At 28.1% G+C, this 72089-nt stretch overlaps 4 protein-coding genes across 5 annotated transcripts in view; 1 reads left to right on the plus strand and 3 right to left on the minus strand.

Moving 5' to 3' along the window:
- The window catches only part of LOC136083440 (histone H2A-beta, sperm-like), a 1980-nt gene extending 1552 nt beyond the window's left edge, over positions 1 to 428 (minus strand). Inside the window, exon 1 of the mRNA XM_065802840.1 lies at positions 404 to 428. Within this exon, the coding sequence (XP_065658912.1) occupies positions 404 to 428 (25 nt within the window). The remainder of the gene's footprint in view (positions 1 to 403) is intronic.
- A 13851-nt stretch (positions 429 to 14279) lies between these two features.
- Positions 14280 to 16510, plus strand: LOC136083441 (probable serine/threonine-protein kinase DDB_G0271682). The gene is made up of 3 exons (XM_065802841.1): positions 14280 to 14630; positions 14868 to 15056; positions 15194 to 16510. The coding sequence occupies exons 1-3, from the start codon at positions 14280 to 14282 to the stop codon at positions 15758 to 15760; spliced, it is 1107 nt and encodes a 368-aa protein (XP_065658913.1). The 3' UTR covers positions 15761 to 16510.
- Positions 16511 to 32314: 15804 nt separating this feature from the next.
- On the minus strand, positions 32315 to 59651 carry LOC136083442 (intraflagellar transport protein 140 homolog). Its single transcript, XM_065802842.1, has 10 exons — positions 59592 to 59651; positions 59462 to 59545; positions 58910 to 59016; positions 58741 to 58836; positions 44445 to 44499; positions 40919 to 41101; positions 40641 to 40841; positions 40351 to 40563; positions 37055 to 37221; positions 32315 to 32737 (listed from the first exon to the last, which is right to left on the minus strand). The coding sequence occupies exons 1-10, from the start codon at positions 59649 to 59651 to the stop codon at positions 32623 to 32625; spliced, it is 1281 nt and encodes a 426-aa protein (XP_065658914.1). The 3' UTR covers positions 32315 to 32622.
- Positions 32732 to 35731, minus strand: LOC136083974 (uncharacterized). Of its 2 annotated transcripts, XM_065803948.1 has the most exons (4): positions 35570 to 35724; positions 33759 to 35213; positions 33240 to 33689; positions 32732 to 32994 (listed from the first exon to the last, which is right to left on the minus strand). In XM_065803948.1, the coding sequence occupies exons 2-4, from the start codon at positions 35206 to 35208 to the stop codon at positions 32888 to 32890; spliced, it is 2007 nt and encodes a 668-aa protein (XP_065660020.1). In that variant the 5' UTR covers positions 35209 to 35213; positions 35570 to 35724; the 3' UTR covers positions 32732 to 32887. The 2 variants fall into 2 exon arrangements, with proteins under 2 accessions (XP_065660020.1, XP_065660019.1); XM_065803947.1 differs by having other exon boundaries at positions 33759 to 35731.
- Positions 59652 to 72089: the final 12438 nt, after the last annotated feature.

Consider the following 72089-nt stretch of genomic DNA (forward strand, 5'->3'; position numbering starts at 1 on the left):
ATTTAAATCACATAAAAAAAAAACATTTTTTGCATTTTATATAAATATTTTCAACAATGCAAACATCAATAATTTTGAGTCATAAGTTTTTATTTTTTTCAAAAATATCATTTAAAACCATCGGATCAACCTCTATCAACCGCTTAAAATGATATATAATTGAATACCAATATGACATTGATCTTGTGGTATAAAAATTGGCTGCCTATAGCTGCCTAAACGAATGCACTTTTAAATTCAATTAACTACGTCCACGTTTCTTGTTAATGCGTTTTTGATCGATAACAAAAAATTTAAGAAGACTTGAAATTTAAAAATTGCAGTTCGACTTTATAATAATTTTTATTAAAGACATAAGTTTAAAATTAAATATTTTTGTATTTTTTAATTGCTTTCCAGTAACTTCCTCGTATTTGCTCAATGTACATTTAGATCGCATTGAAACCATCATTCCTAATTTTTTATGCTACCGTTTTAAAGTAATAAAAACTCAGAGACTGTGATAAAATATGAATTATATACTTCTACGTAGTACAAGTTTGGGACATAATATTTATTATTTATTTTATAATTTCCGAAAACAATAAAATTATATGTAATCGATAAAAAACACGTCAGGGCTAGGGTTAGGGTTAGGGTTAACAACCAATGAGAAATAAAGGAAAGGAACTGAGTTTCATAGTTACTGCTCGTAAAAAAATTACTTTATTAAAAACATTTTAAATTACTTTCTTTCAAATTAAAATTATTTTATTGAACAGACAATCTCTTAAGAATGGAAAGGAGATATCTTATGAATTATATAATGGAAAATAGTTTACTACAAAATGATGATTTACATGCAAAATTTTGAGTTTTGCTTCCCAAAGCAATTTTGAAGAATCTAATGATAACTTGTCAATTATTTCGAAATTCATTTACCAAGCTAAAAACAAGTGGAAAAAATCGAATAGAACAAGTGCAGTATTTGAAAAAAGATATAAAGTTTGGTTAAATCAAAATATATTTGACTGTAAAAAAAAAAAAAATCGAAACAAAAATCTGTGGTATGTTTACTTTAACTATGTGTAAATTTATTATAATGTGTATAATTTATTTGTATTATTATTACGACGATTTAATAATTGATAAAATAATATTATACTTTAAGGTGGACGCCCTTCGACTTTTTGAAGATGCGTCTGTGAGAACTAAAGATCGCATAATTAAAGAGCTTTTGAGTAAATATAATTTAAACGAACTTTTTTTTGCAGCAAGTAAAAGTTTGAAAAGGGATAAAAGGTTTGTAGAAGCAAAAGTGGTTAAAAAAATATATAACAAAGAATTATCGACAGAATCACTTACTTCAGAACAATCATTAGCGCTAGTCTTAGATGCTAATTTATCCAAAGAAACTTATCAGCATTTAAGAAACAGTGCTCTTCCATTTAGCTCTCTATACCCATCCTATCATATTGTAAAAGAGGCTAAAAATAAATGCTACCCTGAAAACATTCAGGTCAGTGACTACTCTGCAGAGGTTCCATTACAAGCTCTTCTTTTTATACTGCATCAAGAATATGTTCAGCTTATAGTGTTGTGTTAAATTCACCTGTGCTTAACGAATGTACTAATTTATTTATAATATACAAAGCTGGTTTTGATGGTGCAACAGGACAATCTGTTTATAAACAACTGTCAGATGTTTCTAGTGAACTTCATACAGATGAATCACTTTTCATAACTTGCTTGGTTCCTCTAGAACTATATTGTTTCAAAGATGACAAAAAAAAGGTTGTTTGGAGAAATCCGAAACCATCGTCAACTAATTACTGCAGACCTCTGAGATGCAAATATGGAAAAGAATCAAATGAAGTAATTCTTGCAGAATATGAGTCAATTATGGCTTCTATTAAAGAGATAACATTATCTGTTGTACCTGTTTTATTGGAGGACGGTACAACAAAGGAAGTTGGAATACAACATATTGTAAATTTAACAATGATAGATGGAAAAATTCAAACTATTATTTCCACAGCAACCAACTCATACCAATGCTGTTCAGTGTGTAGTGCATCTCCAATCTTTTAAGATGCCGATTATGAAGTGGCAGCTAGAAATCAAGACGAAAAAAATATTGTTAAACTGAGAAAGCTTGAAGTCTGTGCTGAATTTCGAACAAGGATAGGTCTTGTCATAGACCAACCGAGAATAGGTGGGGCAGGTACATCAAACGATGGAAACACAGCTAGGCGATTTTTTCAGCAATACGATGTCTCAGCTAGTATAATGAACATCAATGTAGATCTTATGAAAAGGCTTCATATTATTCTGGCCACAATATCAAGTGGTTATGAAATTAACTCATCCAAATTTAAAACATTCTGTTGGGAAACTGCTTCGCTCTATGTATTCCTGTACCCTTGGTATCCTTTGACCCAAACACTTCATAGGATTTTGATTCATGGCTATGAAGTCATCGAACTATTTACTCTACCATTAGGTATGTTTTCTGAAGAGGCTCAAGAGGCTACCAATAAGGTTTTTAAGATTTTTCGTTAAAATTTGACAAGAAATGCGATCGGAAAAAAAACAATATAGACCTTTTTCATCGCCTTTTATGTGCATCTGATCCTTTAATTTGCACATTAAGAAAGAAGATACATAACAAAAAAAAAAGTCTACCATCTGGTGTACTTGAAATATTGGAAGAGCCAACGATAGAATACTCTGCGTAAAACATAAATTTAAATAATATCCTTGTTGTTAATTTTGTTGGGTAAAAACGGAATTTATTATAAATGGAAAATAAATGAGTTTTTTAGTAATTTGCGTAATTATGTAATAAAATTTGAAGTTTTTAAAAAACAAATGTTATTTTTTCCACAAATTATGTTTTTCAATATAATAAACTGTTTCTAATTTAAAAAAATTAAAAAATTTTGGTTTTAGAGGTTTTGACTAGAAAATGTCACTTTTGACCCACTGTGTATTACCAATGGATTTAACTGATTACTTTAATCCAAAAAAAGATTATTGATTGTCGTTGCATTCGTTATAATGGTCGTATATCAGATGATTTAACACCATCAACTCAGCAACTCACTATGCTGCAAATTAAACGGAGAACATCAAGACAATTAGGACATTCCTTTAGGCTAAAAGCTTGACATTTCCTTTGTTTGCAACAACATTCAACTTTACATTTAATAAATTTTTTTTTAGTTTTTTCTTTCTTTCTTTTGGCTTCCTTCTTATGCTATATCTATGTTATTTTTTTCTAACTCTATTTGATTAAAAAATTATCGTTAAATATTTAAGAGTACATTAGTCGCTTACAAATCAATCAATCAATATATTTCCACCTTAATAACTGTATATAAAAAAAACGAAAGTGAGGGACATTTACTAACAGTTACAAACTGATGATGCGTAAAGACCTACGATGGCATAAAAACAATTATTGTAAAAAATAAATATAATATTAATAATAATAATAATATTAACTAAAAACAATAATAACAAATAATATTAATAATAAATAATAATAAATACTAATAATATTAAATAAAAACAATAATAACAAAATAATAATAATAATAATAACAATAAACAATAATAATAATAGATTGAAGGAGGCAAATCATAACAGTAGCAGTAAATAGAATTAATAATAGCAGTTAAAGTAGTAATAGTGGTTAGTAAGAAATAATAATAATAATATCTAAGATGTGATAAGGCATATTGTATTGTTAGTAAGAAGAAGTAATTTTTTTTTATAATTTTTTATATACTTTTAATTTATATATTAAATTTAAATTTTTTGCATTTAATTAAAAATAAAATGTAATATTTAATGTGATAATATATTGTTTAATATATTAAATGAAATTTTAATTTTTTATTTTTTAATTATATTATTTCAATATATTTTAATCATTTTTTGTTTGTTTGTTGTTGTTATATATTAATATATAAACACATACCAACAAATACACTCATACACACAAACATAAATAACATACCTACAAATACACCCATAAACACTACCATACAAAAACACCCATAAACCCATACCTACTAATACACCCATATACATATACACACAAACATAAATAACACCTATACACACAAATATAAATACAGTTATACATACATATACACACACATATACACACACTCATACAACACATATGTACATATACACGGATACATATACACACATATACTTATACATACGTACGTTTGCATATATATATACACACATAATTAATATAAACAATCACATATATCATACACACATATATACTCTACACAGATATACATATACATACACATATACTGATATATTTATTTTGTAGTTTCATTTGGTATTTGCCTGATAAAATCTTTTACTTTTTTAATAAACATTTTTTTATTTACTTGTTTGGTAGGTTTTTTAATTTCAATAGGTAGGGAGTTCCAGGAGTGAATTGAATGATTTTTTATTGATGTGATACCATACTTAAATGTCTGCTTTGATGAGATTGCTAATTTGTTGTAAGATACAGATTTAAGAATGTGGTTGTGGTATTAGCTGTAAACTTGAAATAATTGTTAAATACCAATGGTATATTTTGGTGTATAACGTCCCATGCGAAGGCACTGTTCAACAAGTCGATCATTTAATCTAATTTCATTATTTTTGAAATACTATAAATTACATCAGAGTCAAAATTATTTGGCTAAAAGTGGAATATTTTCAAAGACTTATTTTGTAGATTTATAAGATTCTTTTTATTTAAAGTATAATTCTGTTTCCATATCTGGCACCCATAGTTAAGGTGTGACCCAAAGATGGCATACCAGATACATATAGAACATATCTAAATACTAAAAAACAACTTTCAAGTAAAAATTTAGATTTTGCTCTAGGTTCAAACACAAAGTAAGTTTTAATAAATTCTTGCAATTATTATGTTCTAAAAATGTTATTGATTTTTAATACGTAAAAAAACACGATGCAAACTTTGTTTAAAACACTGCTATGACATCTTAATGATTTAAGATTATTGACCTCAATTGAACTTTTCCTAAACGCTGATTTTTATTATAACCACCCAACTTTTCAAAATGTTTTTAATAATAATCCAAGCTCTTTTTTATGTTTTGATAACATTCTTCCTTTGTCAGTCTCCCTAAGTTCTTTGGATACAGGAAAAAAATGTGAAGGATTGGTACAAGAGGAAGCTGTTAATAATTGTAATGATAAAAACTGGTCTTCTTTCCTTTGTATTCTTGCATTGTGAAGTGTTTGCAGCAAAAAATAAAATGTTTATACCCAGATTTTGGTCTACCAAAGTATAAAAGTTTATTTAGCCATACTATTTTACCTCGTATAAATTCATTAAACAATATTAAATCTTTTTATCTCCTTTTTTGTTACGTAGGGATTTTAAATTTTTTTTCTCCTTTTCAACACAACCATTATACTCCTTTATTAATGAGAGAGAATTTAAAACGCAAAATTTGCGATGGAATTGGCAAAAAGTTTCAGACTATATAAATTTCTATGTTGAATCTAAACATCAAGATTGTAATCTTTTGCAACAAAAAATAAAAAATAAATCTATGCTAATTTCTAGTTAATCATCTACATCTTTATCCAGTTTTATTATAATAATTACGATATTGGCTATTTGGTTTCTAAATATACTAGTTATTCAAATGTTGCAAAAACCTTAAATATTTCTGAACTTCAAAATTTAGTTGAATCTGTTTTTGTTCCTTGTAAGAAATTTATTTTTCCTAAAAATAAAAATAGACGAAGTTTTCAATTTATATGGATAGAAAAATTTCCATGGCTTACATACTCAAATATATTTGATGGAGCTTTCTGTTTACCATGTGTACTTTTTGGGCACAGTTTTCCATCTGAATGTAATTTAGCTGAAAGATTATTTAGTAAGCCTTATGATCGCTGGAATGATGCTTCTCGTAACTTTCAGAAACATGTATTTGGCAAAAACAATAAGTCTGTCTGCAGAAATAAAGGTTTACATGTAAAAACTGCTCATGTTTTATTTTCATTATCATCAATTTGGTCTTGTAAAACAGAATCAATAGACATTATATCTCAAAATAGTTCAATCACAGATTTCCAAAAATCGACAGTTATTGCAACCTATTATTGAAACAATTATTCTTTGTGAGCGTCTTGGGCTTTCTTAACGTGGGCATAGAGACGACTCTAAGTTTCATCCTGAAAATGGTGAATTTTCTAATCACACTGCAGGAAATTTTATTGAATTGCTACATTTCCGTGTTCAAGCTGGTAATAAAATTCTTGAAGATCATCCCAAGGATCATCAACAAAATGCTTGCTACATATCTAAGACATCACAAAATCAACTAATAGAGTGTTGTGGAGAAGTTGTTACTGACACAATAATTGCAGAAATTAAAAACTCTAAGTATTTCTATTATAGCTGATGAGGCCTCGGACGGTAATAATAAAGAACAACTATCATTAGTAATACGATTTGTTGGTTCCAAGTTCAATATAAGAGAAGAATTTATTAGTTTCTTACATTGCACTAACGGTGTTACTGGTCAAGGAATATTTAGTGTTTTGTTAAAAAGTATTTCAGATATTTTGTTGGATATCATGAATTGTAGAGGACAGTCATATGATGGTGCTGGGGCAATGTCTGGACACACAAAAGGGTTATCATCTCGTGTTTTAAATCTTAATGAAAAAGCTATATATGTTCATTGTTACAGTCATAGACTTAATTTGCCATTTGTGCATCATGCAATGTTCAATATGTCAAAAATCTTCTGGCGCATGTTAAAGATGTATCATACTTTTTTAATCTTTCACCTACAAGGCAACAAAATTTAGAGGAGCACATTGAAAGAACTGCTCCAGTTGCTGGTAAAAAAAAATTGAAAGATGTTTGCAGAACACGTTGGGTAGAAAAAGTTAATGGTTTGGATACTTTTCAAGAACTTTTTATTCCTTTGGTTTCTTGTCTTGAAGAAATGTCTTTAAATGTTAATAAGAGTTTTAATCACTCAACGTCTTCCAGTGCATTTTCGCTTCTGAAGTTAATAACAGGTTTTGACTTTATTGTTGCTTTATGTACAACAAGAAATGTCTTTGACATTACTCTTCCAGTAACACGAATGTTGCAGTCAAAGAGTAATGATATTTATGATGGTTTAAATCTTATTCGGGCATTAAAAGATGTTATATCTTCGCTTAGAAGTATAGCTGATCAACACCATCAAATGTGCTATGAACAAGCTCTAAAAATAGCCCATGAGCTAAATGTTACTGAAGCTAAGCCAAGAACTTCATTTATTTCAAAAAACAGAAATAATGCTCCTTCGGAATGTGTTTCTGATTATTTTAAAATAGCAATCACAATTCCTTTGTTAGACCGTCTGAGTACTGAACTAGGCACAAGGTTTGACAACACTACAATAAAATTTTATAAAGCGCTTGTCCTAGTTCCTACTAAAACGATTTCAGAAGTTCAAAGTTCTCGTGACACTAGTTGGAAAGAATGTATAGTACCTTTTAGTGAAATTTACAGGGCAGATTTACCAAATCCACTAGCTTTACCTGGTGAGCTTGACCTATGGGAAGTTTATTGGTTAAATTTTGAAGGTAATGTCTCTTTTAATATTACTGAGACTTTAAAAGCGATAAATTTTTCTGGCTTTGAGAACATAAAAATTATTCTACAGTTACTTGCTACCTTTCCTTTAACTTCATGTGAATGTGAGCGCACATTCTCTTCGCTTCGGCGCCTGAAAAATTACACGCACAATGGTAGAGGAACGCTTAAATGGTTTAGCTTTGATGAATATTCATACAGAGTCAGTAATAGATATCGAAAAAGTTTTTGATAAATTTACAATTAATAATCGTAGATTAAGTTTTAAATTACTATTAAAAAATAAAAATAGAAAATTAATATATAATTAATAAAAAATAAAAAAAGTAAAAAAATTAAAAAAAAAAGAAATTCATTACCGCTAGGTAAAAAGGTTATTTTCATAGCTACACATTTTTATAAAAGATAATTTGGCATGAACATATTGGCATACAATGTTTTTTGCTGTTACCGTCAGGTGTATCGGTTTTGTTGCGGTTCATTCTTTTAAAGTTTTGTGTTATGATTACAAATGTTATGATTTAATTTTTTTTAGATTTGTTTATCAGCAAGGTTGAAAAGAATGAAGATGGGTTTACAATTTTTTTTAGCTAACTGGAATACTAGAATGTGACACTAAATATATGTTTATAAAAATCCATATTGATTGTTTTTTTTTTGTTTTTAGGTGCCCTTAGTTGTAACAGTCTTATCACTGAGCGTAGCTGAAGAGGATTTACTAGGAAATTTGTGCCTCCTCCTTTACCAAAGCTTTCTTTGAACCAGGGATATCTTGCTTCTGAAACATGCAGCTATTACATCACGGCTGTTCATTATAATATTATAATAGCTAATGCAAAAAATTTTTTAAATAACAAATATATAAATTTGAAACAGTAATGTGTAATCGTATAACTTTATAATGGGGTATTAGCCAGGATCCAGGGGAGATGGGCCCCCTACACCATAATCTTAAAGTCCTAAATGTTCTTAGAATTCAGAACATTTAGAATTAGAGGACCTTTTTTTTTTTTTTTTGGACATACCCAAATAATTTTTTGCATCCGCCCCTGTAAATTATATAGAAATGCTATAAAATTTCTATAGAATGTCTATTAATTTCTATAGAAATTGCTATAAAACTTTTTTTTCTATAAAACAAAAAGTAGAAAAAAAAGTTCTATTGGAATTTCTATAGAAATTAACAGAGATTCTATAGAAATTCTATAGAATTCTATAGAATTTTTATAGACCATATGTTCCAAAAGTTTATAGTAATTCTATAAAACTTTTTTTCTTGGGAAATTAGACATAATACAACCTAATGGAACAAATTAATATCAAATAAATCCAATTCACCCATCTTGATTCAACAATACAAAATACAAAGTAAATTAGTTAAAAACTTGGTGAAGTTAAAACGTATTGAATACGAAAAAAGAATAAGTGTAACATCAAAAAAAGATCTAAAATTATTTTACAGTTATGTTAATTTAAAGAAAAAAGTTAAAGGAGGAATAGTTTCAATTTCTGATTAATGTAATAACACGGTTACAAATATTTATAGCAAATATTTTAAACAATAGTTTCACTTCAGTTTTAAAAATGATAAACATAAGATACCAAATATGCTGCAGAAGACTAAAATTATTCAAGATAGATATAAACAGTATAATAACTAATTATACTATTGAAAATAAATTAAAAAATTTGATGTCTACAAAGCTGTTGGAGTAGATGGAATGAGCTCATATGTCTTAAGTAAATGTCATAGTACTCTCTGTGAACCATTAAATTTAGAATATATAAATCGTTGATTGAGAAACAATTGTTGAAAAAAACAAACCTGAACTCTGGAAATCAGCAAATATAACTCCGATTTTGAAAAAAGCTAATATGAACAATATATCATATTACAGGTCAATCACATTGACCTCTATACCATGTAAGTTTTGGAATCAATCATTCGAGATAAAATTATGGATTAAATAACAAAAAACAGCTAATTAAATGAAAATCAGCATGAACTCAGAAAAAATAAAAGCTGCACAACAGGTGCAATAAAAAATGGCTTCACAGTTGATATGTTATATCTAAACTTTGAAAAGTTTAGATATAACATATCAACTGTGAAGTTCACTAAACTTCAATCATATGGTATCGTGAGAAATTATCTAAGATGGATTGAAAACTTTTTAACTAATAGAAAACAGAGAGTGATCCACCATGACACTGTCTCAGATTGGCTTCCAGTTAGCAGTGGTGTACGACAGGGATCACTTTAATTACCACTGTTTTTTTGATTTTCGTTACCGATTTGTCAAAACTTTACGCCGATGATAATAAAATAAAAAACATTATATAAAATCCGAATGATTCAATAAGTCCTCAAAATGATATAAAAATTATATTGGCATGGTCATCTATTTTGCTCACAAAGTTTAATTATAAAAATCGAAAAGTTATGCATATCGGGAAAAAAAAATCCAAATGCTACATTTATAATGAATGATATTGATTACAATTACAATTATAAATTATGTAATACAGAAGCTGAACGTGATTTAGGTATGAAGGTTCAATAGGATCTAAAATGGCGCTCACAAGTTGATTGAGTAACTAGCAAAGCAAACAGAGTGTTAGGTATTGTAAAAGGAGCATTTAAATATTTAGATGTAAACATAGTAAAAAAGCTCTATACAACATTCAAACGTCCACATATTGATTTTACGGTTCAGGCACGGTCTCCTTTTCTTCAACAAGACATAGACAAAATTGAGATGATCCAAAAAGAGCAACCAAACTAGCACCTACAATTAAAAAATTACCCTATGAAGCTAGGTAAAATATTACACAAATAAAAACACTAGAAGAAAGTAGACTACGTGGAGATCTTATTCAACATTTTAAAATTCAACATAGCCATGATAAAATAAATTGGGTTACAAACAATTATCAAAGTACATCAAATGAAGGTCCGTATTTATAACAACACAAATTCAAAATGAAAAAACCTTTTTGCAGAAATACTTTCAGTTATCACTTTTTCCAATATCAAGTTGTTAATGCATGGAATTACTTACTATCTGAAATAGTGAAAGCTGCTTAAACAAATAGCTTTAAAAATAAACTAGACAAATCTGAATTTTGCAGAAACTATTTGCTAAAACATAAACAAAAAACAAGCTGAGCTGTTACAGTACCATACCTACTGTTATAGCACTTTACAAATGTTAACACCAGTTGTTACAGCTATACCCAGGGGGGCTGGGAGTCCCTCCACTTTTTTTTGAAGAACTTTTTTTTTTTTTTTTTTTTTTTTAAATAAGATAAGGAGGACTTTTTTTACAAATTGATGATGGTGCCCCTTCCCCTTCCTTCCCTTAACATTGAAACCCGTGTCGGCCCTGATACCTTATTATTATTATTATTATTATTGTTATTATTGTTATTGTTATTATTATCATTATTATTATTATCATTTGGAGCTATTGAAGCTATCCTCTTTGCAATGACATCGCAAATGGTGGACGCTTTTTTTTAACGAGTTTAAAGTACTTTTTTGAAAAAGGAAAAAAAAAGAACTAATAAATCAGGAAATAGTAAAAAAATTAACTAATAGATCAGGCAAAATTTTTATTTAGTTTTTCAAAAATAGAATCAATAAAATGAAGATTAAATAAAATACCCAAAAAGTAGAAAAGAAAACAAACTATATGAAAGAATATAAAATTCAAAAGTAACTAAAATAAAAGTAAAGAAAAAAAAGTTTAAAAATAAATGAAAAAGAAAGAAAACATTCGAAACTTTGAAAAAGCTCAGGACACCAAGAGTTTTTATTGCTTTTATTTTTTCATATTTTGTTGGTTATTTATTTTATATTATGATTTATTTTTAGTTAGTTTTATGTTGTTATGTAGTTTTAATTTAAGTTTATGATGTTACGTGATAATTTTTTCATTTCTTTAGTTTTTTAGTATAACAAATTTTACTTATTCATAGTTAATCATTTACTGTTTTATTCGATCATGTTAGTTTTATAAAGTTTCATCTGTATGGCCGGCCGTAATTTATATATACATATACATATATATATATATATATATATATATATATATATATATATATATATATATATATATATATATATATATATATATATATATATATATATATATATATATATATATATATATATATATATATATATATAGTCATTTCAAACATTATTTTAAAATAAACGTAACTTTAACTTATTGTAATTTATTCAGTGTTGTAATTTGTAACTTTAGTATATTTTTTCCCTTATCTCTTTTTTTTTACGTTTTTTTTTTGTCTAATATTTATCTGTGGTCTTTTATTTATAATTTTTTAATATTGTAGCTCGTTTTAAATGCAACTCATTTGATAATATAGTTTGTAACTATTTATATATCTTTATTAACATATTATGTATATAGTTTTTTTTTATGACTATAGATGTTATAATTATGTATTAATCATTGTTATGGCTTTAGTGACTGCTTTTAGTGAATTAAATTGATATAAATCATGTCTAGAGAGTTTAAAAGTGGTTTTGAAAAACAGAAGAAAAAATATAAACGTGAAGTTTTTAAAATCACAACAGGGTGCGACAGTTAAATTTTAAATACAAGATGAGGCGGAACTTTAAGATCAAGATGGAGGATCAGCTGCTGTTGAGTGTTTGAGTATGGTGAGTAATAGAACTAAATTACTTTTAGATCAATCCAAGTACAAGTAATGATAAAGAGCTAAATTATTTTTTGCCGTCTCATTCTTCTAATCCTCAAAACCATTCAATTTCTACTGGAGGATTAGCATTTGAAGTTAAGTTTGCGCTGGAGCTGAAGGGATCGTTTCAGACATTAACAATTCAGTTGTGTTTCGTTTTCAACTGTTAAACTTAATAAAATTATCCGAAATGGCCCTTTGCATAGAGTAAAACTATTGACAAGGCGTTTTTTTTTTTTTGCTGTAAACTATTTGGTTACAACACTGGCTCTCAATTATCTTCCGAAGGTTAAAGTGATTAGGCACATCTTAGCAGAGGACTTTAATCCCATTAGACGTCACTAAAGCATGTTTAGAACGTTAAAACGTGAAAGGAATGTGAAATGTGTTTAAACAAAGCTTTAACAATCGAATATGAAAGGTATCCACTCAAGAATACAGGCACGGATCTTAGAAATAAATCCAAACCATTTTACATGCCCTGCGCTAGCCACGGCCTCAACCTTGTAATTTGTGACGCGGCAAAATGTTCCCGTAAATCTCTGACGTTTTTTTGGTGTTGTGCAAAAAATTTTGTGCGTTTTTTTTATTGTTTGTTTTTTTGTTGTTGTTGTTTTCTTGGCTGCTGTGCCGAGAAACAAGTTGAGCGCGGTACTACCAGTGACGTGGTGGGGATCGAACTCGGATCCTCTCGCTTGTGAAGCGAGCGCTTTACCACTACACCACTACCGCATTTAAACAGCACCTTAATATATGTTACTGTAACAAAAAAAAAAAAATTTGTCAACTGAACAAAACTTAATTTTACCAAATCCAAAACTCAATTTTACTTAATTTTGCAAAACTTAATTTTACCAATTCCATATGTAAATTTTACTAAACCAGTCTTACAAAACCAGATATATCAACAGTTTAACCTTTCTCTAAAACATGACTAAACAGCTATTTTTATTGTGTTTGTATGGTTTAATTGTTAATGTGTTTATACAGGTTTTAATGTGAGTTGTTGTGGTTCTGTGATTGTATATAAGTTGTAGTAAGAACTTGTAAAAGATGAGCTGAATTTAGCTAGATAAGATAAAAGACAAATAGTAATTTCATTGTTGTATTTTATGAAAGAATATTACACAAACTGTTATATAAAAGATTGCAAACTGCTTATATAGAAGATAGACATGTTATATAGAACAACTTAGCAATAACAGTTGCTTTATTTCTCAAGCAATAGGTTTAAATGTAATTGATTACACATTTTTTTTATCGCAAATTAAACTTTATCCATAGTTTGTTTAGCATTTTTAAAATTTAAATAATAACATTAATCGTGCAAATGTTTTAGCTCATTTTTATAAAGCTTTAAACTGCTGTTTTTTTCAAGTGCTTAATTAATTATTTTTACCAACATTTTTACTTTATGTTATTATCTTTACCTGTTTTGTTTTTATAACTACTTGTTATTTGATGTTAAAAAACTTAAGTGATGTTAAAAATTTGATGTTAAAAAATTTGATGTTAAAAAATTAGATGTTAAAAAACTTAAGTGTTAAAAAACTTAAAAATTTGATGTTAAAAAACTTAAGTGATGTTAAATGATGTTAAAAAACTTAGGTTATGTAAGCCTCATTTTGTGAGTTTATAAACCTCGTTTTATCAACCATTGTACTTCTAATTAAAGATTAAAATTGTTTTCTTTGAGCAAACAACAAAACATAGATTTGTAAACAGTTTTATCTGTTTACAAATCTATGTTTTAAAAGTCGGTATCACACTTTCACTTTGAAAAATTCAAATACAAGATGTATTTTTTTAATCTTAATTTTTAGCAAAATCAAACTTATTCTATGCTACATCTCAACAAAAATACAACAACATATATAAACAAACACCTCTTTTTGTTATTAAGAAATGCCTAAGACCTACGTTGACAATGCTTATAATAGAAGTGTTGGTAGAGTTGGAATGGTCTATGGAAGCGCAGTTATTTCAAGTGGAAGCTCAGGAAGTTCAAGTAGACAAAGTAGTTACACTGGTTATGCAAGTCACTCTTCTGGATCTACTTTATCATCAAACCGCAGTTACGTAGATAATGCTTACAACCGTAGTGTAGGTAGAGTTGGATTGGAAGTTGGCTCCATGGTTATTTCAAAAAATAATGACAGTTCAACAAAATGTAATCATCACTCCAATGAAAAAACATACGTTGACAATTCTTTTAATCGCAGAGTAGGTAGAGTTGGATTAGAAGTTGGCTCCATGGTTATTTCAAAAAATAATGACAGTTCAAAAAAAAGTAATCATCACTCCAATGAATAAACATACGTTGACAATTCTTTTAACCGCAGAGTAGGTAGAGTTGGATAAGAAGTTGGCTCCGTGGTCATTTCAAAAAATAATGACAGTTCAACACAAAGCAATCATCAATTTCCAGAGAAAAGTCAAAAAACAAAAATACATGAAGAAAAAAAAAGGGGGTAGAAGCTGTTAAATTAACAGAAAATAATCATAAATCAAAAAAAAGTTTACGTAGATAACGCATTTAACAGAAGACACGGAAGAGTTGGATTACCACTTGGTTCCAAACCATTAAGGAAAAAAGTAGAAGCTGTTGCTTTACCCACCTTCCCCTACGAAGAAATATGTCCACAACTAAATGACTATAGTGAATATGAAAATAAGCTTCAGGTAACTAATATTAAAAGTATAATTTTAAAGCCTAAACTTTGTATATATAAATGTTTTGAATTATTTACAACCTTCCTTGAAAAGTTTAGTATAGCTTAAGTTATAGTATATTTAACATTTATTAAATGTTTTCAAAGGAAATTATACAAAACTTGATGGATCGAAGAGCTATTGAAAATAATTTAGCACTTGAATCGCAAGAATTAATTCCTATAAATACGTTACAATCATTTGCAAACATATCTGGAAAAGATGTTGCATACGAAGAATTAGAGCTGGTTAAAAAAATTGGATCCGGGGGCTTTGGGGAAGTTTATTTATCTAAATGGAAAGATACAATTGTGGCTGTAAAAAAACTACGTCTTCAAAGAATTTCAAAAAATCGTCTAAAGGATTTTACAAAAGAGGTCACAAACTATTATATGTTAAATCATCCAAACGTTGTCAAATTTTTAGGTGCATGCACAGTTACTCCGAACTTATGCATTATAATGGAATACATGGACATGAGTTTGTTTGAAGCTAAGATTGATATAGACTTTTCTGAGGAAGAACGTTTTAAAATCATATCACAAGTATGCAAGGGTTCAGTTTATTTGCATGAAAACCGAATTGCTCATTGTGATTTGAAAACTCAAAATATTTTGAACGTTATAATGAAAAGGAAAACGTTTGCGTTGCAAAAATTTGCGATTTTGGATTAAGCATCATTAAATATAATACAGAAACTTCGGGCTCCAGTATTGAACAACATTTTAAAAATATCGGAACACCGCGCTATTCCGCTCCAGAAGTGTTAAGAGGGTAGCTAATAGCTGCATCTGCGTGGTTTATGTGCGACATTTACTCGTTGTCTTTAATTCTTTTTGAAATAATTTATGAAGAAGAGTCTTTTAAAAATCTTTCATACGTTCAGTTGCAAAAGCAAGTGGGGGAAAATGGTATAACTCCCGACATTCCAAAAGATGTAAGTGTTGACATAAATATTATTAATCTTATGAAGTCGTGTTGGAAATTTAGCCCTGTTCAAAGACCTAAAATAAATGAAATTGAGAAGAAGGTAAACCATATAACAAAAATTTATTGCGATTAAAAATGCAAAAACAAACGAATAATTTTAGAATACTTTATGGTAATTATATAAAATTTCTTATCACCTTTGAACATCATCTTACTTGTTTTTTCTTGACGTTAAAATGTAGTCTGTTTTTATGTTTATAAACTTGATTTATCCAAATTTATGCAGAAGGTTGTAACGAACGCATAATTTTTTTTTGAATTAATCCATAAACTTTTTTTTATTAAAAGAATATCATACCTTTCAAAGTTTAAATTGGTTTAGATAATTTCTAGATTTTTTAAAGTACGATATTTTTATAATTATTTTTTAAACGTTTATTATTTGGTGTCCAACCTTCTTAACAAAAGTTAAACTTACTAATAACACTATGAAACACACTTTTTGTCATAATGTTTTAAGTGTAATACTTCAAATACTGACTTCTAATGACTGCGGAAAGACAAACATTAGGCACAAACTTTGATTTTATAATCACAACACAAATAAAAATTCGTTTTTGAGATAGAACAAGAAAAACTTCAACTTATTGTTTATCCAGTCTATTTAAAAAAAAACGCATATTGAATAGATCGAAAACGGTAAAAAACTACAGAATAAGTCCATTTTTAGAGTGATGACTTTCTCAAAGTAGCACCCGAATGAAGTTTACCATTATTATTTTTATTATACTGTCTTTGATAAAGGCGTTTAAAGTCCGATACATCTTTCTGAAAGCGTTTGTCTTGCTACTATGACTAAGCTCTATCTCCTTGTGAATATAATAGAGAGAAGACTTTTGAATATTGGAGAAAAAAATTATTGAGATAAGCGTTTAGAATTTGGACGTTAGATGACATTTTACATACCATTTTAATGTAATTCTTTTAAGACTCATAACTAACTACACATAGCTTTCATTTTGTGATTACCCAGGAAACTATGACCAACTGCAACAAAACTGCTCTTAGCCAATCTCTTTTTTCTATTCAAGAACTTGGCAAACTCGTAATGATTTATGTCTTCTTGATCTATGGTTTGACAAAAAACCTTAACTTTGCACAGCTTTGTAAAAAGATCTTGGATGTATTTGAAAGGCATAACTTAATGTGCAGAGGTGGAGTGGTGCAGAGGTGGCTCTTTCTGAGGTTCTATCAGTCGTTCAATTTAAGTTTCCAAAAGAGTGAAAAGATTATCAAAAAAATATAATATAGTTGGAGGGGGAACGAAGTTTAATTCATTTTTCAGGTTCTTTGTAGTCTTTCAAAGTCTTTTTAGTAACATAAATTTTTACAAAATAACGCGTAACTACCATAATTAAAATTTAACCAGTCACACTCCGCTAAGCTTGGTCGAATCCATTCAAATTTGTTCGAATATTGATTTGGAAAATGAAATTTAAAGTGATCAAAATTTGTTTAATTTGAATTTGAGTCAAATTCGAACTAGAAATTTAAATTCAAATTTATTCAAACTTTGACAAATTTAAACTTGTTCTTTTCAAATTTTGACGAATTAATATCGATATCATTAGAAATTATTATCAATATCATTAGAAATTAATATCATTATCATTAGAAAACTTTTTAATATAAAATTGGCATTTCAACTTTATATTCGTCAAAGATATAATCAAAAATTGCGCTCAAAAACATGAGCGCTGTCCGTTTTTGTCCGGAATTGGCAACCAACTATATAAAGACTAATGATGTGGCGGTGCTCAGTGATAAGGTCTTCTAATAGGTTTCTTGAAAAAATTGCATTGAAAACAGATTATAAAGGATTTAAAATCCATTAAAGGAAAGTTGTATTTTCATTGAGTTGCAATAATTTTATTATGAGAGAATTCACATACACCTGACTCATATTTAATGTATTTTTAATGAAAAATAGCAGCCATCAAATATTTCTAGCTGGAGTATTAAATTAAATTCTATAGAATTTAATTTAATACTTATTTTTATATAAAACCATTTTTTAAATAAAATTAAATTTTGCTAATAGAACTGAATTTTATAAAATTTTAATAATAATATTCTACCTCATAAGCCATATAAACCTCTGCAAACATGAAATCATTTCATTTATACCACCATTGTGAAAATGGAGTGCTGGGTGTGTAGTTTTATCTTTGAGAATAAAAAATTTAAAGGATTTTACAGATTTTTCAACAAAATAAATCAATTTTAATGCTTTGAATATAAATGTTTGATGAGGTTTCATTTCTGAAGGTAATAAAAAAACTAGGACTAAAATCAAATTTGCTTTTTTTTTTCTGTATTCGTCTCCTTGCCAAAACGATTTTTGGGTGAACCTTCTACTAAGACGTTTTTTAAATTTTTTCCTCATCAAAAACAAAAACGCCAATAAATCCTTGGAAAACAAAGGTTATTCTAAAGTTTTCCAAAAAACAAACAAACAGGTTTATATAATAAATTTCTCAAAAAAAAGATTTGCAAATGAAACCAAGTATAAAAATTACAAGCGTCTTTTTGAATCAACTTTAGACATTCTAAAAAAATATTATACTTCTGAATAGTTAAGTAAACACAAAAATGATACAAAAATGAAGAAGTAACTGATAAAAAGAAGTTAATCAAAATAGCCTTCCAATCAATATTAACTCAAATAATGAATTTATCACAGAAAAGCCTTTAATTGCAGAACAATTTAATCAGTATGTTGTTTACGTAGATTCTAACAAAAAAGAGAAACCACAAATTCAAATCCTTTTTAAATTATACCAATGTAAAGGACTATAATGAACGTACGGAAAGAAAACTATTAGATGCAACATTTTATTAAAACCTTATTCAAATCCTTTTTAAATTCTAACTATACCAAATGATGGACAATAATAAACTTAGGGAAAGAAAACTATCAGACTTTTTTATTAAAACCTAAAAAAAGATTTAGAATATGATGATATGAGTAGTCGTATAAAATAAATCATATATATAACTATTCCACTATTGGACATATTTAATCTTTAAAACAAGGCGCTTGTCCTGAAAACCAAAAATTGTAAAAGTTGTACCAGTTTTTAAATGTGGTGATGTTTCAAGGGTTGTAAACTATAGACCGATTTTAATTCCTCCTTGTTTCCTTTCTAAAAAGAAATAATATTCTTTATAACAAACATTTCGGATTTAAGTCAAAACATTCCACTGACAATGCAATTATTTATTATATTTAGGACATACTTAAAGCATTGGATGGAAAAAAATATATATTAGGAGTTTTCATAGATTCCATCAAAGCATTTGATACAGTTAATCATAACATTTTTAAAACATTATGGCATAAAAAAATCAAACGTAGCTCGGTCTAAAAGTTACTAAACAAATAGAAAACAATATATATCGTATGATAAAAAAAAATTAAGATATATGACAGTCACGTGTGATGTTCTTCAAAGACCAATACTCGAACCACTACTCATTATTGTTTATATAAACAACCTACATGAGTTTTTTCTAATATTTTAACTTCAATTTTATTCGCCGATGACACAAGCTTGTTTTACTCTAATAGTAATATCGATCTCTCATTTAACACGGTCAATAAGGAACTCACAAATTTAACTGATTGGTTTATGTTAAATAAACCATTCTTAAATATAAGTAAAACCATATACACACTTTTTCATAGACTCCACACAAAAAAGTTATTCTTTTAAAATTTCCCATCTTGATAATTGTTATATAAAAAGAGAGGGCTCTTGCGGGTACTTAGGAGTATTTCTCGACGAAAATCTTTCGTGGCGAAAACACATAAGTACAATATAAAATAAAATATAAAAATATATTTCCTTATTATGAAAAGCTCAAAGGATTTCAAACCAAAACCGTTTATTTAAAATTATTTAAGAAAAAATTCTTTTTATAATTTTTTATTTTAAATCAACTCTTTTATTTAATTTTTCTTCGTACATCGCAAGGTTTTTATTGTCTTTTATTAAATTGTGTCAGCCTTTTTTATTTTTTGCTTTTGTTAATTTAAATTAAATATCAAGTAATTTTTAACGGTGTTAAAGAAAAATTATATCTTATAAAATAATTGCTTGGAATGTAAAAATACGGGGCTTAGTAATAAGACTACTGACGTCTTCTTTTATCCCGGCCATGTAAATATTTATACATTTTGGTTTGGTAGCAATATTTAAACTGCAAAATATATATAAACAAACAAACAAAAAAATTTATTTAGCATTCCCCTCTGCTTCATTTTTATTCATCTTTGCGAAGATCTTCACTCTCCGACAAGTTGAAGTACCTGTTCATTTCTGACTGCATAGGGCTGATGGCTGAATAAAAAAAGTGACTGGGTGGGCTGGCTCAATTGAGAAGACCTTGTTCTTGCTCTGAAGAAATAAGATTATTAATTAAAATGATTTTCTTTTTTAAAAAGCAAATTTTCTAAATTTTTTTAAATTCCTTTTTTCCTAATTTTTGATTCATTGTCAAGTTCTCCTCATTAACATCCTCAAGAATTCATTTGTTGAAGTCCTGGGCTGGCCCAACTTTAGTCTCTTTGATCATCAGCTTAATTATTTCCCAGTAAGTCGCATTTTCATGTTGGGAAATGTGAGTTCTTTGTAAAATGGGTGGAGAATTGCTCTATAACAATAAATCTATATTTATGGTTTGTGGGACAAAAAACAAGCATTATAGAGGATTTTGTTTGGTCCCAAAAACCGGGAATCTCCTATCTAATATTGACTTTAGGGTTTTGGAAAACACTTTGGTCTCTTTGCTGTTTGATAACTTATTAAGTTGAGAACTCAGGTGTTCTTCAATGTTGAAAAGTTTGGACACCACTTGGCAAATGGCAGGTTGTTGCTCAGAGTAAAAATATACACAAATATATAAAAAAAGACATCTTTTTAATCTTAACAAGTAAACCAATAATGACAACAATTTGTTAGAAAAAAAATTAAATTTTTTTACTATTCATAAAGTTTTGAATTATTCGGAATAAAGAATTTTAATAATTTTTAGTTCTGAAAAAAATCAAACTCAATAAAAATTACCTGTTCAAATTCCTCTTTAGGCTAGACCAAATCATTATCAGGCTAAATTTTGAGCAGGTCTTAACATTTATTATACAAAATAAATTGTATTATAAATTGTAAATCAAGAATTTGTCAACTGCCAATTAAAATCAATTGGAAAAATTCAGTTTAAAACTTTTATCAAACTCGGTTGAAAAAATTGTGTTCAGACCAGCCAAGTTTTTTTTTAAAACCAATGTTATAATCAAGCTTAATGGTATGTTTCAAATATAATATTAAAAGCGTTCAAACAAATGAGTTAATTACCAATTTCAGTAGCCGAATTATCCTTTCTTTGATTGTTCATCCTGACAAACTCTGTTCTGATCCTTTATTGGCAAATGCTATTTTTACGTGTTCTGGATAGCAGTTTAAAATACAACTTAAATGCATCAACAGTGTTTTGTTACTTTAAGGATGCTTAGGCACTCACACACCACAAGAATAGCCAATTTGTATTTTTTTTGTTTTTCCACCAATTTTATTTTTAACAGACTATTCGATGTTATTCATTTGGTGTTATTGCCTTCCACAATAAAGTATTGACAAAATTCCTTTACTAATGTAATAATCAAATTTTCTAAAAATGGCTAACTTTAACGACCACAAATCAATTGTAAATGATACTCTAACAGCATTATCTCTTAGATCTGTTACAATCTTGTTGATTTCTGCCTTCATTACAAATCAATAATAAAGAGGAAGCTTTAATTTAACCATAATTCTGGCTAACTTCAAATGAAGCTTTGGACCCAAGTTTTTGACAAAGTCTTCAAATGCTGCCTCATTGATATAGTTGAAGGCAAGATTACCAAGTTATTAAGTTTTGTAGATTTGAGTATAGTAAGCTTTTAAATACTTGCACAGCAGTTTGTGTTTTATGAAAGCCCTTTTTTATATGATTTTTCATTCAATATTTTTAACCTGTTTTCCATATGCGTCGAGATCTGGAATATACCTTATTTTATGTAATTTTTTCAGTTTGCTATAGAGCCGTTTAAACTTTTTGTGTAAAAATTAGATGTTTTTTTATTATTGCCAGTTCGTGTAATTTAAAATGTTTTCTTGCATTTGTGAAAATCACAACTAAAAGTTTGAACAATAAATAAGTTTTCTTAACAGTTTGTTAAGTCAAGGTTTACCTCAAAACTGATTTAAAAAAATTTCTTGTAAAATAAGAAGAAATTAAAGTAAATGTTTGCTTAACAAACCTTATACTGTTCTTCTTTATATACTATATCACATCTAATGAATATTGAATAACCTGTGATCTGAGTAATGAAGACCTGTGATCTAAATAATGAAGGTAAAGATAGTGATAATGATTTTGATTTTAAAACACCAGGGATTGATTTAAATGGAGAGATTATATCACCATGATTGGTTGAAATTTGGACAATTTTAAAAAGAGTTTTCTTAAAAATCAATACATCAATTGTAATAATTTTTTTTTATAATGATGCTTACGTAATAAGTTTTTTTTTGTGGAAGGGTGTAGTTTTGTGGAAGGATGTAGTTTTGTAGAAGGGTGTAGTTTTACTTTTCATTAGTTTTTGCTATGTCTGCTATGCATTAGTTTTTGCTGTGTCGAGTAAAGAGTTTGAAAACCGAAATTTTTTATTGAAATTTTACATAGAAAAACCATCGTTCTCATATTCCAAAATCAACGGTTAAAATTGTTATAAAACGTTATAAGGAAAACAAAACTGTAAAAAGAAAATCAATAAGTGGTTTAAAACCAAGATTTTCAAAAACAAGCAACATCCAACTCAGTCACAACAAGCTTTAGACCAAAAGTTTAAATACAGTAGATCTTTTGTTAAAAGAGTATTCAAAATGAAAAATCTGAAAGCATATTACAAGAAAAGAATACCAAAAAAGTCGCTTGATGGGGAAACCAAGGCAATCGGTCGAGCTAAAATTAATTACGAAAACATATTTATGCATTTTAGAAGACGATGAAACTTACTATAAAAAAGATCACTCGATGCTTCAAGGTAATCAATAGTATTATCAGTCAAAACATTATAAAGCTTCTGACAAATTTAAGTGCATTTGAATTAAAAACTTGTTCCCAAGTTCCTAGTATGGCAGATTATATGCAATTGTGGTTTTAAAAGCTCTTATTTTAAAACAAACCAACCTTTGAAATCAGATCTATATGTGACTGAATGCTTGAAAAAATGACTTTTTCTTCTTTTAATTAAAAACCACAACCTTATTTTCAATTATTCCAAAAAAGTAATTCAGTGGTATGAAAATAGTCAATTTTGTTTATACTTGTTTCTCTTTGCTAAAAGTGAAACAAGTATCTTTTACTAATTTATTAATTCTCTTTAAAAATATTAAAACTCTTTTTGTAGAATACACACTAACCTATTTGACATTTAATTATGAATTTTTTGTTGTTTCAGGCAGACTGGCGTTACGAATTTATTTAAGGTGGTTCCTATAGAAAAATCCAAATCGTTCAATGAAGTTATTATGTTATATTTTTATGGTTCTTTATATTCAATGGGCTAAAACTAAATCTTTATTAAAAAAAAAAGTCCTTTTTTAATACAATATTTACCTAAATTTGATGCAATTTTGGTATATCTTATAAACCTAATAACTTAGGAACAACTTATCAAAATAACTTTAAATTTGCCTTAAATATTCATTGTTAATAGGTTAAAACATTCACCAAAATTATAAAAATAGCTTCTACCAGTATTGAATAAATGCTCTTATTGTAACAAAAATAGTTTTAAGATCATAAATAAGGGGGTTCCTTACAGTTTTTGGGTCATAATTTCTAAAAAAACATTAGAACCTTGATTTTGGTGAATGGCATAGGTATATGTTTTTTTTTTTTTATTATATATATATTCGTCATTATTAATATAAGTTTGTACAACATTTTACCGTGAAATATATGACTGGAGCAGTAGAAGACAATAGTCTTATTATCTTGCCCCATTTTTGTCGTTGACAAAATATAACAAAAATATAAACCAAATACAAATATAATAAAATATTTATAATACATATAATTTTTTTTTTTTTACTTCTTTTACAATGAACATCATTAAATAACCAAGCAAGTAATATAATAGAATTTCAAGAAAAGGTGAAGATTTAAATTGAAAAAGGAATAATTTTATAATATAAGAAAAGATTTTAAAAATAAGAGATTGTTTCATAAATGTTGAGGTCTAGTAGCTGTTGTTTTACAACGCATTTAAAATGTTGGAATGAGTTTATCATTTTTATTTTGTTTGTTAGAAATGAGTTCCACAATTGGGGTCCTCTGCTGGATATTGATAATTAAGATTGTCTTAAAGAGGTTTTCGGAATATAGTAGTTCTTGATAGAGTATTTTGTTTGATATTTGTGATTAATAAGGCGAAAAAAGTTATGGAAGACTTCAGGGACCAGATCATTTTTGAATTTAAACATGAACTGAAGAATGCAATAGATATTTTGTTCGTAGATATTAAGAACTCTCAGTTCCTTCATTAAATGTTTAGAATTGGCATTTCTATTTGCGTTTGTTAATATACGGCATGCTTGTTTCTGTTTTTTCTATATTAAATCTAGTTTTGATTGGTAGGTACTAGCCCAGGCAATATTGCAGTAGTTAGTATAGCTATGTATATATGCAAAATAAAAACTTTTAAGGCATGCATTATTTAAAATATATCTGGTTTTATGCATAATTCCAATGTTTTTTTTGATATTTTGTTTTTTAATATATTAATGTGGTCTTTCCAGCTAATATGTTCATCTAAGAATCCACTGAGAAATTTAACTGAGAACGCTCGATTTAGTCTAACTTTGTCTAATAGAATATCTGGAAGTTTTAATGGTAGTTTGTCTGAATTGTATGGTTTTGTGAAAAAGATATAATTAATTTTCTCAATGTTGACAGAAAGTTTGTTTGCTTTAAACCAATCGCTCAACTCTTCAAGTTCCTGATTTACTGTATTAAAAAGTGTAATAATGTTAGAGTGGGTATAGAAAGCTTGAGTGTCATCTGCGAAAAGAATGAAGTTCAATATACTGGAAGATAAAAATATGTCACTTATATTATACTTTATATTATACTATTTACTATATTATTATAATTATATTATACTATTTACTATATTACTATATTATATATTATACTTTATATTATATTATACTATTACACTTACTTTATATTATATAATATTGAACGGCATATTGAATGGCATAAACGGCAAGAAAAGAGGGCGGCCAAATTCAGCACGTTGTCAGATTACTTTTAATTTTTCAAATCTACTATTATCAAGTCAATCATTATTATTATATACTAAAATAAAATGGCTAAAAATTTTACTCAATCTCAAGTAAAAGAATTATTGGATATGCACGAAAACACTTTACTTAAAATATTCAATGAACGCTTTCAAAAGCTGGAAAATGACTTTTTAATTATAAGAGATGAAAACAAACAATTAAAAAAAGAACTAGATCAAACTAATTCTACTATTCAATTCCTAAGCGATAAATATGAAACAATGAAAGAAACATTAAACAACAATAAAAGTAAAATATCATCTCAAGACAATTTTAAACAAAAAGCAACAAATCTTGAAAACGAATATCTTAAAGACAAAATGGCAGAGTTAGAGGATAGGAGTCGTCGTAACAATCTTCGGTTTGAAGGAATCGAGGAAACTGAAGGGGAAACGTGGAAAAACAGCGAGGAGAAAGTAAGAAAACTAATAAAAGAAAAACTAAATATAAACGAAGAAATACATATAGAACGCGCGCACAGAACGGGGAAGAAAGAAAACGAAGACGGCAGCATAAGAAGAAGAAGAACTGTTGTAGTTAAATTTCTAGATTATAAAGATCGTGAAAATATACTAGAAAATTACAAAAAGCTAAAACTATGGAACGAAAAGATTTACATCAATGAAGATTTTAGTGAACGAACAACCATCATTCGTAAGCAATTATTTATTAAAGCCAAAGAAATACGTTCGTCAGGTAATTTTGCCAAAGTGGTATATAATAAATTAATCACCAAGTCTTTCAAAAAGACTATCTGATTATCAAAAAAAAATTAAAATTTCAAGCTTTTATGTATACGAGTATATATGTATGTAATATGTACACATTTATGTGTGCATACATATATACTGATGCATATAAAAACTTTTGAATATTTTCGAAATAAAAAAAACATACAAAATGGATTCAACTTATCAAAATGATTTTGAAAAAATATCGAATTTATTTCAAACCAATACTTTTAATTTAGACTATGAATCTGATCCAGATATTAATTATTTTAATGAGATTAATGGATCAAAATTCGAATGCTCTTACTTTTATCCAGATAAAATTAAAAGCATATTAAAAAATGATAATCGTGATTATTTTAATATAATCCACCTTAATATCAGAAGTTTAAAAAAGAATTTTGATAGCTTTTTAAATATGATTTGTCAAACGGAATATTTTTTTAATGTTATTTGTTTAACCGAAACTTGGTGTACAGAAGAAGATTTTAAATCAAACTCTAATCTCCATCTTACAGGGTTTAATACAGTGTTTTTAGAGCGTAATATTAATAAGCGTGGAGGAGGAGTTCTTTTTTACATAAAAGAAAACATTGGGTATAATATTAGAAGCGAAATGAGTGTTTCTGATGAAAATATTGAGATTTGAACGGTTGAAATATTAAACAAAAAATTTAAAAATATTTTACTAAGCTGCTGCTATCGGCCACCAACTGGAAGAACTGAGTACCTAAGCAGTTATCTTGTTCATAATATAATAGAAAAAGCAAGTCATGAAAAGAAAAAAAATTATATACTAGGGGATTTCAACCTAGACTGTTTCCAGTACAATGAAAAACAAAACATTACAAAGTTTTATAACCATTTATTTGAAACGGGAACAGTACCTATTATAAATAAACCCACTAGAATTACAGAGTTCTCATCCTCCTTAATTGACAACGTTCTTACCAATGACTGTTTCAATATAACGCTCAAAAAAGGTATTGTAAAAACTGATGTTTCGGATCATTTTCCAATTTTTCTCTGCTTAGGCGCTGACCTCAAAACAAATACGCACGGAAAAGTAACAATAAAAAAACGTATTTATAACAACAAAAACCTAAATTTATTTAAACAGCAACTTTTACATCAAGACTGGAGCTATATAAACTTTAATGAGGATATAAACATCATCTATAAATCTTTTTTTAATATATTTTATAAAATCTACGAAGCAAATTTTCCGTTACGAGAAATTATTCTTAACGCCAAAGACATTTCTTGTCCTTGGATAACTAGAGGAATAAAAAAATCCTCAAAAATAAAACAAAAACTCTATGTTAAATATCTTAAAAATAAATCAGACAAACATAAAAATAACTACACAGCTTATAAAAATCTATTTGAAAAACTCCGCAAAAAAGCCAAACAAATTTACTACTCTGACTTGCTTATGAAACACAAACATAATTCAAGGCGGGTTTGGCAAATAATGAAAGAAATTACTGGCAAACATAAAACAAGCACAAATTCGATGCCGAATGCTATAAAAGTAGAAAATAAATTAGTTACCGATTCAAGTGAAATCGCTGGCGAATTTAATAAGTTTTTTTCAACAATAGGAAATAACCTATCAAATAAGATTCCTTATGTAGGCAACAACTCTGTTGACGAATTTATATCGTCACCAAGTTCAACTATAAATTTTTCAAATCTAAGTTATTATGAATTTGAAATAGCATTTAAATCATTAAAAAGGAATAAAGCAATTGGGCCTGATGATATAAATGGAAATATTATAATTGACTCTTTTAATGTGATCAAAGATATCCTCTTCAAAGTCTTTGAAGCATCTATTACTCAAGGATCTTTTCCAGATAGTTTGAAAATAGCAAAAATAATTCCAATCTTTAAAACAGGTGATCATACAAATATAACAAACTATCGTCCTATCTCAGTTCTACCAGTCTTTTCAAAAATATTGGAAAAAATAATGTATAACAGAATATACACTTATCTTATTGATAATAAACTCCTCTATAAAAATCAATTTGGTTTTCAAAAAAATAATTCTACTGAACACGCTATTCTCCAAGTAACGCGCAGTATTGCCGACTCATTTAAGAATTCTCAATTCACACTAGGCGTATTCATTGACTTGTCAAAGGCTTTTGATACTGTTAATCATCATATTTTAATTAAAAAGCTGGAAAGCTATGGTGTAGTAGATAAAACCCTAAATTGGTTCAAAAGCTACCTAAGTAATCGCAAACAATTTGTTTATAATAAAGAATCCTCATCGCAAATAATAACGAATATAACATGTGGTGTCCCCCAAGGGTCCATACTTGGGCCACTGTTATTTTTAGTATACATAAATGATCTTTACAAAGCTTCTAACTTAACGACTGTAAATTTTGCGGATGATACGAATTTATTTCAGTCGCACGAAGACATAGATATACTTTTTAGTAAAATGAATTATGAACTAAAAAGAATATCATATTGGTTTAGAAAAAATAAATTATCTTTGAATACAGATAAAACAAAATTTTTACTTTTTTACCCAACATCTAAAAAAAAGAGAATCCAAAATATCTTGCCTGATTTATTAATTGACAATACAATCATAAAAAGAGAAAAAGTTATAAAATTCTTAGGAGTCATGATAGACGAAAACTTATCTTGGCATCAACAAATTGATAATATTTCCATGAAAGTTGCTAAAAGCATTGGAATTCTATATAAAGCTAGATATATACTAAATAAACAACAACTAACTCAACTATACTATTCATTTATTCATTGCCATGTAAACTATGCTAATATTATATGGGGAAGCGCTCACAAAACCAAACTTAAATCTCTCTATCGGCATCAGAAACACGCAGCTCGCATAATTAATTTTGCAAATCGTTTTTCAAGCTCAACACCACTTCTTATAGAAATGAAAGTTTTAAATATATACGAACTAAGTATTTTTAATATTTTATGTTTTATGTTTAAATGTAAAGAAAATGTATCTCCTAGAGTATTTACTAATCTCTATAATTTGAAACTCAAAAACAAATATGAACTTCGTTGTAGTAAAACTATTCAAGAGCCATTTTGCAAAACAAAAAATAACCAGTTTTGTATTTCTTATCGAGGTCCATTTCTCTGGAATAAAATAGTATTACCTAACTTTGATTTTTCTTTCAAGTGGTCTTTTCCTTCCTTTAAAAAGAAATTAAAAAAAATAATATTTTCAACACAAAATATATTCATCTATTTTTAGTATTTCAAGTTTATATGATTTAATACATTATTTTTGTTTACTGTATGAAGAATATAATTTATACAAAATATATTGAGTACTTTATATTATAATATTCAATATTGAGAATGTTATATACCCATATTATAAAATATTATGTTAAACTTGCTAAACATCTGAAGAGTATTATAACGCATATGTAATTTTTTAATGTACGACCTTCTTTATATATAGATTGTAAAGGGCTTCATGATAAGATCATGTGATCTTCTGGAAGTCCTACCAGTAATATATTCATTGTAAATTTACCTTGTTCATATTATTCTGGAAATAAAAAAAAAAAAAAAAAATATAGATTAGGAAAAACAGAGGTCCTAGAATAGACCCCTGGGGAACACCACATGTGACGATTTCAAGGGGAGTGTATGTTTTATTGTAAAATAAGGCTTGTTCACGGTTTTTTAGATAGCAACTGAACCATTTTAATTTTTTATTTTTTATACCATAATTATAAAGTTTGTATAGAATAAATATAGAAGGATCTCGTGGTCCACTGTATCAAAAGCCTTTGAAAGGTCAATAAATACTCCAAGGGTGTGTTTGTTTTTGTCGAAGTCACTTAAAATTTCGTTAACTAATTTTATTACTACATGTTAAGTTGAGTGGCCTCTTTTAAATCCGTGTTGGTTATTGTAGAGGATGTTATGATTTTGAAGGTATGTAAAGAGTCTATTATACATTATGCGCTCCAATATTTTTGAGAAGTTAAATGTTAAATGGACAAAGAGCGAAAATTTTAGAGCCATAGTACAATTATTTTATGAAATATATTGTTTTATGTTGAAGCAAAAGTCAGAAAAACACATCTTTGAGAAAAACACAAATGTTCATCAAAAACATAATTTAAAATTTAATATCTACCAGAAAGACAAGGATCTCTTACTTCTTTTTCATTTTGAATGTCTATAAATCCTTTCTTAATGTTCCTGATTGTCTTTCTTCTCTTTTTACCACCATCTGATGCTTTTTTTTTTCGACATTCGAATATTTATTCTATCTTTTTTAACTGAACCATATTGAAAACATACACCACCTTTAATACTAAAGTGATGCTGGTGAACTTTAATACAGATAAAACTCAATTTATTTCAGGACTTTTCTATAGGAACCACCTTAACACAGATATGCTTAATATTTATGCGTAGTTTGATTAATACTTAATACAAAATTTTTTTGTTTTTCTCACTTGCAAACAGAAAAAAGTGACGATAAGGATTAATTCGTTGTAATTTAGTCCGTATCTAAGTTTTCTATTAGCATAATCTGTTCATTTTCGAAACGTTTTTCCAGTAAAGGATTCAATGTTATGTTGTATTTAAATATTTGTTACTGTCATTATTACTTATTAATATTGTTTTATAATTAATATCATTATATGGTTTCTATTATAATTTAACTGGTGTTTACCTTAGAAGCTTGAACTATTTGTAAATATCGATGAAATGAAATAACTTTTATTTCAGAATATTTTGTTATTGTAGTTTTTGTTTAAACTCGGTTGCTTATATATCAAATTTTAGTTTTATAGTGTTTTTGTACGGGTTCCAGGATGTTTTAAGCTAACTCTCTGACTATTTATTTCTTGTTTATTCATTTTTATTATTTCTATTTTCAAGTTTAGGTCGAAGACAAACCATAAATTGTTAACCGAATAAAATCAAATAATTATGCTCGCCACTCAGAGTCGGGTTTTCCAGCATTTTGAACATTTTTATTTTTTTCTAGCTGTTTGTTTTAGATTTTTGTATTGTTAAAAAAATATGATTTCCATTTGGAAATAAATGTGTTATGTTCAGCTTTAATTGGTGCATGAAACATGTTTTTCCAACTTATATAGTAAATACGAGTTTTAAGAGGTAACAGAGGTAGAGTTACTAATGATAAAAACTAAATGATAAAAACCCGAGATATAGAAAATAACTTTACCAAAATGGTTAAGGACGGTTTTTACAATAAAGTTTATTATTTTTAAATCTCTACAATATCGCTAATTTTTATACTTATTACATATAAAAAAGTTGACGTTCAAAAAAACATTATGAACAGTAATAAAAAACAGCCGAAATTTCTTTTTTTTCATAATAAAAAACTTTTTGACATACCCCTGTTTAATATAAGTTACAAACAAGAACGTTGGACTTTTTGCTTGTTAAGCGAAACAAACAAATTAGAATGTTTTAAACGACATCTCGTACAACCTAAAGTATTTAAAGATTTCAAGTCTACTCAAAATTTTAACAGTGGAATATATTTTAAGCTTAAGATATATTCCGAAATTAAAAACTTGAGTAAAATTTCGCTGTTAAAAATACGTAATTATTAAAGGAGATAAAAAAGTAAAGTTTCTATTTTATCAGGTTCCAAAATATTCCAAATTTTTTAACGATTCTTATCGAAATAGCTCTTCTTATAAGAGAGCTATTTTAAAAAAGAATTTTTCAACTACCCTAATTAAAATAGCTCCTCTTATAGGAGAAGCAACGATCGTTGATTTGGAATATTTTGTTTAGAACCTGGTAAAACAGAAAATTTACTTTTCGATCTTTTATAGCCCTTAAGAATAACGTATTTTACAGATATGTCCTTAAGTACATCGATACACATCGGGAATCCCGGAATACAAATTTAAAATAATGTTATGGACGCAAGACGTAACTTGTTTAAAGTATTTCGAATATTGCATTAAAAGCAAGAACCTTTTTTTAAATTCATTACGTCAATTTAACATATTGAAATATATTCGATTAAGTGATTTAAATTGACTTCAGACACAAACCAAATAAGGAGACAGTAAAGTATAAAAAAGCTTCTTGATATTTCTATATTATATATCTTAAATGTTTTAAAAATCTTCACTGAATATTCTTATTTACAATAAAAATTTACAAATAAATTATAGTTTTTTTAAATTAAAAAGCTGTGTGCGTACGTGGGCGCATATCAACGTAACTAAAACTATTGATTTGCAATTTCCTTTTCTTTTTATGAGAAAAGAAAATCAAATCCTCAATGTTCTTAATCCTGAAAAAAAAAAAAACGTTTTTATAACTAAACGCATCCATCTTTTCATCTTTTATAACTAAATGTATCCATCTTCTTCATCTATCTCTTCCTCTGGATCTTTATCTTTGTCTTTTGTTTTCTTTGTCTTTAGTTGGTTTTAATGCGATTCCAAGTTCTGTATGCATTTTTTGAATATGCCCTTTAGAAATAACTTTTTCAAGTTTTACAAAACTTCTACAAAACGATGCAATATAAAATTAGCTACAAAAAACACTTAATAAAACAATATTTTTACTTTTTTATAGTTACGAACATTAACGTAATGCTCTATTAAGAAAGCATAAATATGTTTAACTTGTATTGCTACATTAACATCCGGATCTTCTAAAAGCAATTCACAAGAGCTGACGCTTTCATCAGGAGTGCACAGTGGGCCAGGTATATGGGAAGTGGTGGACAAAACCTAATTATTACCCAATTGGTCCACAAACCTATTTAGATATATAAATAATCATTATATATGAAATAATATTTATTTTTAACAAGAATATTTTAATTTTTAATAAAATAAAAGACATTTAATTGGCTTAGGTAGTAAAAAAATATTTTTTTCAATATCAACCTTTTTTAAAAATCAAACAACAAATTGTGTTTAGCTACAAAGAAAAAGAAGAAGGTGGAGCTGATTCCCTCAGCAAAGCCAAAACTTCACTGGGGTATTTTTTTAAACTCTTACCATTTTTTTTATGACACTTTCTTAATAATGTTATGACAGGATCACTAGATACAAGTAGACTGTTAACTAGGTCACGATTTGTGTCAATTCTGGAAGTCTTTCTACTGAAATCTTCCCTAAACTTTTTAAAATCCTTGTTACAGGCCTCTTGGGCCTCCTCTGACATCAGTCCAATTGGCAAGTACTGTCTAGCAATGATGGCATAGCCATGAACTAAAATTTTGTGTACTGATTGTGCCATGTAATACCAGGAATACTTAGATATGTAAAGTTTAAGAGCAGTAATACAGAACTCTTTAAATTTGACAGTGTCAATTTCAAATCCAGATGATAAAGTGACTAGTATGATGTAAAAATAAAATAAAAGAGTTTCATCTACTTTCAAAATTTTGGCAGTTGATTGATAGTTTGCAAAGGCTCGTCGGGCAGTGTTACCATCATTACTGGTACCTACAAATTGTATATATGTGATAGTTAACCTGATGATTTATATAAAAGTATTTATGTAATTTCACTTACCAGATCCTCCACTTTTTGGGAAATCCACAACTAGTCCCATTTGGTTCATAAATTCTGTCTGTATACGTTTCTTCACTTGCATAACATTTTCTTTATCTTCTATAGCTCTAGACTGCCACTTTTGAGTTTCTAGTTTATATCCAATATGCAATACCATCTCAAAAAACCTAATCCAGGCATGCAGGCTAGAAAGACCATATTTCAATTCTAAATTATTAGAATTGTCCAATTTCAGCACCATTTCTAAGTTATTCATGTTTTTTGGAGACACACCACACACAGAGCAACATTGAGTTGAGTTAGTCACATGAGACAGAATAGTTTGAATTTTGCCATCAATCATGGTCAGTTCAATAATACTTTTGACAACCAGTTCCTTTCCATTAAAAGTAAAATTAAAAACACCACATTTTTTGATTTCAGATTCTAAATATTTTGCTTCTTCTATAACAACTGCTTTGCTTTCATTTTGAAAAGAAAATCTTATTGGACGACAATATGCAGTAGATGATGGCTTTTCATTTCGCCATAATAGTACTTTTTTGTTATTACAGAACCCACTGAGTTCTAGTGGTGCTAAGCAGGTAATGAACAGAGATTCTTCTTTTTTTAAGTTACGATCTCCAGCTTCCTCACTACTAATTTGCTTGTACATGCTTTGCCCAGTAGCCCCATCAAACCCAGCCTTGCAACGCAAAGTCAACCGGGTCAAACCATCTAGCATTGTGCTGATCACAGGAGCTTGCACCTCACAAAGTCTTTTTACTGTATGTTTTAATAATTCTTGTAGTGGTACATGTGCTGAATAATCATCAACAAAGATGTTCTCTGGATAGCACTTAGCTTTGGACAATCTTATGTTGTTGTATGAAGGATATATATGGCAGTCACGTTCTTCAGCTCCATTTCTCATAAGTTGGTAGGTTGATTTTGACATGCCACCATCTATAATTAATGCCAGACCTTCATCAGGTGTATACTTTTTAAATTGACTAGAAGGTTCTGATATCTCAGCAACTTGCTTGGCAGCCTCATAATTATACTCATTTCTTAATTTAAGCCTTGCTGAGTGGAGCAACTCATCACTAGAAAAATTATTTATAATATCATTAAGTCTTCTCCTTTTGGTTTTGTCAGAAGCAACTTTAAAGGAACAACTTGGTCTTCCACCAATCTTATGTAATTGACTAGAATTATCAGGCTTAGATATATTATTACTGTATGTAGATTTAAAGTCCTGAGTCAACCAATTTTTATTTTTACTCTCAAACTTTATGTTTCCTCGGTTTGCATCCTTCCATTTCTTTTGATAAACTTTTAAAAATGCAGCACACCCAGTAGAACCCAAATTCATAGAGACTAAAATAGCTTCTACAGACAAAGAAAATGATTTATCACTCGGATTTAGTTGGTCATGCCGTATACGGTTATGGACATCACTTATCTTCATATCAACTACAAAAAAATTAATTTAAAATTATTAGTGCAACCACTATAAACTAATATAACATGAATATGGCCATTATTTTTATTTCAGATATATTTAATTAGGCCAGTACAATAAGCACAACACCTAATAATGACAACAAACCAAAAAATAGGTTTGTCGCGAATAGCATTTTACAACAATATATATTTTTTAAATGTTTACCAAACCTAAAGGGGCAGCTATGAGCAGAATAAAACAGCACCAACAGGCTGTACATATATTGTATTAACTTATTCTAACATTAATATGCTGTTCCAGCAGGTTCTAAACTATATGAGCCACTTTTAACATAATATTTTTATACTATAAACAAGAATCTTACCTTTATATTTCAAAATAAAACTGTGACTTTAATACAAGACCTTGGAATTTGTTATGGTATTTTTTGAAAAGCTATCAAATTAAATTTTAATAATATGTCAATTAATTTCGCATATGTTAAATAATTTAAAAGTTATTTGTTGTTATAGTTATGTTGTTATGGTATATTAAAAAAAAAAAAAAAATTAATTCATCATTATATTCAATTGTAAATAATAATTGTACATTTATGATGTACAATTAAACTACAAATAATGATTTAAACCATACATTATGCTCTTATAAATATAATGTACTAAGTAGTTGGAAGTATTTCGAAATTTTTTTTTTGAGGTTTTGTCTACCACCTGGCCCACTGTGGAGTGCTCGAATACTCTCTAAAAAAATATATCTATATATATATCTATATATATGTATGTATGTATACATATATATATATATATATATATATATATATATATATATATATATATATATATATATATATATATATATATGTATACACATACATACATACATAATTCTATATATATACATACATATATAAATTAGTAAAAAACACTTATCTAACTTTTATTTTCTACTTTAAGTTTAACCATTGCTGGACCATCTGGAAGAGTTATATATATCCAAGAAGGAACTCTTCCTGATGATCCAGCAATGGTTAAACTTAAAGTAGAAGATAAAAGTTAGATAAGTGTTTTTTACTAATTTATTATTGCTCTGTTCTTTAAGAACATTGAGCACTCTATTTGTAAAATACACTAACATAATTTATATAACATACATATATATATATGTATGTATGTATGTATATATATATATATATATATATATATATATATATGTATATATATCTATATCTTTTTCTATATATATATATATATATATATATATATATATATATATATATATATCTATATATCTATATATCTATATATCTATATATCTATATATATATATATATATATATATATATATATATATATATATATATATATATATATATATATATATATATATATATATATATATATATATATATATATATATATCTATATATCTATATATCTATATATATATATATATATATATATATATATATATATATATATATATATATATATATATATATCTATCTATATATATATATATATATATATATATATATATATATATATATATATATATATATATATATATATATATATATATATATATATATATATATATATATATATATATATATATATATATATATATATATATATATATATATATATATATATATATATATATATATATATATATATATATCCATCTATCTATCTATCTATCTATCTATCTATTTATATATATATATATATATATATATATATATATATATATATATATATATATATATATATATATATATATATATATATATATATATATATATACATACATATACACACATACATTCATATACGCTGAAAAAACTCACTTTCTTGCATGTATATATTTTTTCATGAGAGTTAATTTTATTTTGATTAATGCAAGTTTTTCTTCTTGAACCGTAACATTTTTTGGTTTAGCTTTTGAAAGACACTTGTAAGCCTCAGTAAGTGCACCAAACGCTTTTTCATAATTCTCAAACTCGTCTATCTCAACCTGAATAATAGTACATTTATATAAAGGTAGTTATTAAAAAATCAAAAAGTTTAGATGAGACTAGATGAGGACATGGGAATATCTCAAGAGAAAATTTAAACGTAAAAATTAATTAGTTATAAATTTCTATTTACTACTTAACATTCTGTGCTTTTGAATTTTAGAAGAGTTGATTTTTTTTTGCAAATTATTTGTGAATATATGTATATATTTTTTTAATGTTAGTTCACCTCCTCAAGGTCTAGAAGGCCGCTTCAGTAATACTTATATGAATTTTCATATATGAAATCCCATATATGAAAATTCAACAAGTTTCTTGAACTTCAAAAACATCACTAATAGTAAATACTCATGTATTGCCTGCTTTTATTTTTATTTATGCAGTTTTTAAATCTTAAATTACTATCTGTGAGAGATATTTAAGTTTTTAAAGACTTTTACTAAACTTAAGCATTTCTTTCCACTAGTAGGGTTAGATTTTGTTTAAAATGAAATGTAAAACAATTTCTTTAGTTAAAAGTTTAGACCGTAAAATATACCTGTCAGTGTCTAATTCAAAGGCTTTTTTAGGGAATTACATAATTTTTCAATGAGGTTATTTTCCACTTATTTATTTTCCACTTATTTTTCCTGATTTTTTGAAAAATCAAGATGAGAAGTATGTCTTTTATCTCTTAGTGTGGTTTTTGTATCTCTCCCAGTGTGGTTTTTGTATCTCTCCCAGTGTGGTTTGACATTAAATAGTGTTGTTGTTTACTAATTGAACCAATGATAATTTTTTTTAAAAATTGTGGTACATGATGGAAAATAACATGTACTTTTTGTGTGACTGAGACAGAAAGATTTTTTTCAAAATCAGGATCCAAGTTATTATTTGACAACATCTCTGAACAAAGCAAGGTATAGATGAACAAAGTAGATTGATAGAAGCTGATTTTTTTCAGAGAGATTCTTTAAAGGATACAACTCTCTAAAAAGCTTTACTCAATCATTACCATTAAAATGCCCTCCATAATATTTAAAATTACCATTAAAATGCCCTCCATAATAAGGTCGAATTGGAATATGCAATGATGTTTTGTAATTTGACAAAATGATTCACTACCCCAAGTAGCAAATGAAGCTCCATGGGTAGAATAACTTCAAGCAAAAGCTTGTTACCAGGAAACTCAAGCAATGGCTAATGGATAACATTCTTGAAGTTTTTTTACAATTTATGTCTCGCCAGAACTTATAAGATTTTATCACTATATTTATTTTACAAAAAGTTTTAAGCTGACCACGGTTCAATAGTTTAGAGGAGCCAACATCATACTAACAGTATGGATGCTTATAGCAGTGGAAATGTATGCCATAATAATATTTGCAAGTTTTGACATCTGACATTTCTCTTCAACCTCACTTAGGCTTGTGACAGTAAAGTGGCCATTTAGCTTTTTTCCAGCTTCAACAAACTTCAGCTGAAAGTTTATTTCTTACAATACTATCAAAGCTAACTTGATTTAGAGTTAATCCAAGTTCCTCATTTTTATGTTAGAATGCTCACAAAACTATGCTGAATATGCACTATACTTTGAGCTGACAAAAGTTCTCTTAACAGTCATCGTACAGTTAATGGTTTTATGATTACAAAAAGGTTCTATGACTACACATGATGCAATACTTTTCAATATTTTGATTTACCTGTTGATTCTTTGCTGTTAAATCTTTATAATTGAAAGGATGCTTTTCTTTTCTTTTTAATCTGGAAAATTAAACATACTTTTGTTGGTAAAGTTTTGTCATTTGCCATTGGTTTTCTTTATGCAGATGGTGTAAACAGATGTTCTGCACACTTCATGAGTTTTAGAACATTTTGGTATTTTGTTTTGAAGTTTTTAACCTTTTTTACTAAAGTTCAAACTTTTTTTCTTGATAAAGTGTTTTTACACTGAGAAATTATTTAATAATTTAATCTTTTTTTTAAATATCAAAAAAAAGATTGATTAGAAAAGAATTTAATATGTAGCAAAAAATTTACTACAAATTTTTTTCTATTGGTAATCATAGGTTGGTGTCCCCTAATGAGACCCTAACCTTTAACAATTAAATAAAAAAATAATTATTTAATTAATTAAAAAAAACAACCTCTTAGAACAAACCATTAATTAAACACTCTAAGTGTAGTTGTTATTATTTCCTAAACTTTTATCCAAAAATTGTTTTATATTTCATTTTACACAAAATCTAACTATAAAAGTAGACTTTTTTTTAGATAAAAAAACACTTGAAATGAGTAAAATAATTGTAACTCATAAATCTCTCTGTTTGATTTTTATTTATTTCAAGTATTTTTTCTACTTTTATTGTTAGATTGTGTGTAAATGTAAAACAATGAAATATAAAATCTTACATGTGAAAAATATAAAAAATCCCAATTATAGGATTTTAAAACCACTTGAAATAGATATCTACCGGAAAATGTAATTAACCTTAGAAAGGTTTTTATTGGATGTTTTCTTAGTATCAAGTACTAAAATTTTAGGGTGCGTGAAATGAAATGGGAAACTGTCCAAATTCATTCCTGCTTAAATTTACTATATTTTTATTTTTATAATAAATTTTTTTTTTGTTAAAAAGAAAAAATCGAAAAGACATTTATTTTTTATGTTTATAAGATCTCAATATTTATTTAATGTTAATGTTTTTTTATTATGGAAAAAAAAATTATAAATAAAACAATATAAGAAAAGTAAAGTGACTCTTAAAATATTTTATTTTGCTTAACATAAATAAATTATGCAAATTGATATGTTATGGTATATTATGAATATTGGTATCTTATGGTATATTATGATTAGAAAAGAGTAAATAAAAAAACACCTAAAAATTTTTTTTTCTAAGTTCACTCCAACCTTGTCCCATACCATCCCGACGCAGGATGATGCAACAAACAGTGTCACATTAAAAAATTAATACCATGATTTTAATTCAATGATTAAGTAATTAGTTTTGTAACCATGACAATTCATTAGTCTATAAATTCAACACAAATTTTATGGTACTTTATGGAAAAAAACACAACATGAAAACGAACATTCATTCTCACCCCACTTTCCCCTGATATATTTGTAGAGCAAAAAAACATACCTGAGCGCAAGACTCATAAAATGTTGATAATGATTCAAGAGCACGTCCTTTAGTATAAAAACTAATAATATTCTTTAGAATTTCTGGATCTTTCTGCCAATCTAAAGACTGCAAATAGTTTGCAGCCATTACATATATTTCTTTTTGTCTTGATACACCAGCAAAAAATACTATCTTTTTTGTATCTCCTGATTTTAATAACGACTTCATAGCCTAAGAAATAAATTATAAACATATAACAAAACCAAAAACAGGAAAATGTTAAAATAATAAAAATTTGATGCAGTAACCTTCATCTTGTTTCCAGCCTGAGTAAATTTTTTTGTGGCAAGGTGAAAAGAACCTTGTTTGTATGCACATTCTCCAATTTTTTCAAGTAAATATAAACGATATTTTGCATCAGAGTGTTCTTTGGGAAAAGTCATTTTTTCTGCAATTTCTTCTGTTATTTGGATATCATGATCAAAGCACATTCGAAGTGCTTCTTCAAACTAAATAAGAATAAATTATGAAATAAAAAAAAACTCAAACAAAAATTTTAATTTTCTAAAAAAATCCATATTTTCACCTTTTTTGAAGCAATAAGAAGGTTGACTGCTTTGTCAAACTGATCATTTTCTATGAAGAAATCTGCACATTTATGTAGTACTTGTGGATCAACATTCTCATCAAGATCATCTGATATTAACTGCAGAGCACCAAACTGCTTTGAACTGAAGGAAATATCAATAGCTTTTGAAACACTTCCTCCCTGAATCAGAATAAATTAAAAACACAATATTAAATAAATAAAAATGTAACAGTCATACAAGCTAAAACTTCTATATTATAGTTTCTTATAAATAGCTGAATTTCATTGTTTTACCAAAAATATCAGTAGGTATTTTAAAATTGGTTTTTGATACACAGAGAAACATTTTTAAGTAATCTTGGACATATTAAAGTTTAATCACCTTAAACATGACACTCACATTTTCTTGGTACCGAAAATTTCTGAGAGGAATGACGTTAAATAGAAAGAAGTACAAAGGGCTTAATAGAGGGAGATAAGAGAGAGTAAATAGAGGAAAGTGGGTTAACAGAGGGAGTTAAGAGAGGGTAAGTAGAGGGAGGTAAAAGAGGTTAAATAGAGGGAGGTAAGAGAGAGTTAACAGAGGGAGGTAAGAGAGGGTAAATAGAGCAAGGTAAAAGAGGTTAAATAGAGGGAAATAAGAGAGGGTAAATAGAGAGAGGTAAGAGAGGGCAAACAGGATTTCTGAAAATATGAAAAAACAACTGTTTGATGTTTTGGCTTTTTCACAAAATAGCTTCCTACTTTTTTAAGATTTATGTTTGTTATTTCAGGATTTAAAAATAACAAATGTTTTTCTATTTTTAACGTTTTGGAAATTATAAATTTTTCCTTGGTAATAGCTTATTAAAAGAATAAAGTTTTTTTTGTACTTTATTATTTTTGTAAGTATTACCATGTCAAATATTCACATCTATAAATGATGGTTTAATTTTTAAATTGATAAAAATTATGAAAGTATTGGCAGTCATTTACAACAAAAAGTTGAGAAGTCAACATTCTTGCAAAATTTATTGCATTAATAATGTTATTTATGAATTATTTTTGTATTACTGTGGTGTATTTTTTATCATTTTTTTATTTTTGCAATGTTGTTGCTTATTACATTTGTTGCTATAATTCAAATGATATTTCATCTTAATATTTAAATATATCCATTTGTTTTATTTTTATATTTTACCATCCTTCTGATCATATCTCATGAAACATTGTGTTTTCTCATTCATTATCTCTCATATCAGCTCATCCACTGATATTAGTCTTACTATTTTAAATATTTAATATATTTTAAATACTATTGTTGTTCTTTTTATTTTTTTAAATCTTTTTTATTTCTTTTTGTTCTTTTATTTTTTATTGAACTAAGGTGTCACTTTAATGACTAGTTATGTAATTAAGGTGTCACTCTAATAACTTGTTATGTAATTAAGGTGTCACGCTAATGACTAGTTATGTAATTAAGGTGTCACTCTAATGACTAGTTATGTAATTAAGGTGTCATTCTAATGACTAGTTATGTAATTAAGGTGGATAAAAAAAAGCTTTTTATCATAAAGGTTGACTCAAAACTATCTTTATTCTCTTAAAGTACTTCATTGTTCATTTTCATTGTTCATTTATTCATTTGTTCATACAACTTCATTACCAGTTCCACACTTTTGATTGTTTTCAATTTATTAAGTCATTTTTTCTGCTTTTAATCAAGGTTTTTATGGAAAAGTAGAATTCAAAAACAATTAAAAAACACTTAAAAATTTAAGCTTCTATATCAAAATTCAATTTCAAAATGATTAAACTTTTTTTAAGTCTTGTACATAAAAAAGTATGTAATGAGATTCATATAAATATAATTCAGAATTTTTTCTATGGTTTTATATGTGACAAACTCAAAACAACAAAAGAAGAACTGGTTAGCAGCTGAAATTATGAAAATAAAGATAATGAAAAAAGAAAATCTTGACTCTTTAACCTTTATGAAAAGTCCTCCTAAAATGCAAGTCTTCATAAAATGCATCACGTGAAATTTAAAAATTGCTCGTTATAAATAATGAATTATAACAAGCTCAACAATGAAATGTTAAACTGTTAAAAAAAGATCTTACATGCAAAAGCATTTGTTTTTTTTTTAAACACGTATAAAATAAAAATAGTACATAAGATACATATAAGGTAAGCATAAAGTATGTATTTGCATTTACCATAAAAATGTCAAGTTGATCATAAGTGCAGTTAAACTATTGATATTTTGTTTTATCTTCTATTTTCTATTTTTTAATGGATTTATTGATAAGAGCTTTTTGTCAATTTAAAAGCTCTCTTGGCTTTTGTTGTTTCAATTGAATAATTTTACTATTTTATTATTGAAAGAATGAATTCAAGAATTATAGATAATGAAAGTTTGTATCTGTCTATATATTTATTGCAAGGTCTTCCTTTATGCATGTTAGATAATTATTTGAGTAATAACTTAAATTAAAATTTATATTCTTAATTGCTGAGTTGCTAGGATGCAATTTAGATTTTATTACATGGATATTTCATACAACTTTTACAAAATTGTAATTCATTTAAATTTATTTGTTTTGATTTTCAGTTTTGTTGATGATAATGACAATTATTGAGATGATAATCCTAAAGATGAAGATGATAATCCTAAAGATGAAGATGATAATCCTAAAGATGAAGTTGATGATAAAATATATGTTAAGAATAACATCTTAATAAAATTAATAATCTTAATAATAAAAAATCTTCATTATTTAAAAAAAAATGTTTCCATCATTGTTTAAATGAAGTCCTTGAAAGGATCAGAGAATATTTTTAACTTTTTGTTGTAAACATAAAAGTTCTACTTTCTTGAATTAATATCTCTTAGAGCTATAGATACTTTGGTTGTACTTACTACATTTATATTGAAATATAAATACATATTTTGGTTGTATTTACTATATTTATATTGAAATTTTTATTGATATAGATACTTTGGTTGTAATTACTATATTTGTAATGATATTTCTTAGAGCTATAAATACTTTGGTTGTACTCACCATGGTCATTTTGTACTAAGTCTAAATATGAAACTATAGTGCAGTTAGTATTTCATTTAATTAAAGTATCAATTAATATCAATTAATTGAAGGCTTAATTTAGATGTTTTCTTTTGATGTGCACTTGCAAAATTGTGTTGTCCATGCTTTTTTATTATGTGTACTTGCATGCTTGTGTCGCCTTTATTTTTCAGGTCATCAAGTTGAACTTATTATCATATATTTAACTTATTAAAATAGTGGCATAGTAGTAGAATGCTTCCATCATAAAGGAGGTACAGAGTTCTAGTCTGCCAAATACCTAGAAGTACAGAGCTCAAAACAATTCTCAGTGCAGCAAACTTATTTGTTTATTATTGTGTAACAAGAGTTTAAGGTTGAGAGAGGGTTACAACAATTTAAAAAAGTGTGCCTCCCTCATCCTTTAAAAGTAAATATGTAAAATAAAAATAAAGAAAAAGAAATAGACTACAAACCCTGTGATACAGTGCAATAGCTTTATCATCCATACCTCCTTTTTCTTCAAAATACCTTTAAAAGAAATCAATATTATATGGTCAATAATTTATATATATATATATATACATATATATATATGTATATATATATATATATATATATATATATATATATATATATATATATATATATATATATATATATTATATATACCAGTATAAGATATATAGTGCAACAAGGCCGAAAGCAACCACTGGAAGAGAAAAAATGAGGTTTATAAACAAGATAACGATTAACAGGCAACTTAAAAGGTTGCAAATTATATGAATCAGGAAAACAAGATGAAGGAAGCAAATTCCAAAAAATGAAGTTTGAGGAAAAAAACTAGACAAACTAGGATTTTTGGAGCACTTAGGAACATTCACAGTAAAAGGATAACACTTAATTAAATGATGAGTAACACAAGAGTAAATTTTAGTAGATGGCACAAGAGGCGTTGACTCTTTAGAGCAGCACCCATTGTAGTATTAAAAATAGTATATAAAAGAGAAAAAGAAGCAATATTACAAAGATTCGACAATGGTTTAAAAGCGAAAGAGCATCATTTGAAGATCCGCTACAGATATGGCAACAGTATTCCATACAAGAAAGAATTTGAGATTTATAGAGACAAAGAATAGAACCCGAAGTAGGAGAGTGGCAAGCATGATAAAGAGATGCAACCTTAGCATGTTAGAAGCTAATTTTGCAATTGATTTGATATATGGTTTCCAAAAAAGATTTGAAGTTAGAGAAGACAATGGGTAGATGCCTCGAGTACATAACCGTTCATAAATATAGGAAGATCCAGATTGCTGCAATAACAATTAGCTAAAAAAAAATGAGTTTTATCTTCATCAGCCACTGAGAGCCCCATTCTGTAGTAGAAGTGAGAACCTTTTCAAGCTCAAAGTCCCCTCCAAGCAACCAGAGAGTGTGGGGTTCTTATCAAGACAAGAATAAATGGTAGTACATCAGCAAACAATAGCACTTTAGATGTAAGAATTTCTGGGAGATCGTTAATGTAAATTTAAAAAAGTATAGGGCCAAGGATTGAACCTTGAGAAACCCCTGAAATTACAGGATATAAAGAGTGCTGTCCATTGAGGACAACTTTTATACTACGATTGGTAAGGAAGGATTCAATAATCTTAAAGATGTTACCTGATACACTGTAAGAAGAGAAGTTATGGAGAAGACTAGTTTACCAAACTTTATCAAAAGTTTTAGAAATGTTGCGAGCGATAGCCCTAACCTCTCTAGGTCCATATAATGGACAATAAAACCAATTGATTATTACTGCTAACAAATAAGCAGTAGAATGAGAATATTGAAATCCATATTGCTGATTAGAAAGTAAATTATTAGACTCAAGATGAGAAATAAAGTGTTTGTTAAATAAAGACTCAAAAGCCTTACTTATGATAGGAATAAAACTAATGAGATGGTAGTTAGACTAGTCAGATATTTCTCCAGACATTTTAAACATAGGGATAATAGATGCAGACTGGAAAACTAGACTCTTTTAAGCACTTGTTAAATAGTTTTGAAAGTATAGACGACAGCTCTGGAGAACACTTCTACAAAAATATAACAGGTATGTTGTCCAGACCATAAGCTGTAGAAGAGTCTAAGCAGAAAACCACTTTAGATACAGAAGCTGTAGTGATACGAATGTCAAGCAATGGATCAACCTGTTTGTCGACTATGTCAGGTAGGATGTGATTAGTGAAATCAAGAAATGAGATTGATGAAAAGTTCTTAGCAAACAATTCAGCTTGGTCTTTAGGTGAGGTAACAAAATCTGAATCATACAAGAGAGGTGGAATAACAGATTTTCCCTTATTGTTAAGATTCTCCAGAAGTGTCGGGAGCCTAATTTTTGAGATGAAATACAAGATTTTGTGATCTGAGAATTGCAGGCTTTGGCATTAGACAAAACCTTTTTACAATGATTTTTAGCAATATTAAACAGATGTCTGTTTACTGGAGAATAGTTTTGGTGATGGATATGGAAGTAATAGTTAAGATTGGAAATTGCAGCAGCACAATGAGAGTAAAACCATGCAGAAGAGTGAGACTTGAGTTGGAATTGTCAAGAGGGAATAAAAAATTCATTACCAGCCAAAGTCCAAGAAGTCATTTAAGAAGCAAAATTTGTCAGCAGGAAGACAAAAGACTTCTACCCAAGGGCCATCACAAGAAAGAAAAATCACAGAAAGAATCCCAGTCAGTGATCAGTTTCTCCACATTCACCCTTAAGTTCTTCTGATCAAACCATGATCAGTAGAACTTAAGGGTGAATGTGGAGAAACTGAGCACTGACTAACGGGTGAACAGTAAAATATGAGATTTTTTTAAAGGTTTTTATTTTTGAATTTTTATTGTGCACTGATTCATTTATTGTTTCTATTTAGAGCCCACTCTCTGTGCCTGCTGCTGGAAAAGTTTTATGAAAATATTCTTAATATTTTGTAATCTACATCAAAATGAAGCGTGAAAGTTTGATTGCTCATGTGTACAGGTATTGTGATTCGCATTTCAAGGAAGGTAGAAAAGTCGTCATGGATCATTTTTTGAAAGAAAATCACCCAAGAGCAAGCATATACAGATACATTTCAATGTGGGAAAAAGGCAAATCAAAAATTCATGTTGTTGGTTCTGGTCGAACAGCTAAAATAATGACTAAAACCAAAATTACCAAGTTGAAAAGCATGACTGATGGTCATTCAGGCATTTCCACCCAACAAATTGCTCGAAAGCTCAAGTGCAGCCAATCTCATGTTGTGTATACAATTCAGCAACACACAAATATTGTTTACTGAAGAAAACAGACCATTCCAGGCCATACTCCTGAGCAAGTTACAAACATGTTGTGGCAGATTGTGTAGAAAATGTTATGTGTGTGATTTCATAATCAATGATGAATCATACTTCACATTTTCTCACTCTGATAAGAACCCAAACATTGGGTATTGGTCAAGTAATCCAAAAGCAGTTTCTTGTGGTGTGAAATACAAGTCCAAGGCAAATTTTGAAAAGAAAATGCTTGTATGGTTAGCAATTTCACCTTGAGACATCTCAACACCCTATTTTGTTCCTTTGGGCCTTGCTGTCAAACAAAATGTGTATTTGAAAGAGTGCATTATCAAAAGACTGATGCCTTCTATTAAAAAACATCATCCTGAGGGTAATTTGTGCTTTGGCCAGACTTGGCTTTGGCCCATTATGCTAAATTAGTGACAAGCTACTTGATCTCAAAAAACATCACTTTCGTACAAAAAGCCAATAATCCTCCTGCAGTACCTGAACTTCGTCCAGTTGAGAACTTTTGGTCAATTTTGAAGGGAACGGCTAATAAGAACAATTGGCAGGCTACTTCAGTTGATGAATTAAAACAACGGATTGAGTATTGTTTGAAGAAAGTAGATGTAAACGATGTACAGAATATGTGTGGAGGGGTGTATCGAAAGCTTGATTTTGTAAGATGAATCGGTGAAACAAGTCTATTGCAGCTTCATAAATAAACTATTTGATCATAAATCTAAGAGCTGTTTTTTATTTTATCAAAAAATATTGATCCACTGCAAAGTTAGAGCGTTTCAAAAAAAATCTCAAATTTTACTGTTCACCCGTTAGGATCAGAAATTGCATTTCACATATGCGAAGAACGAATTTACGTAAAACTACATTATTCATGTTAAGCTAAAATCTTTTTTAAAAGATTTTAAAGAGAATGCGCAGTGGCCTTATTCGTCAAGGTTCATGTTTTGGAGTTATAGAGTTGAGAGAGGGTTATAACCACAATTAAGTAGCCTCCTTTCTGTAGTGGCCTTCTCGGCCTTGGGGAGGTGAATTAACATTGAAAAAAAAATTTAATGCTGCTTTTTAAAAGTATTTGAATATATACAAAACAAGGACATCATTTATTAAAATGCAAGTATATACTAAAATAATCTAATCTGAGTAATGAACTTAAGAAGCCTATAAAATTGTATCATAAAGGTAACTACAAGTTATTTTCAAAGTATATCGACAATGCCGATTGGGTTAAGGAATTTAACAACAAATTAATCAATGAACACTATGAATTGTTTCTGTTTCATTACTATTATGTGTCACAAGAATATATTCCAGTAATTGAAAACTCAAAAACTAATAATAAAAAAAAAAGTAGATAACTTCTGCTCTAAAATCAAAAATTAAGTTAAAAAATTAAATGTGGCTTTTAAATAAATCAACAAACTGGGAACATGAATCAAATAAAACTCAATATAATCACTTAAAGATTGAAATCAGAAACGAAATAAAGAAAAGCATTAAGTCATTTGAGAGGGAGATTGATAATAATAGTAAAATAAATCCTAAGTTACTTTATATGTACATTAATGAGAAAAAATTGGTAAAAAGCCAAATTACATTGATCGAGAACAGTGACAGAAAAATTGTCACTGATCAAATGACTATTGCTGAAGAATTTAATAAATATTTCCATTCTGTATATGAAGAAGATAAAGATGTAAACAAAAATATTGAAAACTGTCAACTAAACACGATATTAGAAGCTGTTGAGATAACACAAAATGAAATAGAAAGAAGAATAAAGGCTCTTAATATATCAAAATCAATTGGAGTTGATTTAGTACATCCTTTTGTTCTAAAACAATGTAGTTCATCAATTTCATATCCTCTTTATTTAATATTTAAAAAATCTACAGAAGATGGTACTCTACCTGATATTTGGAAGTAGGCTAATATAACACCTATATTGAAACAAGGGAGTAAGTTGAAACCAACAATTTACAGACCGTATCTCTGACATCAATACCATGCAAAATATTAGAAAGAATAGTTGCTGATAATATAATCAAGCATTTAATAACAAACAAGCTATTAGCAAAGGAACAGCATGGCTTTCTGAAAGGTAAGAGCTGCACAACGAATTTACTAGAATTTCTTGATACCTTAACAAGCGCATTGTTAAACAGTATTCCAATTGAGGTTTTGTATACCAACTTTCGAAAAGCATTCAACAGAGCATCACACATGAAATTATGTGCTCAGGTTTATGCTTCTGGTATTGTTGGTATGCCTCTTAAATGGATTGAATCATTTCTATCGAATAGGAAACAACGGGTAGTGATGGGAAAATGCAAGGCAAATTGGGTTGATGTGTTAAGTGGAGTACCACAGGGTTCTGTACTTGGCCCACTCCTTTTTTTGATATTCATAAACGATTTACCGAGCAAACTTCTTAATAAATGTTGTTTGTATGCCGATGACAATAAAATAATTGCTCCTATTTATACTGAGGTTGATTCAAAATCATTTCAAAATGACATAAAAAAACTTGATGAATGGTCTGTTGAATGGAAACTGGGTTTGAACTTTGAAATACGTAAAATTTTGGTGCAAGTAATAAAATATTCTTATTTCAAGTAAAATGATGGTGAACTAAAAGAAATTGAAAAATCTACTCTCAAAAAGATTTAGGTATTTATATATCCAAGGATTTGAAATGGGAGAGACAAAAAAGGAATGCTGCCAGTAAAGCAAACAATATGCTTGCAATATTAAATAATACTTTTAGGTATAAAGATAAGCTCCTCATGAAAATGCTTTATTGCACGTACATTAGACCTCATTTGGAGTTTGCGATTCAAGCTTGGAATCCCTATTATAAAAAAGATATCAAAGAACTTAAAAAAGTTCAAAGAAGAGCAACTAAATTAATACTAGAATTAAGATATCTAGGACATAATCAAAGACTAAAAATATTAGATTTAACAACTTTAGAAGTTCAAAGACTAAGAGGTGACCTTATACAACAATGTTGGCAGTCATAGATATTGCCTGGCGCTCTATCTCAACAGCATTTGAATTGTTTTTTTTTATTATTATATATATATATATATATATATATATATATATATATATATATATATATATATATATATATATATTATATTATATATATATATATATATATATTAAAAATCATTAAATTAGTTTTAAAATTATTTCAAATTTGTTTTTACTTTAGACTAAAATATACTGACTGACATTGCTTCATTTTTTTAAAACAACATTAGGCAAATTAGTTTAATATTTTTTCTTAATTAATACAATTTAATAAAGAAATATTTTAATTATCTAATTTAAATTTTTTTCTTAACTAAACATTAAAATTTTTAATCTTAACTGAATACTACCTGATTTTCATGATATCAAATTAAAAGTTGTACACATTAATTTGACGCCAATTAACACCAAATAAATTACGTTGAAGTTTTTTTTTAACATTTACTTTTTTTTCTCTCACTAAAACAATCATTAATCCTTATTAAATTGATTATTTTTAATTTTTTTTTGCTAAGATCCCTTTCAGATTGATTATAAACAAAGTTCATTTTTTACTTTTTCTCTAAGCAACATAGTTTTCAAGTTTACCTTGAAGAACAAAAAAAACAGAAAAACAGATAACCTCTATGTTACATAGAGGTTAAAACATAAAAACATTGTTTTTATAATAAGTATTTTTGACTTTAATGGTAAACCTATTGTTAAACTAATGAGTTAAATTGTAGAGGTTTATATATATATGCTTTAAAGAATATATATATGTTTGCAACAATAACTTTTCATTTAAATGAAAATTCATTCTTTTTGGTGGTGACTTTAATGCTGCCTGTTGAGAAAAAAAAAAAACTGGAAATATGAGAGTACACGATGGGAAAGGAGAATTTTCCCAATTTCTATTAAAACTTGGTAGTGGAAGAATACCTGTAAAAGAGGAGGATCCTTTTAAAGGATGAATTGAAATACTGCATCAGTGCATTATTAGAAAAAATGACTTAATTGTTGATAAGATATTTAAAGATGCTGAACAAGATGATTAAACATGTGATTTTAACACCCACTAATGTAGTTTCAACACCCACTAATGCAGTTTTAACACCCACTAATGCAGATTTTTCACCCACTAATGTAGTTTTAACACCCACTAATGTAGTTTTAACACCCACTAATGTAGTTTCATTATCAATCAATGAAGAAGTAATTGAATATTATTTCTTTCATTATTGTCTGATGACTTCAATGAAACAAATTTTTTAAGCTGGAAAAGGAGTTAAGCTGTTTCAAAACTCAACTTTTCTGTTGAGTTTTGGAACAGCTTAACTCCTTCAGGTATGTCTCCTCATTGTTTAAAATTGAAAATTGGTTGTTTAATTATACTACTTAGAAATCTCAAAGCTGTTGCTTATGCAATGGCACGCTAATGAAAGTTAGTGATCTTTAAAATAGTTATATTGATGCAGAGGTGTTTTCTGTCAGTTTCCTGTCAGATTGACATATTAAATGACAATGAATTAAAGTCAAATATTTGATAGTTGGTGTATATCTAAAAAAAAACGTGTTTCTCTAATGGGCAACTATATGTTGCATGAGCAAGAACTTGGGGATTTAATAGTTTTTCAAAATTGATAAACATCTAATTCAAGGTATGATAGGTGAAAAAAGTTACACAAATAATGTTATGTGTCCTTTATTGATAGTCTTAATATTTTTTATTTTGAAAAAATCATAGTTCACAGGTATGTATGTATGTTATAACTTTTAGTTATTAATAGAACTTTTTATTTATCATTTGTACTTTTTATTTATTTTAATATTATTTTATTGCATTATCTAACTAAATTAGTAAAAAACTCATAAATTGCAAGATTTTTATAAGAATGAACTAGTATTGTTTCAAAAATTCCATATAAAATTCCAAAAGCTGGATCTTTGAATGATTTACAGTATGATATACAAGTAATGTTTTATTTACAAATAAACTTAATTTATAAACAAATATTTTTTTTACCATTAAACATCGCATTTTTTGATAAAAAAATTTAAAAATAAATAAAAAGTTTTTGCTGCTTTGCCTGCTGTTATAAATGATTTTAAAAAGTTACTAATGTTATTATCTACAGAAAATCGTGTAGACCAAGGTCGTAAAACTAGCCACTCAAGTGTTGTGTGTTGCAGTAAGTGTAGAGCTAGCCTGTTAAATTAGCCAAGCAAGTGTTGTGGCTTGTAGTGCAATTGTTTAAACCTCAAATTCTTTTTTTATCATTTGTGTTACTAATAATTTTGCTTTTCGAAGGAGATATTATCGGTTTTTCATTAAAGAAATTGATTTCGAAATTGATCCTGTCATCAAAATGTTTTCATAATAAAGTAATTTTTAAAAATTTGTTTTCTATTTAATTTGAGATTTTTTCAAATTTTTTTTTAATTAATAACTTGCTGTTACTATGGAATCACAACTTTTTAATACACATTAACTGTCACCATTGGTAGTAAATATTTTTAATTATTATAATATGGTTTTCTTTACTATAATTTGTGCTTGAATTCTACATTCCTGTTAATGGCGGCTGTTATAACTGATTTTAAAAAGTACCTTCATTACAAAAGATGTGCAGTCTTCAACATTAATTTTTTTCTAAGAACAATGACAAGTGTTGTGCTGCATTTTTGTTTTTTTTGTTTGTTACATATTCAACTATATATCATTTATGTATTGTAAGTAAATTTGCTTTAAAAATATATAAAAGACTTACTGTTTTTACAGATTTTCAAAAAGTTTTCTGTGAACTCAATTGAATAAATATATTTTTTAAATATACTTTTTTGAGATATATCTGTTAAATATTTTCTGCATCAGTAAAATATGATATATATATATATATATTAGGGATATGACTTTTTTGCAACCTACTAGGCCTGTATCGTAATTCAATGAACTTTTATGTAAAAAGAACGAATAGATGTTTCATTTTGACATATTTTGAAAAAAGGTCACCCCAAAACCAAAAAATCGAATTTTCAATAGGTACACTTTTGTACAGTAAATGAATATTAAAGGCTGAAGATGTTGTAAGAGTCATACTCCTGTTGTTATTTTATTTATTTATGCAACATGTACTGTGATATAACAAAAAACATTATGTGATATATAATTATACAAGTATTACAAAATTAACAGTATCAAAGCGTCTAGTACAACAATATACATAACTGTCTGTGTCTATAGGCCTACTGTGTTTAGTACATGGGTCACATGATGCTCACGTCTCATAAAGAGTCTAGCGCTTATTACTTAGAATGAATCGAAGTTGCAGTTTGTCTTTCTTTCTGCAGGAAGCATACAGGTCTTGCATCACCTTGATTGCACGTTCAGCTATCTGATTACTTCGTGGTATGTCGATGACGGATGGCTCTTTCTTCCAGTGATTTTTGAATGACTGCAATGCCTTTTTGTAAGGCTTCAATACATCAGATAAATTCTTGAAGTCATTGTCATTGTACTTTTGACTACTAAACCAATGTTCTGCCCACTCATATGAAATGAACCTGCAAACCTTCTCCAAATTCTTTCTCGCTTCAGGCATAAGAATGAACGCCAGAATGGCGAGAATGGCTCTTGAGTTCCATCTGGCATTGCTCATATTAGGAATGTTCTGAAAGTGAATCAGAGGGAAGTTTCTTTGTTCTTCATAGTCTCTCCACCCTGATTTATCAAGAATTTCTACAGTTCCATTCACAAACTTATCCTTCAGTTCATCATACTTATTCAACAGTTCAGACACAAATGGGTATTCAATGTTTGGAGATTTGGTATCACCCCCAAGTTCTTCGTCCATCACCAGACGGAGAATCCTGTCTAGTACGTGATGCTGACAACCGATAAATTGTGGTATTGTGACACCCTTTAATTTAAACATACGTTGCAACTTCACAACAACTCTATTTCTCTTCCCAGTATTGACGTTTGTTGTATCAGTAATGATCATCTTAATTGAATTCCACAAATTGTATTCATCAATAAGTTTGGCAATTTTTTCAGCAACAGTTTCAGCTTTGCCATCTTTTAAACGCAGTGCATCAAGTTTCACGTCAGTTCTTTCATTCTGAAGTACAACTACCTGATATTCCTTATCATCTATTCGTTTGCCGTCAAAGTGTAAGGACCACTGTTCCATTTTAAGTTGTTGTATCATTTCTTTTTTTAATTTACCTGCCTCTTTGAATATGGACTTGTAAATTGCTGATTGACTTGGAGTTGGAATATCAATACCTTGTTGTGATAATACATTGCTTATTTTAGCAGCTTTCTTTGTGGAAACTCCACTTGATGTAACCATACTTACAGCAAATTTACTTTTGTAGTGCTTTCTAGTTTTTTTCTGAGTGTCCTCATCATCGTCTTTATCACCGTCGTCGTCTTCATCATCTTCACTCTTACTTTTGCAGTTTTCAGATTCAGTACCACTGTCTGTGGTAGACAGGACTTGTGATGTGGAAGGTATTGCTGTTCCAGACTGGACTTTCCTTCTCTTGGAAGGGTGAATGGTTTCTTTACTTGCCACTTGTCCTGTTGAGTACCCCACCTGTCCTTTACTTTCTTTTTGTAGGTGGTATAGACGTTTATCTTCCGAGGATAACCACTGGCCATTCACTTTCGTGATGTCAAATAATGCATTGAGAACATCATATTTTCCACGCTTGACACATTCATCATAGACCTTCAGCACCTTCATAAGCTTTGCTCTTATCACTTGATCAGACACACATGGAAAATTCAGTTTATTGTCCCACAATATTGTAACTTCCTTAGAAATTTGGTCTATTCGTTCTTTTCTTCCTTTAACATATGCTCCGAGAAACTGGTATCTTCCTACGATCTGCAATTGAAGTGGTATTCTGGATTTTTCATCGAGTGAATGTTCTTCTACAGCCACGCTTCCTCTTCTTCTGTGTGACTCTTGAAATCTCACCAAATTTTTAGTCCAAGTCTTCTTGTTCTTTGTTACTGTGGTATGACTTTTCTTGTGAGACATCATATAATATTGTTACGACTTTACGGATAGCTGAGCGTAAATATCCGTTTAATAAAGTCGTTTAATTAATAAAATACTTTAACTGTATAGTAATCCAATTATAGTTCGATAATCCAGTCAATGTTGATAACAGTTCGATAATCCAGTCCGTATCCTAACGATAATGCTACAACTACTTATACTTCGTACACTTACAGCGTCTTTAGTTCGCTACAGTAGTTCCTTATTAGCTCAGTTACACGCAGAGTACTTCATAGAACTATTCACATTATCAACACTGAGCTCTGACAGCAGCTCGCTTATATAATTATTTAGAGCTTCCAGAATGTTCTACTAAGTTCTATAATCTTCTACAGTCTGTTACAGTCGTCTATATCACCGTGGTAACACAATGACGTCATCACATAACAATTCCAAGTATTTGCCGGCACACGGCTGTTTCGTTGCCATGGTAACGTGTGGCGTTGCATTGACATGCAAGATGGTAGCATGCTGCTTTATCTCCAGTATCCTGACAAAGCTGCTCTGCTTCTTTCATATTTTCACAAAAACAGTGTATGTGAACCATTGATAAATAGTCTTCAGATTGTTTATAAAAAAACAATGCAGCTTCCATATCACCTAAGCTTTCAAGATACCACCATTTCATTAACTCCCTTTCAAGATACCACCATTTCATTAACTCCCTTCAAAAAATTTACAAAAATGTTAATTTTTAACATTGATAACTAGCTAAAACAACATTAAAAGCTAAACCATAGCAAGTCAGTAGGGAGAGGAGATAAAAATTTTATAAGTCAATAAGATGATATAAAAAATCATAAAGATATTTATAAAAAAATCGTTGTAATAATGTAAAAAGAAAACCTAGAATTATAATAATAGGAAAAAGATGTCATGTTTAAGAAATGATTTATTATTTAGCTGCCAAAACAAATCTATTTTTTTTCACATTAATGATGACATTAATGATATTTTGATCAATTGCACTAGTGGTCTTGCGTTTTTGTTCTCTACCAACCACACTAGCAACAGTTGCAATAAGATTATGCTTCTTAACAATTGAGAAAATGAAGTTATGCTTTGACACAAATAACATCAGTCTTTTGGAATGGCCATCTCATAGTCCGGACTTGAATCCAATAGAAAATTGGTGGTATTTTTTGGACAGAAAAATTGGCAAACAAGCATTTAGACGTAAAGACAACTTGAAAGAAGCTATAATGAAGGCATGGGATAAAATAACAATAGAATAACATAACGCTTGATATATACAGGCCTTGTTAAGAAGCGTTACGCAGCTCACATTTTGCTTGCGAAAAGGCAATTTGCCTAAGCCTTCAGCAGTTTTGCGCTATGCAAAAACCTTTATCTTTTAGAATATTTAAATTATCTTTTGATGTCGTTACCTTAACGTTTATTCAGAATAAATAAAGTTGTAAGTAAAAGCATTTAACTGTAATTATAAACTAATAGATTTTTTGTTAAAGAAACAGTTTGTTTAACAATTTTTTTTTGTTGTTAAAAATTAGTTAAAAAAAAAAAAAGTGTTTTAAGTTTCATCTTAAGGAATTAAATATATAAATTACTTTTAAATATAAAAATTATTTTTTTTCATAATAGTTTAAAAATTCCACAACTTATTTTGATTTAAATATCTTATTAATAAGATATTTTGTTTATTGTTAATTCAATAACGTAAAGTTTTAATGACGTTTGTTTAATTTATGAAAATAAATTATGATCACGAATATGTTATCGATAACTGATAAATAATAAAAAAAAGCTCTTTATTGTTTAAAAACATTATTAAAAAGAGTTCACAAAAATAAATAAGAAAAAATTTATTAACAGTTCATAAAATAACCAAAAACCAACTGTAAAATTATAAGAAAATAAACAAATATCATTTTACATTTTATGAAAAAAATATATTTTTCAAAATAAAAATTAGTTCATATTTGAAAAAAATAATAAAAATGATTTTTCAAATAGGAACTTAGATTTTATTTGTAACTTTTGTCATAGTGAGAAAAAAAAAACTGTTTGATTTTTAACGTGTTAATAAAATAACTTTAATTACAATGTGATACTTGAAAAGACGCAAGTGACGCAATATAACTTCTAACAATACAAAATATTGCAAAGTTGAGTTACTTAGCAAAATCTCATAACAAGGACTGATATATATATATATATATATATATATATATATATATATATATATATTATATATATATATATATATATATATATATATATATATATATGTATATATATAGTCTTCTTTAAATACCAATCTAATAAGTAATTGAACCTTTGAAAAGTTACAAAAAGAAAACTATTGTACTAATAGTTTCATTGATCTATTGAAGTATTTATAATCAGTGTTTCTAATTATATCAAATCTTAAAGCTTTTATTTCTTTCAATTTTCCTCTGGGAATTAGGGTTTAACACCCAAATATATTTGAGCAATAAAATGTAGTAATAACATTTCTTCTCACATACATAGTTTATAGATAGATCAGAGATTACCAGATCCCAGATACCAGATCTCTTTGCAAAGACCTTTTCTGATACTTGAATCCAATGATCACACTCATTGTGTTATTTCAGAGAAACAAGTGTTTTCCAGGATTCTCTTTAATACTCTCTGAACAAATTATTTTCTCTCTAAGCTAAATAAATTAAGTTAATGACTGAATCTTACTTTTTCGCCTGCTGAAAAATGGCTCTTGTGGTTGTAATTTTTAAAAAATCTAAAGATTGCTCTGATCTCTCTAGCTACTGCCCAATTCCGTCTTTTTTTAATATAACACAATGTAACGAATTATTGTTTTTGTTTTTTCATTTTAATTTTTTCAACTCGATAATTTAATATAATGGAGATAACTTTTATCTTTGCACAAAATTTCAAATTTATAAAGCCATTAAAATAGAATTTAGAAATATGTGGAATTATTATATAATCCTGTTTTTACAATAAAGCTAATGTCAATCAAAGGTATTTTCAACATTTAGATTCGTGGCATCAAAAAAAAAAAGAAAAAAAAAATCAAGAATGAAACACAAATCTATGAACAGTTTTATAATTGAAAAGAGTTAGTTTCAGACTTTTTTTTATAACATTTTTTTTTAGCATGCTGTTAAACTATATGATTTATTTGAAAATTTAAAAATTGTTATTTGTATTAATAATGTTCAACTGGCAATTTTAATTAAATAATATTAATAATGTTCAACAGAATTAGACAGTTAATAATGTTGATTAATTCTATTTATTAGATATCATGTTGTCTTATTCTCAGGTTAAAAGTAACTGGTAATAACAAAAGAAACATTATTAACGTATTAAAATTTTTAATAACTAAAACTCATACCTGTCTTTTCTTTTGAGAATATATGCTTGTAGTTCATCCACATCATCCATCATCATTCTTGGTACTTCAAAGCAAAAAGTACCAGATTTTTCAAAACTAAACATGGTAATAATTTTATTAAACTTTTAATATATTTAACATGAATATTTGTACACTGAAAAAAAAATACTTTTCAACGGCACCTTCTTTATTACCCAGATCTTCAAGGTATTGTCCATAACAGTAGAAAGTGGTTCTTAAATGGATTCTATCATGCTTTTCAGCACATTCAATAGCCTATTACATAAATATTTTATCATGACATTGTATTTGAATACAAGAAAATTACAAGAACAAACTAAAAGTACAAATTACAAGAAAAAACTGAAAGTACAGAATACAAGAACTAATTGAAAGTACAGAATACAAGAACAAAATGAAAGTTTAAGTTACAAAATCAAACTGAAAGTACAGAATACAATTACTAATTGAAAGTCAAGTTACAAGAACTACTTGAAAGTACAGAATACAAGAACAAATTGAAATTACAGAATACAAGAACAAACTGAAAGTACAGAATACAAGAACTAATTGAAAGTAAAAGTTTCAAGAACTAATTAAAAAACAGATAACAAGAATAAAATGAAATTACAGAATACAAGAATAAATTAAAATAAAATGTTACAACAACAAACTAAAAACTTTTATATTATAAATTGACTTTAATAATTAAAAAAACAACCTGAGTCCAATTGTTTGAAGCTTGATAAAAGATATTAAGAAGATCATATCGATGACAATTCTTGTACAACTGCTCTGCTTCTTCCTAATTTAACACACATAATATAACTGTAATTTATTTAAGTAATTACTAATATAACATTTATAATTATGTTATCCTCACAAATAAGAGAAACAGAGATTAGACCCATCAAATCCCTGGTATTTTAAACTTGTTTCTCTTTGTAGCCGTCTTGCTCAGTAAAGTTTCAGGGTTATGGAGTTAAGAAAGAGGTATATAACAACAAGTATAAATAAAAATTAAAGCCCCCTGGGCCATAAGGAGGTAAATATATTTTTAAAATATTAATTATGCAATAACATAAAATCAACTAAGTTTATTCACCATTTATGGTGATAGTTATTACTGTAGCCATTAAAAAATAAATTGTAAAAAAGCATAAATCTTTTTTAGCAATAATAATAATTTTGCAACTTCATGTATATGAAACTTTAAAAAAAGATCTTTATTTGTTATCTGCTTAATTAACTGATTAGAAAAATAACAGTTTTTAAACCATGGATTATATTGAAATCTAAAACAAGCAAAGTATTAAGCAAAATGATCAAATTTAGTATTGTTAAGGTTAATGAAAATAATTATATTTTCAAGTAAAATATATTTTGATTTTCAATTGTTACAATATTTCATTTAGAAATTAGTGAAATTCAATCATTTATGTATTATGTGCCTATAGCTGTTGTTATCAAACAAAAAAATCGACAGTTTGCAAAAAAAAAAAAATTGATAACAATATATGTTTTGGTTTCATTAATACATCGATTGAAAAAAATGTTTATTATGGCTGATATTAGTCTGTAATAATGTTTTTAATAAATGTAATAAAGAAATCATTTTTTCATTCTAAAAATAATATTTTTGACAAAAAAAAAAAACATTTCATAAGGTCACTAAACATATAAGATAATATAAAAAGTTCGAGCATTTTAAAGTATACAACAATTATAAACAGTATTTTGCAATACTAAACAACTTCTTTTTTAAGTACGAATATATCTTCAAACTGAAATTAAATAGGCATGAAAAATTACTGCTGACAGCATACTGTATGTCACATAGGCAGGGGCATTCAATACTGCAGCAAATATTTATCTAAACAGATTCTAAGACAAAGAAGAAAAAAATAATGAAAAAATCAAACTTTTATTGCCATAATAAATATTTTCCATATTGTCGTCTGTCAGGTAATACTTCCTATGAGTAAAAAACACTTTTTTTTTTAAAGGAGAAGTTTAAACTCATTAAGCTTAAACAACTACAAAAAATAATCAACAGACAAAAGATAAATCTTGTTACAAGAAACATAATTTTATTAATTTTTGAAAATATTTAAATTTAATGGAATAGAACAGAATTTGCATAAAAAATATTACTGAATTTTTGCAATAACTCTTATTTGAAACGCACTGCTAATACCAGTACTTACAGTGAGTCAGCACAAGCCATATTTTACTAATTGGTGACATGCTCATCATTTAGCAAAATAACAAGCGTTTAAAATTACCTGACAGACAATGGTATGTAGATTTCAGTATTACACTATGAGTGACATTTTATGCACAGCTATATCTGGATTGATACGCAAGTGTGTGTGTGTATATATAAAAGAAATCCTTTTGCAATGTCAAAAAAAAATAAAAACTACTCTTGACCTGCAAATTGATGCTTTACCAGTTAGAAAAAAGCTTACTTAACAACATGTTAAAGCAAAGGTACCAAAGAAGTGTCCATTTTTATCACTAAATAATATTAAAAATAGGAAAGATTTTGCTAGAGAGCATGTGGGCAGGCCATTTTCAGAATGGCAAAATATTTTTTGGTCATATGAGACCAAAATTAACTTGTTTGGGTCAGTTCAGCAAGACCAAAAAAAAAAAGAACATGATTCTAGATATACTGTAAAAACGGTCAAACATGGTGGTGGAAGTATTAAAATATGGGGTTGCTTTTCATATTATGGAGTAGGCCTCCTTTTTTGGATTAATGAAAATATGACCAAAGAAATATACTTAAATATACTGAAGAATGTTATGCTACCATTTGCAGAAGAAAATCTACCTTTGATTTGGTCTATCAACAAGATAATGACCCAAAGCATTCAGCGAATGTAGTAAAAATTTGGTTCCATAATGAAATAATTGGGATTTTGAAGTGGCCAGCCCAATTACCGAACATGAACTCAATAGAAAACCTCTGAGCACACGTAAAAAATAAATTAGGAAAACTTATTAAGACCCAAAATAAAAATGAATGTTGGAAAAACATTTCAATAAGTACATTCCAAAAATTAGTTGATACTATGGCAAAAAGATGTGCAGCAATAATTGCAAATAAAGGGTATACACCCAAATATTAATAAATCATGAGTAAATTAAATTTTTAATTATCATTGTTCATGATTTTTAACAAAATATGTATTTAATTTTAATTTACCTATTTTTTTGCATAATAGATATTTGTAAAAATAAAATATAGTAAATAAATTTTGCTTTGTAATTGTTTCATTACATTAAAAATATTAGTTTATAGTTAAATTAATTGTATTATAACTAATTAAATAAATTAGATTAATATTAAGTACTTATTTCATACAAAAAGACAAACTATTCAACAATTACTTATTATTTTCCACACCAATGTGTGTGTGTGTGTGTATGTATATATATATAAATATACATATATATATATATATATATATATATATATATATATATATATATATATATATATATATATATATATATATATATGTAAATTATGTTAGTGTATTTTATATATATATATATATATATTATATATATATATATATATATATATATATATATATATATATATATACATACATATATATATATATATATATATATATATATATATATATATATATATATATATATATACATATATATATATATATATATATATATATATATATATATATATATATATATATATATATATATATATATATATATATATATATATATATATATATATATATGTTTATATATAGTACTGTGCTCAACTTGTTACTCCGCGCCGCGGCATTGTTTGCCAAGGTTCGTGTTTCGGAGTTATAGAGTTGGGAGAGGGTTATAACCACAAGTAGCCTCCTCATCTGTAGTGGCCTTCTTGGCTTTCGGGAAGTGAATTATAAAAAAAAAAAAATATATATATATATATATATATTTATATATATATATATATATATATATATATATATATATATATATATATATATATATATATATATATATATATATATATATATATATATATATATATATATATATATATATATATATTAGGGTGTTTCATATTTTATCAATTTTTGAAATTGTGAAATTGAACTCGCAAATCGATTTATAAATTGACCATTTATATGAAAATAGGTTAGAGTAAAAAATATATATATATTCCATTTTTAGGGTTAATTCGATTTTGGGCATAAATGTTGGGTGTTTTAAACGCCTGGCGGGGACCTTAAGATTTATCCTAGAAAATTTTTTATTCTTAATAATAATATATTTTGGATTGAATATTAATTATATAAAAGGAGCATGTTGAAAAAATTAAGAAAATATTCTACAGAATCTACTGAAATTGGTAAAAAATCCAAATTTTTCTTTACTAAAACCTATTTTATAACTCGGTGGCGTATTTTATAACTTGGAGGCATATCTTAATTTTTTCAACATGCTCTTTTTATGTAATTAATATTCAATCCAACATATATCATTATTAAGAATAAAAAATTTTATAGGATAAATTTTAAGGTCCCCGCCAGGTGTTTAAAACACCCAGCATTATTGCCCAAAATTGAACTAGCGGGGACCATAAAAATGGAATATATATATTTTTTGCTAAAACTTATTTTCATATAAATGGTCAATTTATAAATTGATTTGCAAGTTTAATTTTAAAAACTGATAAAATATGAAACATCCTTATATAATATATATATTTATATATATGAATCGGTAAATGTTAAAAGGGCGGAAGTCACATATTTTACAAAATTGACTTTTTTGCAAATTTGTATATTCAAAGGATAGCTGCTTCATTTTGTGTTAAAAAGGTGTCTGTCAAAAGTTTTCTCTAGCCTATACAGTGTCTAAAAGTTTTGGTTTTTTGTTAAAAGGGCTGAAGTCCGGACTTCAACGGACCAAACGTAACTCACTTTGTTGTTTTGATAGTACAACAGCGTGGTAAATAAAGTTGATTTATTACGTTTGATCATTTTAATAGTGATTTAAATTGATTAACTGCTTTTTTAAATGGGTGATAGTGGTAGTGAGTCCAATCATACAAGTTATAAAAAATAGATAAGAAACCCAGATGATTATAAAAGGAACAAGATTAAGAAATCTGGGCTTACTGGTGTGGCGTATGAAAACCACAGGGGACAAAAAGTTGATGCAAAGTCTATCGGAGATCCATGCAGGTAAGAGATAATGCTCAATAATTCTTAATTTCATGACAAGTCTATGCCATATTTTATTTCAAATTTAATTTGTTTAAAATTTGGTCAGATTTAGGCTCTGTACTCTATAGTTGGCCTATAGACCTAGGTTGTTTAGGTTGTAAATATTTGTAGACCAAAAACAATAAAATGACATTTTTAGGGTAGTCTACAATTACTAATGGTATTTTAACTAAACTCTATTTTGTTTCCTAGACTAGGCTACCTATAATTTTTTTTGTAAAGTAAAATTACATCATGTTTTTTTTTCAGTTGTTCAAGAAAGTGTTTTGAATCTATTGGCAAAGACAACCTTAATGATGCATTTATAAACTTCTACAGCCAGTTCAATACAAAAGATGAGCAGGATTTATTTTTTCATGGCTTGATTGACGTTACGGATATTGTGAGGAAGAGGCCTGGTTCAAAAGATAGCAAAGGAAATAGTCGTGATGCCAATGAAGATACTGTAAGAAAAAGAAAAAGTAACGGCGGAAACAAAAAGGAATTTAAGTACCATGTTTTGATCGGAGATGAACGAGTACAGGTATGTGTTGTGGCAGTTTTATCAATATTTTCTGTGTCAGAAAAGAGGGTTTGAAGAGTAAGGGGTTTAAAAATGGATGGAAAAGCAGTTAAAGACTTGAGAGGAGTACATACGAGTTACATTACCAGTCATGATATACTAGCTAAGGTATTCACTCACATAGACTCCTTTCCAAAAAAACTGATCCACTATGGCGTAAAGGAAAGGTATTTTTTGAGTGAAGATTTGAACGTGAAATTAATGTATGAACTGTTCATGAAAAAAAATGAGGGGGTAAAGTTCAGTTACACGTCCTATTATAACTACTACAATGAGCACTTTGATTTACGTTTCGGACAACATCAAGTAGACACATGTTGCATATGCGAAGAGTTAAAGCTAAAGATAAAATCACCTCACCTTAATGAAGTTGCTAAGCAAGCAGCAGTAACTGACTTGGCAGTACATAAAAGACGTGCAAAGAAATTTTACCAAGCCATAAAACAAGATGTACAGGACGCTAGGGAAAAAAAAATGTAAATGTTTTGTCCCTAGCTGTAGATTATATGCAAAACATTTCTTTGCCCAAAATACCTGTGCAAGAGTTATTTTACCTAAGGCAGTTAACGGTTAGTGTATTTTCTATTCATGATGTGAAGAGAAATGTTGCAACGCTCTACCTTTATCACGAGGGGCCGGCTAGAAAGTCTCCAAATGAAACTTGCTCCTTTCTTTTGCACTACCTGTCTACCTGTCCTCAAGAGTATGATGAACTCAACTTTTATGCCGATAATTGTGGGGGGCAAAATAAGAACCATTGCTTTTCAAAACTTTTTATGGCGCTTACTGACAATAAGTGGATTAAAAAGGTCAATCAATTTTTCCCAATTAGAGAGCACAGCTTTTTGCCCTGTGACAGTGACTTTTCGTTTATAAAAAAAGAGTTAAGAAGACATGACAGAGTGTACAGCATTCAAGAAATAAAAAAAATTATATTAAAATGTAGTAATCAAAGAAAGTTTTTAGTGGTTGATGTAGAGAGTTCATCTCTAATTTACGATGTTAAAAGTTGGTGGCCAGTTCACTATAAAAAAAACGTTACCTCAATCGAAACAATAGGTAAACCCAGAAGCCAACAAACTCAGTTTGCAATAAGCAAATTTCACCATTTTCAATACGATTGTGACAACATAGGTCAATGTAAAGCCAGTGAAATTATCAATGGTTTTGTCAAACAAACTTTTATGATGAGAAAAAATACTCAAAGCAAAGTGAACTTGCCTGAACAGCTTCTTTACCCTAATGGAAAGGTTCCAATAAAATCTGCTAAATTGAATGACATAAGAAAGTGTATTAAGTATATCCCACATGACCATATTGACTTTTATAATAAACTACTGCAATGGCCTACAGCAGAAAGCAACGATGGAGAAGCAGAAGATGTTGGGGAAAATGATTAAGCATAGCTGATAAAATTTCTGTAATTGACCTTTTTTTCATTATAATTTTTGTTAAAATGTATAAACAATTCATAAATATACACTTTGTAAAGATTTATTGCAGTTTGTGACATTATTTACTATAGATCAAAATTAAAATATTAATAAAATAAGCAGTAATTATTTGTTAAATGTTAAAAGGGCTGAAGTCCACAGTGTTAATTGGTTTGTAGGTTCTTTAAAAATAAATATAAAAAATATATGTTTGCTTTTAAGATAAAAAACATTATCCCCTTCAAAAAAAAAGTTGTTAATCCATTAACAAAAATTTACTGAGTAAGTAGTGCTGTTTTTTTTAGTTTCCCGAAAGTATACATTGTTGGACTTCCGCCCTTTTAACATTCACAGATTCATATATATATATATATATATATATATATATATATATATATATATATATATATATATATATATATATATATATATATATATATATATATATATATATATATATATAATTGGGCGGCGGTACCCCAGTGCCGGCGCCTGCTGTAATGGAAATTTGGCGGATATATTGCCGTGTGTAGATATTTTTTCGCAAAAAAAAAAGCTATTAAAAAAAGATCCTTTTTTTCCTGAATTTGGGTGGAGCCCAAATACAGTTGGCGCTGTTGAAAGCAGTCAAGAATAGCCCCTGGCTACTTTGTCATTTGAGAAAAATTGAAAATAGGAAATAATTCTCTCAAACTTTTATCGATACATTTTAATAAGAATACTTTTAAGTACAGGGTGCGTAAAAAGTTTCCGCACTCCTCTGGCAACGACGTTATTTCCCTTATTTTAAAGCATACCGTTTATTTTTTTGCATTATTTATGTTCTTCTCTAATCTTTGTGTGTGTCTTAAAATTGAAGTTTTTAGGGTTCATGACGAAATCAAGAGATTTGCGGCCGGCAATCGAGAGGCTAGCTAAAGAAAAAAAGAAAGCATCGGAGATCGCTCGTCTTCTAAATGTTCCGCGGCGTACGGTTTACAATTGCTTGAAGCAACTTGAAGAAACTGGTTCCATTGATGATTGTCGACGTTCTAGAAGACCAAAAACTGCAACTTCGGGTAAAATTGTCAAAAAAATCCGCGACAAGATTGGGTACAACCCAAAATGATCGATGAGACTAATGGCCAAGGACGAAGGGATTTCGGAAGGTTCAGTTCGGCATACCGTCCACAAAAAGCTCGGAAAATACCCGTACAAAATTCAAAAAGCTCACGGACTTACTGATCGGATGAATGCCACTCGTTTGGCCCGTTGCAAGGAGCTTCTCAAGCGATTCAAGAAGCCGGCGAATGCCTCGACGATTCTCTCAGGACGAGTGTTCTCTCACTGTCAGCTGTTCGTGAACCATCAGAATGACCGGATAATTGCTGGAAACGTTCAAGAAGCAAATCAGAAAGGTCGAATTGCTTCAAAGACAGCTCACCCCCAAGCAGTGATGGTTTTCGGAGCGATTACAGGAGACGGCAAGATGCCATTGGTTTTTGTCGATCAAGGAGTGAAAATCAGAGCTCAAACCTACCTGGATAATATTTTGACGATAGAGGTATTAACTTGGACCAATTCACACTTCAGACAGCGGATTTGGACGTTTCAACAGGATTTCGCCCCAGCCCACAAAGCAACAGTTGTCCAGGAATGGTGCAAAGCCAATTTTCCGGGTTTCATCACACGAGAAGAGTGGCCTCCACACAGATTGGATATTAATCCCCTCAACTATTCCATTTGGGGAATTATGAAGGCCAAGGTTGGAGCTGTTCGTCATCTAAATTTGAACTCTCTACGGCAAGCACTCGAAAAAGAATGGGCCACTCTTGACGATGATATGGTGTCCGCCGCGGTTGAAGCATTCCCCAAGCGCCTCAGGGCGTGTATCAAGGCGAAAGGACTTTTTGAGATCTGACTTGTTTTTGTTGTTTAGTATGTTATCAAGAATAAATGTTTAAACTTTTGGCACATTATGAGTTCTCCGTGTTTATGTCGTAAATACTAGGTGTGGGAACTTTTTACGCATCCTGTACAAGAACCTTCTCATAAATACAATATTATAGTTTATAAAAAATGGTACTATTTTTATGATTTAATTCTTGTTCCTAAAATTATTCTTTTTAAATTGTAACAATAAAAGTTTGAGCAAAGTGTTGGACCAAAAGTAAAGACTACTTTGCCTTTAGGGGGTTCAAAGACATTTCGCGGTAATTAAGTTACTGTATAAATGTTTCGAATTATTGTTTTATATTGCAGTATAGTTTCAATTACAGTTAGTTTTGATAAGCAATAATATTTTCAATTTCAGACGGGCTCCCTAAATAAAGTTTAGTTTAAATTTAGGAATTAGGTGGGGAGAGGGGGTCTTGTATTTTATTTCCACTTTGTGAACTTTTAACATGACAGTGCTTTAGTTGAATATCAAAATCCAACTCATTGGCGTTTGACTAGGGTTGATAAACGATAAGTGGTTGTTTTTTAAAAATTACATATCAGTTGAAGAAAATTTATTCAGACAAATAAACAAAATGAAGCCTGAGTCAATATATTAGAAGTCTAAATTAAAAAGGCAGAGGGAATACAGCAAACAAGAAATAAAGAAGAAATGCACCAATATTAGTCATAAATATAGTTGTGATGACCACAAAATATAAGCACAAAAATCTTATTAAAACAATAATTTTGCCACAAAGATTACTGTATTTGAAATTATTATTAAAAATTTCTTATAAATTTCTTATAAATTGACTATTTGAAAATAGCCAGCAACAACAAAAATGAAAAAGTCAAGCCAAAAAAATTACTTAAGGAAATTAAGAAATAAAACTGATTTAAATTGATTAAATTTTCTCATTTATAAGTTATCAAATTAGCGTCTTAAACTATGATTAATCCACACTGAATAAGAACACTGATAATAGTAAGAAAATCAATTATAATCAAATTAAGAATAAGAATGTCTTTATCACACTTTCTTTGAATATATTTATTCTTAAAGTAAATTGAAAAGATGTTTTTGCTTTGCACTTATTTAATCTAAATATATAGATTTCGTTTGTAAATTATCTATACATTTACATTATCTATAAAACATAATTAATAAATTTTTTTAGTATTTTGTTTTTAAACTTCTTACAACTATCATATTTGTATCTTTTAAAAGCTGTTCATAAATTATTTTACGCTAAGTTAAATTAATTCATAGAATTATTTTAGGCAAACATCTCATGCACAAAAATTTCCAAGAGCTAAAACCTTAATAATCAACATTACTGAGAATCATCTCCTGTGTCTGTTTAAAAGCTAAATTTCAATGTGAAATAATTTATGAACAGTTTTATACGTTTATATGAAAAAGTTATTGCTAAGACATTAGGTTACCATTTAATCTTAAGCAGCAGTTATCTTAAAATTTTGTTTATAAATAATGATTAATAATGAATAAATATAATTTTTAAACAACACACTTTTTTTTTAAGGAGCACCAACAAAAGTAGAAATAAAAACACAAGTTTAAAAGTCATTTTCTATGAATAATTCAAAAAAACATTTTAAAACATTTTTTTAAATAAATGTATGTGTATTAATCTTTTTATTTCAAAATTTCGACTTTCACTGACAAAATTTTGTTTATAAACAAACATAATTTTTAGCAATTAAAATTTGAATTATATTTTGTAATTACCATCAACAAATCAGCAGTAGAACAAGAAGATTGAAATCCATATTGATGATCAGAAAGTAAGTTATTTGATTCAAGATGAGAGATTAAGTGTTTGTTAATTAGAGACTCAAAAACCTTGCTTGTGATAGGAAGGGGACTAATTGGAATGTAATTAGGTAAGTCAGATTGCTCTACAGAATTTTTAAAAATAGGGATAACAAATGTTGCTGGCTAGAAAACAAGGCTCTGATAAGCACTTGTCCAATGATTTTAAAAGTATAGATAACAGCTCCAGACAACACTTCTGCAAGACTATAACAGGTATATTGTCTGAACGACAAGTAAAAGAATTTAGGCAGGAAATCACTTTAGAAGCAGAAGTTGGAGTGATACAAATGTCAAGTAATGGATCAACTGGTTTGTCGGCTGTTGACTATTTACGTTAGAGATTGTGAAAGGCAAAAGTTGTAGGCCTTAACACCTGCAGAGTCACTGACACAAAAACCAAGCAATTCAGCATTATGAGCATTAAAGTTACCAACAACAAAGATATTGGCTGAAAGATAAAGAGAAAGGGCTAGGTTAATTTGATCAGAAATTATATCGAAAAGAGGGCAATCTTGAGATGAAAGAGAGCAATATAGAACAAAGATAAAAGGTGATAGAGTGAAGTGGTGCTAAACAAAAGCAAATATAAAAATAGTCTGTCGATTCAAATTTATCTCAGCAAATAGGATAAATCTTTACAAATGTAAATGCCAAGGCCAAGAATCTGACTATTTAAATCTTTACAAATTAAAGGAAGATAACCATCAACACTAAGATCACAAGCTGAGACAGCTGAACTCAATTTAATCTCACAAAGAACACGTAGGTCTAATGAACTTTGCAAGAGATAAGACTCAACAGAAGAAAAGTTACTTCTTAGGTCATGAATGTTAGTGAATTTAATGGTAATGATGGTTTTTTGTGTTTTATTGTTTTTAATACTTCAGTCATTTTTTAAATTTGTTAAAGAACTTGACTCAAAGCACAGATAGTACTCAATACACTATCTAATAGTCCAAGTAATTGCCTCATTACTATTAATAAACCCGAAGACATAACAAAGGCTTTTAAATGTGGCCTTAACAATATCACCACAAAAGTATAAACAGGGACATCATCCATGCACAACATGACTTGGCTGCAAGAGCAGGTCCAACTATGTTTATAATGCGTTTTTGCACCTTGTCTAAAAGAGAAATAGCATCATTAGAAGAACTGCCCCAGATATGGCAACAGTATTCCATAAGGGACGAATAAGAGATTTGTTGAGGTAGATAATTAAATCAAGAGTAAGAAAATGGCAAGCACAATAAAGAAAGGCAACCTTAGAGGATGCTAATTTAGAATTGATTGTATATATGGTTTTTTTGAAAGGTCAGTAGTAAATGATAATCCAAGAAGACATTAAGAAGAGGACTCAGTGCAAGGGTTGCCATTCATTAATATAGAAATGTCAACAGTATTGCAATAGTTGTTTGCAGTAAATTAAAGAGTTTTGTTGGAGTTAAAATTTGCAAGCCACTGCAAGCCCCAATCAGTTACAGAAGTGAGATCAGATTCAGTATTAGCTGCCTGTTCCAAGTGATCATAAAGAGAAGATTTTTTGTCAAGACAGGAGTATAAACTTGAGTCATCAGCAAAAAGAGCAACTATAGATGTAAGGTTTTCGGGAAGATCATTAGTTTAAACAAGCAACAAAACAGGACCAAGTATAGAACCTTGTGGTACCCCCGAAGTTACTAGAAATGTAGAAGAGTGTTGGCCTTCGAGGATGACTTTAATAATGCTATTAAAAAGAAAAGATTTGATAATATCAAAAATTGTACTGATTGTCTGACAGTAAGTTATTTGACTCAAGATGGGATGTGGGAAATTTGTCTCAAGATGGGATGTGAGAATGGAAGGAAGATAATGACCAAAAAATTCAAGAATCAAATCAGAAGAAAAGTTAATTACAAATACTTTTGCCTAATCATTGGGAGAAGTAGTAAGATCACTCCCATGAATCAGAGATGGAATATTAGACCTACCTTTGTTAATGACACTGTTGAAGATTTTCCAAAAGTCTCTAGATCCTAACTTCTGAGATAAGATACGAGGTTTAGTGAACTGAGGATAATGAAGTTAGCATCAGACATTTTATATTGATTTTTTTCAATAATAAATAGCTGTTTTTGTTCTAAGAGAGTTATTTTTTTGAAAAAGATGAAAAAAATAATTATGATGAGATATAACATATGCACAAGAAGGTGAAAAGCATGGAGTAGATTGAGGCTTGACTTTGAACTGACGAGAAGGAATACAAGCTTCCATTCCTGTCTGAATCCAGGAAGTTATGTATGAGGCACATTTATCAGCTGAGTGAGAAAAGACATCAGCCCAAGAACCAT

This window comes from Hydra vulgaris, chromosome 08 (genome assembly GCF_038396675.1).
Source record: "Hydra vulgaris chromosome 08, alternate assembly HydraT2T_AEP".
In the NCBI taxonomy this organism is placed as follows: domain Eukaryota; kingdom Metazoa; phylum Cnidaria; class Hydrozoa; order Anthoathecata; family Hydridae; genus Hydra; species Hydra vulgaris.

Bases quoted from the DNA above. Each gene is read 5' to 3' on its own strand.
- LOC136083441 (XM_065802841.1), top strand. From the start codon at position 14,280: ATGCCTAAGACCTACGTTGACAATGCTTATAATAGAAGTGTTGGTAGA. The intron at 14,631-14,867 runs GTTATTTCAAAA...TTAAATTAACAG, and splicing joins GATTAGAAGTTGGCTCCATG to AAAATAATCATAAATCAAAA. The intron at 15,057-15,193 runs GTAACTAATATT...ATGTTTTCAAAG, and splicing joins AATATGAAAATAAGCTTCAG to GAAATTATACAAAACTTGAT.
- LOC136083974 (XM_065803947.1), bottom strand. From the start codon at position 35,208: ATGAAGATAAGTGATGTCCATAACCGTATACGGCATGACCAACTAAAT. The intron at 33,690-33,758 runs GTAAGTGAAATT...TACAATTTGTAG, and splicing joins CCCAAAAAGTGGAGGATCTG to GTACCAGTAATGATGGTAAC. The intron at 32,995-33,239 runs GTAAGAGTTTAA...ATATCTAAATAG, and splicing joins AAAGTGTCATAAAAAAAATG to GTTTGTGGACCAATTGGGTA.
- LOC136083442 (XM_065802842.1), bottom strand. From the start codon at position 59,651: ATGGGTCTAATCTCTGTTTCTCTTATTTGTGAGGATAACATAATTATA. The intron at 40,564-40,640 runs GTTACTGCATCA...TTTATTTCTTAG, and splicing joins AGGCTGGAAACAAGATGAAG to GCTATGAAGTCGTTATTAAA. The intron at 37,222-40,350 runs GTATGTTTTTTT...ACTATTATTCAG, and splicing joins TTTATGAGTCTTGCGCTCAG to GTTGAGATAGACGAGTTTGA.